Consider the following 72,089-nt stretch of genomic DNA (forward strand, 5'->3'; position numbering starts at 1 on the left):
TTTTAAAAATGGATGCAACAAAAATTTTTTATTGTTAACACAACTTTTATTCAGCTTGATACCTCATCAACCAAGTTTATATAATATAACTAGTATTAGGTGATGACAGAGTAGCTATACATACATGCAAACTATAGCAACATGGTATGGCACACCTCTCAGAAAAGTGTTCAGAAGAAAATAGCCATGTACAAAGGTTCTCACAGATGCAGGAAAAAACACCGTGGAATCTGGAGACCGTGAAATAAACACACACACACACGCACGTGTAGTACTACTTTTAGGTATTCTAAAGGTGAAATGCTCAAGCGTGACCAGTACCTAAAACCTAGATGAAGAACAATAAAAGTTAATCAGCAGATTGCCAAATTTGAAATTGGGTGTGACAAAGCAAAAAAATATGGTCTTGGATTAGTTTTCTCCTTTTCATTACAAATAATATTTGATAGCCAGAGTAGAAAATGCAGCCCCCAAATTCTAGTCTTCTACCCCTTTTTCTAGGTAGAAAATTTCTAACATAGAATGAGAAATGTGATTCAAGATTTCAGGATGGATGTTTGCCATCTGAGTTAGAGTAAGAACTATGGACTTTTCCAATACTAGCCACAGAGCCAAAGAAATAGGAATGAAGATCCACAAACACCCCATTTTCACTTACAGCAATGGGTTATATATCTGCTGTTTCCTTCCTTCTATTTTGTTTTAGAAATATAGTAGTGGCAATTTATCAGTTTGTTTTTTGTGGGTTTTTTTTTTTTTTTTTTGAGGTAACAACAGCAGATCCTGGTAGCATAAGCAGAATGGGAATTTAAGGATTTTAATATAAGTGGTGCCTCATGGAATTCAAGGTCAGTAAGTATTTAAATACAGTCTTGGGAACAGTGCACACCTAAGACTCAAAAGCTATCAAGGATGCTACAGGGCTTTCTCTTCTAGCTCTCACAGACTGACTGGTACTGAACTAGCCCATCTACCATAAACAACTATAAAACTGGACGTAACTATATTAAGCAGCTGTTTTCAAGCATTAGACAATAGCCAGTGTAAGATAGCAATCTCTGAAAGAAGGGATCACAAATTATCCCATGATCAACTCTGTCTGTAAAGGGACAGTTTTCTGATTGTGGCACAGCATGCTGGAGTCCAAGCAGAGCTGGACCAAACCAAATCTACAGAAATCAGGGTTTGGGGCAAGTGATGTGACTAGAATCTGTGGAGGGCTGTACAGGGGGAGTTTCAAGAAGTCTATGTGTGGGCCCTCCATGAGTTCTTAGCCACGGGCTTTACTGAGTGTGTGCAGGGTGAAACACTGAGGCTTAACAGAAAGTGGCTGCTACTGTGTTGAGAGTGAAATAGAAACACTACATCTTGAGTATTGCTGGGGAATATCAAGTTCTGACCCAAGCAGAGTGGGGAGACCTCCTTAATACTGTTAACAACCCAGACATCCAACCTGTGCCTTAAGGGTAAAGACCATTATCTAAATTAAGGCCTACTTCAGACCTAGCCTAATTGAGCCTAAAACCAAGTGCTAATAAGATCCACAAGAGAGCCTAAGGTGGGAAGTTGAATTCTAACAAGTTGGAGGGGCTTGAGGACACTTCAGCCTTTTATAGACAGGCTGAAACAAACCATAATATGTACCCCTTCCTCCATCCATCCCTCCCCAAGTCCCACCAAAATACAAGGTCAAGATGATCAGCTAATAACTGAACCACTTACTAGAACAAAAATAAAAACCCAAAACTCTTCAGAAGAAGATAATGGAATCCAGAATATTTACATATTTATAACATTGCTCCCATTGTCTAGTACAATATAAAATCAAGAAGTCACCAGACACCCAAAGAAACAGGAAGATGTGACCACTAGTCAAGAAGAAACAGCAGTCAATAGCAACCAATTCTGAGAGGCCTAGATAATTGATCTTAGCATATTTTACAGCAGCTATAATAAATATATTCAAGGAATTAAAGGCAACTATGGTCTTAAAGAGAAAATAGATATGGCATCTCAACAGAGAAATGGAAACTAAAAATTCTAGAACAGAAAAGTAAATAAATGGAATGAAAAATTCACTGGATTCGCTTAACAGAACTTAGAGATGGCAAAAGGAATCAGTGAACTTGATTATACAGATTGCCCAGTTTGAGGAAAAGGTGAGAAAAAATTGAAGGAAAATTAATGGAACTTCAGGGATATGTAGGACACTATAAAACAGTATAAGGTACAAGTTAGTCAAATGCCGGAAAGAGACAAGAAGAGTGGGGCAGAAGAATATTTGAAGAAATAATGGCCACAGATTTCTCAAATATTATGGAAAATGTCAATATATAGAACCAGGAAGATCAACCACAGGGAAGCTAAATATGAAGAAAGCACACTCCATAAAGAATTACCTGATGCAAAGTGTCAATAGCAACACGGTTAAGTCTTCCTCTAAGGGGTGCCTGGGTGGCTCAGTCGGTTAAGCATCTGACTTTGGCTCAGGTCATGATCTCACAGTCCATGAGTTTGAGCTCTGAGCCTGGAGCCTGCTTCGGATTCTCTGTCTCCCTCTCTCTCTGCCCCTCCCCTGCTCATGCTCTGTCTCTCTGTCTCAGAAATAAATCAAAACATTTAAAAAAAAATTTTTTTAAGAAGTTCTCTAAAACAATCGATTTGAAAAATAATTTTTTTAATTTTTTTTTAACGTTTATTTATTTTTGAGACAGAGAGCATGAATAGGGGAGGGTCAGAGAGAGAGGGAGACACAGAATCTGAAACAGGCTCCAGGCTCTGAGCTGTCAGCACAGAGCCTGACGCGGGGCTCGAACTCAGGGCATGACCTGAGCCGAAGTCGGACGCTGAACCGACTGAGCCACCCAGGCACCCCTGAAAAATAATTTTAAAAAGCAAAGAGAAGTAGCTAAGAAGGCATTTGAGGAAATTGTGGAATATTAGTGCTTAGTTAACTCAAAAGGGGAAGGAAGGGGCCATAAAGGTGCAAAACGGAAAGTAAATAACAGAATGGTACACTTAAACCCAATCATTTCAATAATTATGTTAAACATAAATAGACTAAGCACTCCCTAACAGGGCAAGTCTTTTTTTTCTTTGTTTTAATGTTGCTGAGACAACTGGGTATTTGTATGGGAAAAAATGAACTTCAAACCCGTTCTCACTCTGATTAAAAATTTAAATTGGAGATGGATCATAGACCTAAATCTAAAGCTTAAAACTCATAAAACTTCTAGGAGAAAATATAAGAAAAAAATTCTCCCTGACCTTGGTCTAGGTAAAGATTTCCTGGTTGGGGCACCAAAAGCATGAGCCATAAAAGAAAAAATGTGTAGGAATGTACAATGACAGGCTTTTGAGAACTATTTGGCATTTTATAATAAAGTTATATATACATCTACCCAAAGCCCCAGCAATTCCATTCGTATGCATTTACACAAGAGAAAAGAAAACAACACACAAAAAAGCCATTACAAGGATCTTCATGGCAGTCTTATTCATAATAGCCCCAAACTGGAAACAACCCAAATGGATAAACAAATTGTTGTTTACTCATATGACAGAAAAATTCTCAACAATAAGAATATACTGACACATTTCTGGTCTGGAACCATAAACCTCCTGAAGGTGCTGGGTCCCCCATCAAGACCTTTTGACTCCAGATGTCAACCCTTTACCCTCTTGGCCTCTATCCAGCCTGTCTGGTAAGGAGGCCAGTCTGGGGTTGGCTTCCATGGGAATCGTTGCTGTCTCCTGCAAGTTCTGAATGGAGAAGCCTACAGAGTCTCAGGCCTACCAGTCTGGCCCTAGACCAGCCATGGAAAAAGGGCACTTGGCCCCAGCTGAGGGTCTATTTGAATGTGGGCATTTTCTCTGTTTCTGTAAGCTACTGCCCTTCGATAAGCCTTAGACCGCAGCTCTGAAGCTCTGGCCAGAGATCACAATCTCAGTCTCACTGAGAGTCCACCAAGAATCCAATGTGAACTATGGACTTTGGGTGATAATGATATGTCAGCCACTGTAATAAATGCACCACTCTGGTGAGCAGTGTTTTAGTAGTACAGGCTGTGCATGTTGGGGGGCAAGGGAGCACATATTGTCCCTTCCTCTCAATTTTGCTGTAAATTTAAAACTGCTCTAAAAAATGAAATCTAATTTTGAAAGAAAAAAAAAAAAAAACAGCTCATACCAAAATTTCCCAGATTTCCTTAGTTGGAGATAACCTTCAGATTTTAGCTTAAGTTGCTTTGCCCTCATTCTAAAATTTTTGAGGGGGACTGTCGTTGCCCTGATAGTGTCAAGTAGACCAATGGACTGTCTCCAGGGTGCTGGGATCTTAAGATGGGGGAGTCCTCATGGCTTGGGTCACATTGCACTAAATATGATTTTCAGTAACATGAGTTTCAGTAACAAAAGTGAGGTTTCCTACTAGTCATTGAGCTAAGAGATAGGGTTAATTATCACTTGACCTTTGAATCTCAAATGAATCATTATTTATAGATATTAGACTGTCCTGAAACCTTGAGACACTTCATTTGGAATAAAGTAATGACAGCGGCCTTGAGGCAGGAAGAACGGTTAAGACCTGTGTCCCGGGCACTGGTCATTTCATTGTGGACTTACCAAAAGGCAGAGATTTTCCAGTTTCTCATTTATGAAGAGGACACAGTGAGTGTTGTTACCAGCAGGCCCTGAAACTACTTTGGTGCCAAGTTCATAAAACAAATTTCTGATATGATGATAGTCAGGGAGTAGACCTTAAAAGGCAAACAAATGTGGCCCTGGTCTTTCTTCTCATCCAAATAAGAAGCCGTGGTCCCCCTGGTGAGAGATGTACAGACTGTTCGGGGCTACAACCCTTGGCCTCTTGCTCTTCTGTCTCTCCTTCTGACAGAGGAATCACAGACAACCGCTGCCTTAAATGGAAGGCAGGCACTGCCAGGCAGAGAGAAGGCATTTCCTATCTGCTCCACTCTCGACTGAGCAATGTGGGCTGCTCACAGGCAGGGCACCATTCTCCAGCAAGATCCGTCCCACACCCTCTGAGCTCCAGGCCATAAACCAGAAGAGAGTGTGACTGATTTCCTCACATCTCCCCACTCACTCTGGGCACAACCTGTCCTGGGCAGGGACACTGTTCTTGTGGCCCCACAGTCAGGATGCCCTCAGCTGTGAGGAGCAGATTACTGCCCTCACCACTACAAAAGTTCTAAAAGTAAACGGTCTCAGGGTGGACCCAGCTTATCACCTCAGCCCACTGCCCTGATCTTTAGGCTTGTCACTTCTTGGGATCAACACGGAAGCTGTGGATCCCGGCACTGTAGACAGAACATCTGATCAAAGAAAAAGAGCCTTTCTCCTTTGTCTGCTTTGCTTTTTTTTTTTTTTTTTTTTTTTTTTTAATTAGGGAGGAAGCCTCCCAGAAGCCCACCAGCAGACATCCCCTTGGGTCCCACTGACTGGGACTGGTTTGCACACTGTGGCCTCTGTGGTGGGGATAGCCTTTGCCTGCACAGGAGAAGGCCAGAAGGCGGGAAGGTGGGCTGGTGGCCCAGCAGCAGGCACAGCATTTGATCTCCCCCCACCCCACCCCCGGCCCAGTAGCCTTTCCCCATGACAGTTTCTGACCCTGCTTTTTACCTTTGCCCAAATTTCTTGATATATTTGTTAAAACATTTATAAAAGGGGGTGCCTGGGTGGCGCAGTCGGTTAAGCGTCCGACTTCAGCCAGGACACGATCTCGCGGTCCGTGAGTTCGAGCCCCGCGTCGGGCTCTGGGCTGATGGCTCAGGGCCTGGAGCCTGCTTCCGATTCTGTGTCTCCTTCTCTCTCTCTGCCCCTCCCCCGTTCATGCTCTGTCTCTCTGTCTCAAAAATAAATAAAAACGTTAAAAAAATTAAAAAAAAAAACATTTATAAAAGTAATTTGTCCTCGTTGAAAATAACGAGTAATAAAAGGTGCTTTAAACAAGAAAAAGTCACTGAGAGGCACTTCCTGTTAACATTTTGGTATGAGCTCATCCCGCCTGTTTCTCTAGAGTTTCTACATCTGCAGCAAGGGGGAAACGTGGCATTTAAAATCGTCACTGCAGCTGCTGCAGACTTCAAGAGAATGCCCTAATTTATCTTGAGGGAAGTTGATTTCTTTTTATCCGGGAAATCTCTCGAATGGGCTTCCTTAATGGGGAATTGGTAAGTGGCACTCACCTCCACCCTGTCTCCCACACAGTCTGAAAGGCAACAGTAAAACATAACGGGGACTGAATTAAAAGACATTTTGTAAATTATTTGTTGGTGACCTCAAACAGGCATGAGGGCTTGCAACTGTGGGAAAAGGGCCAGAGGTGGGGGGAGAAGGCTAGGCCTGGGGCCTGGGGCCTGGGGCAGGTCTGTTAGGGATGCTGTAACAAAGTACCACAGACTGCTTGGCTTATAAGCAACGGAAAGGTATTTGTCACAGTTGTGGAGGCTGCTAAGTCCCAGATTAGGGGGTCGGGTTCTGGTGAGGCCACCTTAGGGTTACAGACTACAAATTTGTTGCATCCTCATATGGTGGAAAAAGGGAGACCAACTCTCTGACTTCTTCTTCTAAAAGCACTAACTGCATTCATGAAGACTGCTCTCCTGACCTCCCAAAGGCCCCACTTCCTAATACAATCACAACGGGGATTAGAGTTCAACATATGAATTTTGGAGGGACACAAACATTCAGTCCACGACAGAGTCCAAGTTGAGGGGGAATTTTCCTTGAGGAGAGATGTTTTAATTATCTATGCAAGACAGACGACTGCAATAGCTGAAAGCAAAATTTAGGATTTCTCATGGTTCTGTGGGTTGATGGGGACTGGTTGGGAGGTCCTCGTTTGGGGTCTTATACAGCTGGGGCTGGAGTTGTCTGAAGGCTCAACTCCAAAACGATTTCTTACTCACGTGTCTGGTACTTCGGCTGGCGTGGCGGGAGCACGGGATCTGGCCAGGTATCGCTTCTCTCTCCACATGGCTTTGCACATGGCTATCCTGGCTTTTCTCTGTGTGCTGGGCTCAGAGTGGTTGGACTTCTAACGGAAGTGTCCATTCCAAAAGACCATGGCAAACGTTGTAAGGCTTTTTTTGACCTAGTCTCGGAGGACATGCATCTCTTCTGTCAGGTTCAGTTGGTCTAAAATTACTTCTCTAACCAGCACAAAGTGTAGGTACTCCATGACAAATCTGAAGTACTATTTTAGAAGTCCAAATGCAGTGTCTCATCAACAACACAAAAAATACCTAATAATCATATAGCATTTACTGTGTGCCAAAAGCCCTGTGAGGTAAGTAATTTCCTCTCTTTTTGTAGGTAAAGAAACTGAGGCACAAAAAAGGCAAAGTGACTTGCCAGCGGGCACAGAGCCAGTAATCAGAGAAGCCTTAATTCAAACCCGAGCAAACTGGCTCAGGGTTCCTAAAGAATAGGAGAATCCAGGGTACCTGGGTGGTTCAGTCAGTTAAGTATCTGACTTCAGCTCAGGTCTTGATCTCGTGGTTTGTGGGTTCGGGCTCCGTGCTGACAGCTCTGAGCCTGTAACCTGCTTCCGATTCTATGTCTCCCTCTCTCTCTGCCCCTCCCCTGCTCACACCCTCTCTCTCTCAAAAGTAAATAAACATTAAAAGAAAAAAGAAGAAGAACAGGAGAACCCATTTTAGTGTTTCCGGCCCTGGGGTCTGAAACTTCAAATAAATATATTCCCTACTGGAGGTGACTTGAGGATTTCAACAGTCATTTTGCTGTATTGTCTTCTCCTGGGTAACTGACACCTTTTCACTGAAATTGTAAAAAACCTACAATCCTGTAACAAAGACCCAGATCCTATTTGGAACTGTCTCACTGGTCTTGACCCTCATCTCCTTCTGGAAACCTGAAATTGACATTCTTGCCTCCTACATAGCCCAAGGCATTTCCACACACAAACACCCTGACCATATGCATGGAGGACACATTTATTTTGAAATGCATGTGCAGCAAACTTTGTATGACGTCATCAGGACCCTAGTCTTCTCTTCTTGCTGGCTATAGGATCTTGTCATACTGCTGGGGACAGCACTTGTCTGCTAGGGAGTTGCTACTCTGTGCTCCATTTGCCACTGCCCACTGGCATCTTACTCTACATTCTGTCCACCTAACTTCCCCAAGATGCCTGGTGGCTGCACATTTCCTTAAATCCATTGGAGACTATACACTGGCACCTCAAAGTTCCTCCCACCCGAGTCAAGGCTAATCCTTTCTGGAGATTTCTGCATTTCCATTGAGGAATGTGCTCTAACCAAACTCGAGGTTACCAAGCGAAGTGCAGTGTAGCTGGGCCTGGAATATTCTAGTCCTGGCTTGAAAACGAGCTTGGACAAGTTACATGCCTTCATATCAAAGAACAAGAGTTCCCAAGTCTTTTCTTGGCAAAGATCCCTTTGCCCTCGGTGAACCATCATCAGTGACTCTGCACATACTAAATTAGAACGGTTTCTCCATGTTATTAATCGAATAAAAATTAACCCCCAATTAAGCTTCTGTTTATAAGCTAATCATGGCTGTTGTCTTAGCTTATTAAATTCTAGCCATGGAAACCTTTTCCTTAACTTAGGCAACCCTATCTTGGGTAAATGTATGGAATCCTCTCAGTTTTGGGGATTCTGAAAATTGTGCAGACTCCATTAACTAAAACCCCTGGCTGTGTTGACAATACACAGGACTCAAAGACTAAATCCAAGTTTTGTGCCTCCATCACCCACTTTAAATACAGAGTGATGATATCTATCCTTCTTGGGCCCTCCTTTGTCCTTACAAGCCCCATGAGATAGCCCTTCCTTTGGGCACAAATTCTGTCAAGGGACTGCCCACTCAAATCTCCTCCCCTTGGCTTTCAGATCAACATGTGCCATCTATTTTGATGGGATCCTTGAAGGTTTGCTCCCATAGTAACTACATTGCGACAAAGAGCTGATGGAGAGTGTGGGGGATCCCAATTAGAGTTAGTCTTCAGATCACACAAATCCAGAGAAGTTGGCTTAACATAAAGATTAATTCCCAGTGGATTAAAGGATAGAACAACACCAAAGATGGCAGGATGGACCTGCTACATAGTCACCCTCCCCATGAAGTCTGGCCCTTTTCCAACTCCTCTCTCTCCCCTCCAGCCTGCAATAAGTGCCTACCAGACTCCAAGAGAAGGTTGTCCCCAACCTAGTGATCAGAAATTGTTATATTATTATAAATAGCTCAGCTCTGGCTGCCCTGCATGGGTTGAGTTGCTAGGAACACGATAATGCCCAGCACATTTAAGGTGGAGCTAGGAAAGATTAACAGGGGTGAAAGGGTAGCCCTCTCAGGAGAGGGATCAAAGCACCAGCAGCCAGTGAGCCAGAAAACTTCTGATCCACTCAGGCCAGCCTAAGAACTGCAGATCCTGAGCCTCCCTTCCCCTTCACCCACTAGGTATGGCGGATTAGATTACTGTACCCAACTATTCACTCCCTATCCTCTAGAACAACACATCCCTGCCTGCCACCACGTGACTTGCACAACTTCCTGTGAGAATACACTACACCGCCTGCCGCGGACACTGGGCTTGGCACGGGATTTGCTTTGGTCAGTGGATGTCAATGTGTTTTGCCAGCTTTTTCCCTTCCCTCTATAAGAATGGCATGCTCCAGACAGGGTGTGACCTGCAGTGGATGTTGTGAGATGAGAACGCACAGGCAGCAGGTCGTGGCCACCACGTGCAACCAGTGACACGCAATGTGGATGGGGGAAGAAAATGTCTATTGTTAACCTGAGATTTGAGAGTTGCTCTTGCAGCCTAATTGGGCAAAAGCTAATGTGCTAGGGGGTCACAAACTCAATGCTGTGGGCAAGCAGAGTAAATGAGTGAGGCAGAGCGTATAATGCCATGGGGATGGCGGGGCTATGGCAGATGGGAGAGAATCAGCCCAAGGTTAGTCTCCAGCACTAAACTTTGCTATGAGTCAAAATAAAAAATGCTGTCTATTTGGTTAAACATCAAAGGACAAAGTTTTTTTTTTTTAATTTTTTTTTCAACGTTTATTTATTTTTGGGACAGAGAGAGACAGAGCATGAACGGGGGAGGGGCAGAGAGAGAGGGAGACACAGAATCAGAAACAGGCTCCAGGCTCTGAGCCATCAGCCCAGAGCCTGACGCGGGGCTCGAACTCAGGGACCGCGAGATCGTGACCTGGCTGAAGTCAGACGCTTAACCGACTGCGCCACCCAGGCGCCCCTCAAAGGACAAAGTTTTAATAACACAGCTGATATTTACTACTTGAAAGTTGAGACTATTAAGAAACATACAGTTAAAAATAATGACGCAACTTCTTATTTTTTGTAACCATTTAACTCTTTAGAGATCTTTTAGGCTCCAATCTCTAGTTGAAAAGAAACAATCTTCTGAAATTTGGCCACTATTCACAGTTTACTTGTGATTTTTTTTTTGTTTTGTTTTAAAAGTTCTCTCTTAAGAAATTTTTTGATTTAGCTTACAACATCAATGTAGACTTCTGCAAAACCAATCTAATCACACTACAAAAATACCCACCATCTGTCTTAAAGAAAGTGACTCCTTATGAATGGGGATTAGCAAGGACATAGATTGATTCCATAGAATAGTTCATTTAATGATTTTATTGTGACTGGTATCAGGTCTGAGATCAGGGAAATGGAAATAACTGTTTTATAGAGAATCACATATTGTAACAGTTCTAATTGAAATTAAGCCTCTCTTTCTGGAGAATCGTAAATATTTCAGTATTACTAAGCTGACTACATATTTTCAAGTTTATATTTTCTGCCAAGGGATTTTATCTTTTGCCAACATGTCATCTGGAAAAAAGGAATCACTTGTCCCATATCAGCCTCCATGGGAAATTGCACAATCCCCAAAATCTGGGGCCAAGGAGTCTTCCTCTTTGACTTACCGGTAGGTCAGAGGTGACCAACATCAACACTCCTATGAAGAAATGTGCTTCTACACGACATGGAATTCAGATAGGATCTCAGACCATATTTTGGGGCTTTCCTTTTGATGTGAAACTAGTAACAAAAGCAGCAGCACTTTTTTTTCTTTTTTCCCTCTTTATTTTCAAATTGATTGTTAATGAGAACACATGTGGAGCAGATAAGAATAATATGCATAGTATTCTGGCCATCAGGGTCCTTCTTTTCTTTTTTGCCTTCAGATTCCTTTCCAAAAGGAAACATGCTCCCTGGCATTCTATATTATTCCCAATTTCCAGGTGGAAAAATGAGACAGATGGAGTGACATAAAAACACATGGGATTGTAGTTTTAAAAACAAGACAAAAATTCAGATCTTCTTGCTTTTATTCTTCTCTGTATTACCACAGTAAAATATTTATCAAAGTCCAAGAGATTACTGATATGTGATAATTACCAATGTCTTTACATTAATGGAGCTATGAAATAATAAGCTCATCAGTGAGGTAAGTGGGAAAAAGTTCAAATGGATAAGGGTGCATCACTATTTGCTTTATACAGTACTGAAACAACCATAACATTCAAACACCAGGAAGTCCTAAGTAATATTAAATAGTAATTCATAACTGTGAAATGCTGTAACATCTTGAAGTACCTTCTGAATGACCAAAACGGATGAAATTTTGTTCAGTGTAACTTCAGTTTTTTACACAGAACTATGTATTTTTAAAAACTGGTAATCCATGTCAGATATACACAAAACCCTTAACAGACTAGACTGCTCAATGAGTAGAGCTCCCCATTGCTTCGATGTTATGGACTAATGAGCTTATAATTCAATGAAACCCTTTTAACAAGTTCTAGCCTACAGAATGGCACATTCAAATAGTTTGCCCCTATTCGTTTTATTAACAAAAATCCCGGATTCCTTTATAAGGTGTTTCATTCCTCTTACAATCACCTTTAAAGGGCCTGACTTGATTTTGGTCTAGGTAAATCAAAGTGTGACCCTCCAGTCCCCAGTCTGTGCATTCTTCATGAGTCTCAGTTCAGTGTAACTCAACACAGTGACCTTCCCATGAGTTTTCCATTGGACATTTTACGGTAGTATTAATACTTTCCACAGAGTATCCTGTCTTTCTCTAGGCTTTTGTCAAATTAATAATGGCATGTGGTATTCCTTAGCATAACCTGCCAAAATGTGATAATCTCCTTGGAAGAAAAGCCATGAGCTGCAATCACACGTCTGAGTTGACAGACATCCAAATGGATCCTATATAAAAAGAAAAGGTTTGTGTCTTCTGGAATATGGATGTCCACGTTTAATAAATTCAAACAGATCCCAACATAAACATCTTCAAACTTGATGGGTTTTACGTGACTCATCATTTCATAGATTCTTGGCACCAAATCTCTGGACATTATATAACCCAACCCACTGCAGTAGGGAGGAAACACCTTGAAGGGATACTCTTGGTACGAAATATGGGCTTTTTGGTAAAATCCTCTATAGGAATAATTATCGATTAGAGGATAACCTGTGAAAAACTTCTCTGAATGGTTTACATTTAAAAGATACTTCACTAAGTTGCCAGTATTGATGAAAACATCAGTGTCTGTTTTCATGATGTACTTGGCATTGGGGCAAAACTCAGTTACCCACCTGAATGCCATAATTGTTTTCAAGGTCAGATTATTATACGTGTCTAAAAAATCTTGTCGTATTATGTCACCATAAAGAATGTGCTCATCCTCTAAGGACAATGCTAACACTTTGTCTTCCTTTTCGGCCGGCTGGCCTAGTAAGAAAAATGTAAGAACCTCATATCCCCACCAAGATTTTTTTTCACCCCAAGTAACTCTAATGGCCTGTCTGGCTTTCACATCTGAAGGGTGTGAGGTCACCAGGATGACAAGAAAAGGGTTTTGATGAGAGCAGTTTGAATGCTCTCGAAGTGTGAAGCGAAAGTCTTGTCTGTAAATTGGCTCATACTCATAGAAGTACATCCAGTTTACACGTTCTATCACATTGTAGTGGGGCAGGCTGAGGTACCACATCACAAGAAAACTCAGGAGGGACAGCAGCAGGAGGCTCCATTTGAGGGATCTCAGTGACATCCTACTCGGAAGAGTGGTCAAGAGAGCCAGGGCCATCCACAGCAGCTCAGAAGCACACGAGCCTGAGGTTCTGGAAGATTTATCAAAGACCTGGTTAGTACTCCACCACCCAAGACACAGTATTAAATGATATCTGATTATCTACTTAAAGAGTTGGAACAACAAAAGCTCCCAAACAAAACCAAGAATTCTGACCCCAACCTAGTTCATTTCATTTATCTATAAGCAAATGGACACCAAAAACCAAGAGGGCATTTTAGCTTTTTACATCCAGACCAAGATTAAAAACATATCCTTCATTACTTCGGGAAAATTAATACTTACTGTTTGATTTAAATAACTATTAAAATATCATTTTGTCCTGGATGTCCAGAGGGCCAGAAAAAGATGAGTAATGGGGGGGGGGGGTTAAAAAATAAATCTGCAATTAAAAAAAAAAGCCGCATTTCTTCTTCACCACTATGGAAAGAGAAGTGAAGGATTTAATGCAAGGAGATATTACCAGCAACATGTCCAAATAAACCAAGGGTCTTTCTCAGCTGTGTGATCAGATGTGGATTCTAGCAAATCTGGAATAAGGAAAACCCAGTGGCTACAATTATTCATGTGAAATGAGATGGGAGCAGAGACTCTTCACCTGAAAGGCAAGTCCTCTAGACACAAACAGGGTAAGCATCTCCAGAGTTTTTAAATGGTCAAGACTGTGAAATAGATTTTTCCTTGCCCCAAACAGATCCCAGCTCCCCTTTTACCTCACTGGCTGAACTCCATGCTCAGTCTGCACAACAAGTGCTTAAATTAAAGGCCTGTCCATAGAATTGAGTTTTCATGTGTTTTCCATTCTAATCTATTCAGAAATCCTGTGCCAGATCAGAATCATGGGATGGACCCTCCAGCTGAGATGAGAAGAGCAGTAATGTTACAGCATTCAGACTGGAGTGACAGTGTCACCTCAGTTCTGTGCTAGGCCCCAAGGATGAGGTTGGTTCACAATTCAGGATCCCACAGGGCTTTCTGGGCACCATGATATCAAGACAAACATGTGCGAAGTGTTTCCTAGACATTCCACACCCACAGACAACACCAGGCACTAAGACCAAAGGAAGGAGATGGGAGAAGGGGACCCCTAGGCAACAGGTAAACATGGAAGGACAGGGTGGCACTGACTGTTTATATCAATGCTAAGGGACTTCAGAGTAAGGGATGGATGAACAACAGGAGGGGCAGGCTGAGGAGGTTCCAATGGTGCCCTTTCACCCCCCCATCCTCTGGGAAGAGGGGTCCTGGGAACCCAGAATCTGTTATGAAGGGCATATGTTAATATCATTATATGGGAAGGCTGGCCCCCCAAGGGTTCTACCTTGGGTCAGTCTTAGGTCTTTGGATGCACAGCTCTTCTGCCTCTCAATACTATGAAAATGACAGGACCTCAAGACTCCTTGTCCTATTTGGCCATATCCTACCTGCCCTGATTAGTTCTGGTCACAGTCAGTAATCTCTCCTTTCTCTAGAGCTTTCTATATTTTAAGTCACACAATACAAACTCTCCAGTTCAGTTTCATGTATATGTGTCTTGCCCCTCCATTTGTAGTTTATGACCTTGTTGGCGAAGTGTTTCTCACCATAGTCAAAGTGCAAGACAGACACAGACCTACAGCAGGAGAGCAATGCACATGGACTTGTTATGCTATTTCCATTTGTGTAAAGGATAAAAGGTAGGTCTGTCCATCCCACCCCAGTCTTCCTCTCTCCCCCTTACTAGCCTTGCACAGCCAGCTCCTGGAAAAACCTGAAACAGAAGAGACCTAGAATAAGAATTATAGAAGTAATGAACTTCTTCCTACACTGTCTCCTCATCTGCGACTAGACACTGCATGCACAACCCTAGAGGTCTTGATTTACACCTCAGCCAATGACAACTTTTACGTTTATTACAACACTTGTCAGGTGGCAGTTTTACATCTCATTCTAACAAATCAGCACACTGGAATAAATTTCAGACTAACAAAAGGAAAGTATACTGCGTAAGGATCAGCATTTACAATCATATATAGGCAATGAAGGCTCCATTACTCTTCAATAATGGGAAGAACTCAAAGCAGCAAATCTTATTACAAAAGTTATCTCACATGCATTCAATAGGCCATGTTTCTTTTCCTTTTTTTTTTTGTATTTAAAAAAAAATTTTTTTTTAACGTTTATTTATTTTTGAGACAGACAGAGACAGAGCATGAACGGGGGAGGGTCAGAGAGAGAGGAAGACACAGAATCTGAAACAGGGTCCAGGCTCTGGGCCATCAGCACAGAGCCTGATGCGGGGCTTGAACTCACGAACCGCGAGATCATGACCTGAGCCGAAGTCGGACGCTTAACCTACTGAGCCACCCAGGCACCCCTGTATTTTTAAAAAAATATGTTTATTATTCTGAGAGAGAGAGAGAGAGAGAGAACAAGAAGCAGAGGTGCAGAAAGAGGGAGAGAGACAGAATCCCAAGCAGGCTCCATACTGTCAGCACAGAGCCTGACATGGGGCTCAAACCAATGAACTGTGAGCCAAAACCAAGAGTCGGACGCCAAACTGACGGAGCCATGCAGGCGCTCCTATAAGCCACGGTTTTTAAATGTGACAATGTGACTGTGGCTGGGATGTCTACTGCTATGGGCCCACAAAGAAAATAAAACAGCAGCAAGGAGAAGAGGAATTCTCTAGTCCAAAAAGAGGGAAAAGTCTTTCAAGGACCCACAACACAGGTGGTTCTAAGGGCAGAGAGACCAGAGTCTACAACCCAGCTCTGTCCTTTAACAAACAGGGCAAGCAGGTATGTTCTTCCTTTTGGAGCCTCAGTTTCCACATCTCTGCACTAAAGATGTCAAATACAGTGGAGGGTGACAACATGTGCAAAGCATTTCACTGGCCATTAAGTGTTCAATAAATAGAGCCTGGTCCCCAGCTGTGTTCCACCCTTGGCAGCCTTTGTGTCCTGTGTTCTCTAAATTGATTTTTATTGTCAAATGGGTTATCCTGGAAAAATAATCTCTATGAGTTCTTACTATTTAAAGAAAAATATGTTTTGAAGCCATAAATATATTTCTATTTCTTACCTCCTTCTTGATTTATTTCTTCTGAGTGAAAGATCTTCAATTTCACCAACCGAACAGTCAGTGGTATGTAGTAGTCAAAAATAATGCTTGAAATTTCTGTAAGACATATAAAAAATGTAACCGCATTTACTTATGGGTCAGGGAATTAGAAATCAAAGATGGTAAATGAAGCACGCCCACCTCCTCCAATTTCTTTCTCCAATTTCTTTCTCCTCCAATTTCTTTCTCCTCCAATTTCTTTCTGAACTAGGAACATATATTGAAACAAAAAGTTAAAAAAGTTACCATTAGTCCACAGAACTCAAGAGTTCATGGCTTTATCATGGAAAACAGCACTTGGTATTCAAGGCTTAAAACATAATCTAAATTCTCAGGTCAGCTGGTGTCTTAGGTCACCATACCAGTTTTACTTCCCTGGATAAAGAACTCAGGGGTCACTAAAATAGGTGAAACATAAAACTTCTAAGAGACACTCTGCTGGTATCCTTTCTCTAATTCTGTGTTCCATGTATGCATTCACAGGAGGCAACCCTTCCCAAATTCATCTTTCCCCTCTGAACCTCCATCTCTACTGACAAATAACCCAAGGCACATTAATAAACAGTGAGAAGAGAAATAGTGCCACACATCTCACTTCCTGCCATGATTCAGTGGCTCATATCCTGGCTTTTACTAGTCAAGTTTGAAAATGAGAGCAGGATATAAAAGACAGGGAGTCACTGACATATACAATTATATATACAAATTTTATACAATTGTGTATATATATATATATATATATATATACACAATTATACAATTTTTATATACAATTATATACAACTGTATACAATTTTTTGTATATATATACAAATTTTTTCCTTATATACAATTTTTTCCAATGAATTAAAGATCAAATGGAAGAAAAATGAGCCTTTAAAAGCACTAAAAGAAAATATGGATGAACATTTTAGTAATTTTGAAATGGGGAAGACTTTTCAATTACTCAACTATAGGGAAACAATCTAGAACCCATAAAGGAAATTTTGATCAAATAAAGATTTCAAAAATTTCTTGAACAAGGTTAAAAAGCAAAACAAAAACAAAATAAAAAACAAACAAAAAACTAAAAAACAAACAACAATAAAAAACACAAGGATGAAAGATTAAAAAACAAACTGGAGAGAAAAAAAAAAAACAACCTGAGATTTATGACAAAGATTTGTAAAACCAAAGAAAAAAAAGAGTTCATACAAATTAAGTACAAGATGAACACTACAAGAGAATAAATGGCGGAAAGAGAAATTCTCAAGAGAACTACAAATGATCAATAAGAACAGATGTTCAAACTTACAAGGAAGCAGAAATATTGACAAAAATCTCAAATCAGCAAATTAAAGGAAAAAAAAAACCCCACATGACAATAGTCAGTATGTGTGGGGGAAAAGGTATTCTCATGCACTCTGGAGGGAAATTTGAAAACACGTATCAAAATTTTAAATGTGTATACTCTAACCAAGCAATTACCACCGCTAGCAATTTATCGTAAAGAAGTAAGCCGGCAACTGTGTGTAATTTATAATATGGAAAAATTTAATTTTAAATGCCTTACAATTGGGAACTGGTTAAACAAAATTATGATCTATCCATACAACAGCATATATTTATTTATTATATGCGATGAAGCTTACCTATATCTTCCCTTGATATATAGCAAATGAAAATCACAAAACTGCTTATGTGGTATAAGTCCTTAAACCCATATAGTCACATATGCTAAGCAAGATTTTCTAGAAGGATATGTCTCAGTATGTCAATGGCTTCTATTCTGTGGGATTTCTGGAAGACTTCTTCTTTCTTTCGTTTTTCTTTTTGTATCATTTAGATTTTCCATGCCATTTGTGTATTGTCTTTGTACATAGATAAAAACAAAGCCAAAAAAATTTTTTAGTTTTATGCTTGCATATCTCAAAGTTCAACTGAATGGTAGTAACCCTAAACGAGCAGGCAGGATTCTGAGTTTCATCTTACCCCAGGTTCTTCTCCCAAAGTGTAGCCACGTACAATTCATGATATGTCTATTAGGTATTATCCTCTCTTATTTCAGTAAATATTATCTCAACATAGTGAGGAATTATTTTAAAAGATTAAGTATATAGTAATTCTAAATATAAATCTACCAGGACTTACATTAGTTTACAATAATAGCACTTTACATATAATCATGTTATGTATACACACACATATTTAAACAGTTGATGAAGTGTTTGCAAGTATTATTAGTATTCCCCCAGTAACTCTATACAGTGGGCCAGCTGGCTTTACTGTACCTATTTTATAGATGAATTTTAGAGATTTCAAGTGAACTGAAAGTGAAATAAAGACACTTTCAAACAGACTAGGACTTACAAAGTCCACAAACTCTAGCTGGGAGAAGTATCAACAGAATATGTTTTAGTATGGAGAAAAGTGAACTCAGGAGGAAGGAATGGCATGAAAGGAACAGATGTAAACCAGGAGGCCATTAAAAGACCGTGAAAACTAGTAAGTACAGATACTGTAAAACCAAATGAGAGAAGAACAAGAATACAATTTTTTTTTTTAATTTTTTTTTCAACGTTTTTTATTTATTTTTGGGACAGAGAGAGACAGAGCATGAATGGGGGAGGGGCAGAGAGAGAGGGAGACACAGAATCAGAAACAGGCTCCAGGCTCCGAGCCATCAGCCCAGAGCTGACGCGGGGCTCGAACTCACGGACCGCGAGATCGTGACCTGGCTGAAGTCGGACGCTTAACCGACTGCGCCACCCAGGCGCCCCAAGAATACAATTTTTTTTAATGTGGTCAGCAAAAGTGAAACTGAAATACTATACAAAAATGACATGGTTGCTGTAAAAAGACTTAAAATATGTGAAAAATTAAAATATGTTAATACTCTTACCTAATTCAAGAGGAACAAGGAGTGATAAACTTTAACATTTTACAAAAAAAATCATTTAAGAATGTACATTATTAACCTTGAGAGTGACTATTGAAAGAACAGATATGGAATACATATCTTCCACACTGAGAAATAAAAGAAACAAAGCAAGCTACCAATAGAGAAGAAGAAAAAAGCAGAGAAAATGCAAGGCAAATAGAAAACACAAAAGATATCAGAAGTAAATATAAATGTACTGTCAGAGTAAATATAAACCTACCTCCTAAAAGAGATTCTCAACGTGGCTTAAAATTCTGCCATTATACTGCTTATAAGACGCATGCCTAAAACAAAACAACATAAAAGTTTTAAAATTAGTAAATAAAAACCGTATCATGACAATGTCAATCAGAAGGCTGCTGTAGTTAATTATTAATGTCACATATTATATTTATTCATTTTTAAATATTCATTTTGGAGAGGGGCGAGGGACAAAGCAAGGGGGGCAGAAGACCTGAAGCAGGCTCTGCACTGACAGCAGAGAGCCTGATGTGGGGCTCGAACTTATGAATCATGAGATCATAACCTGAGCCGAAGTCGGACGATTAAGCAATTGAGCTTCCAGGCCCCCTCATGTCACATATTTTAAATGAACAGCATTTAAAAGGGATAAGATTTTGTTACTGATAAAAGGAGCCATGCAACAAGATAATGTAACAGTTATGAAACTATATCAACATAAAAACATAGCCTCAAAAATATATAAAGCAAACTCGGAAAAGCCTAAGTACAAATGGAAAAAATCTATAATCCTAATGGGAAATTAAAAAAAAATTTTTTTTTAATGTTTGTTTTTGAAAGACAGAGACAGACCATGAGTGGGGGAGGGGCAGAGAGAGAAGGAGACAAAATCTGAAGCAGGCTCCAGGCTCTGAGCTGTCAGCATAAAGCCTGACATGGGCTCAAACCTACAAACCATGAGATCATGACCTGGGCCAAAGTTGGACGCTTAACTGGCTGAGCCACCCAGGTACCCATATATAATCCTAATGGGAGATTTTGAACAAATCTGTCTAAATCAAGCAGGCAAAAAATAAGGATATAAGTGTTTCAAATAATATTAATAATCTTGATCTAAGAGAATGGAATATTTGTTTCAAGAACACGTGAAATATTCATTAAGAAACTGTTCATGTTAGGTTATATAAGTCATCTCAAGAACTTTCAAAACTCAATTCAACAGGGGCGCCTGGCTGCCTCAGTTGTTGAGCATGAGACTCTTGATCTCAGGGTCATGAGTTCAGGCCCCACACTGGGTGTAGAGATTACTTACAGAGGAAAAAAAAAAAACAACAACACAAAACAAACCTCAACTTAACAGAGGCCACATTATCTAACCACAATATAATTATGACAAAAACACAACTTGAAAAACACATAAACAAAAAAAACCTGTTTGGAAACTCAACACCCTTACATACAGTTTCTGTTTAATCCATAAATTTAAAGAGAATATCATATTGGAAATTGTAAAGGCACTATCACATCAACCACTTAACTGAAATCTATTGGTTTGCAGGGGTACGGGGGAAGAAGCCAAGCAATTTTTTTCTGCTTTACACAATGATCTATAGTTCAGGGGGACAAGTGTTACAACTGAAGAGGAAAAAGTCCTCTTTATAGAAAAATGCCAGTTATAACTGTAGGTAGAATGACAGAAGAAAGCTATCATTTTGCAACTTCTCATGAAACTATTGATTCGGGCAATGATGATCAATCAGCGTTTTAATCATCAAACGAAAGATTAATAAGGCACCCAAGTAACCCTCCAAAGACTGCCTTTTACTTACAAGGACTAAAACAATATAAAATTTACATTGGAGGAATCAGAGTGCTAATCATCAATCTTAGCAGAATGATGGCACAATTTCATGCTATTTATCTCCTAGTGAGCTACACTGTCAAGTCACAATATTGTCTCCGATGAATCCTAACCAAAAATGTTTAACTGGAATCTAATCAAAATTTACATGAAATACAGGATAGAAGAACAAGCTAAGGAACACCACAGGAAGCACTCAAAGAAATCAAGGAACTGGGACTGTCAACCAGCATGGTGTCTTCAGCCAGTCAGAATCATGAAAAAGGGGATGGCTGTAGGTTAAAAGAGGTTTAAGGACACACCAATTGCAAATGTATGGTCCTGGACCGGATCCTGGAGAAATCTGAATACAACATAGATATCAGGTGATGCCAGGAGGATTATTAATCTATTTAGGTGTGATAATGTTAGCTGGCTACAAAAGAAAATGTTCCTGGATAAACAAATGTGGTATTTCTACACAATGATGCTACTCAGCTACAAAAAGAAACAAAGCACTGATACAGGCTGTAACAAATACCAGTTTTAAGAATTCAGGATGTAGGGGCACCTGGGTGGCTCAGTCGGTTAAGTGGCCGACTTAGGCTCAGGTCATGATCTCATGGCCGTGAGTTCAAGCCCCGCGTCGAGCTCTGTGCTGACAGCTTAGAGCCTGGAGCCTGCTTCAGATTCTGTGTCTCCCTCTCTCTCTGACCCTCCCCCGTTCATGCTCTGTCTCTCTCTGTCTCAAAAATAAATAAAACATTAAAAAAAATTAAAAAAAAAAAAAAGAATTCAGGATGTGGATGAACCTGAAAAACATGAGTCTTAAGTAAAAGAAGATCAACACAAAGACCATATATATATATGACTCCATTAATATGAAACATGAAAGGCACATCTACAGATAGGTTAGTGGTTGCCCGGCGGTGGCACCAGCAACTGGTTGCAAATGGAGATAAAGAATCATTTTGGGGTAAAGGAAATATTTTAAAATTTGATTGGGTCATGGATGCAGAACTCTGTGAATTTAGTAAAAATCACTGAATTGTACAGTTAAATAATTTATGGGTATGTAAGTCATATCCCAATAAAGCTGTTAAAAATAATTAAAAAACCTTTTCCTATTTTTAAGAGTATATATTTAGGAGTAGAAAGCCAAGATAGCTGTATTCACTTTAAAATATTTCAATAATGGGGCTCCTGGGTGGCTGAGTTGGTTGAGCATCCAAGTCTTGATTTCAGCTTGGGTTGTGATCTCATGGTTTGTGGGTTTGAGCCCTTCATCGGGTTCTGCACTGATGGCACAGAGCCTGCCTCTCTGATTCTCTCTCTTCCTCTCTCTATCTCTTTCTTTTTCTCTCAAAATAAATAAACTTGAAAAAGAATTAAAAAATAATAATATTAAAAAAATAAAGAAATAAAATATTTTAGTAATAAAAACTAAAGAGAGGAAAACACATTCTCTCTCTCATTCATGTATGGTGGAGTAGAAAACCATAACATCTCAATGGAGTGCAATTTGGAAATACTTATACAAATGACAAATACATTTACTCTTTTCTCAGTAATTTTGTTCCTGGAATTTATTTTAGACACAGCTGTCTATGTCTAAAATGTTCAGGCATTTTATTGTTATTAGCTACGACATTATAATAGCAAATATTTGGAAATAACCCAAGGGATCATTAATGAGGGATTACTTACATAAACAATGAAACATCCACACCACGGAATACTATACAGATGTTACTGACGTTAAAGATTTGTACAATATATTAAGTGGAGAAGATATAGAAAATGTCTACAATGTGCCAACTTTTGTGTCAAAAGGAAGAGGAAATAAAAAATATGTATTTGTATGTGTGTGAGAAAAACAATGAAAAGACACAGTGGGCAGGGAGAAATGGGGTGGATGAGAGAAGGAGTGAGAGCATCCCTTTTTTATATTACTTTGGTGTATTACTTAAAAAATATTACTCAGTATAATTACTTGATTTTTAAAACACATGAATACATTAAAATTCAAAAAAATGAAAATAAAAAAAATTTCCTCCCATTTTAAAGTGCCACAGATAAGGGGCACCTGGGTGGCTCAGTTGGTTGAGCATCCGACTTCTGCTCAGGTCATGATTCCACATCTGTGGGTTCGGGCCTGACGTCAGGCTCTGTGTTGACAGCTCAGAGCCTGGAGCCTGCTTTGGATTCTGTGTCTCCCTCTCTCTCTGGCGCTCCCCCGGTGTCTGGCCGCCGATAATCGGGCTCTCTCTGTCTCTCAAAAAATAGAATAAAACATTAAGAAAAATTTTTAGGGGCGCCTGGGTGGCTGAGTCGGTTGAATATCTGACTTCGGCTCAGGTCATGATCTCACGGTTCAGGAGTTCAAGCCCTGTGTTGGGTTCTGTGCTGACAGCTCGGGGCCTAGAGCCTGCTTCCAATTCTGCTCCTCCCCTGCTCACACTCTGTCTCTCTCTCAAAAATAAATAAAGATTAAAAAAAAATTAAAAAAAAATTTTTTAAACACAGTGCTACGGATAAAAACACACTGGATGTAACTAAAGTAGTCCTTACAGAAAACTAACAACCTTTTAAAATAATATACATTTTTAAAAGTAGAATTACTTTATATACATTGTTTTGTATCCACTTGATTTTTTAACTGATATATAACTCACATACAGTAAAATTTACCCTTTTTACTCTTCTGTACACGCAACCACCAGCACAATCAAGATATGAAACAATTCCATCATAACAAAAATTCTACTAGTGTCCCTTAATCAAGCCTTCCCTGAACTCCCAGGCAGCCACTGATCTGTTTTTCATCCCAATACCTTTGCCTTACCAGAATATGTCACATAACTAGATACAGTATGAAGATTTTAAGCATAATAGGTAATATATTTTTTTAAAAAGATTGAAAATAAATAAGCTGAGAACTTAGCTCAAGAAGTTAAAAAAACTAATTCCAATGTTATTACATAAACAAGAAAACAGAATGGATAATAAAGATAAAGCAGAAAACAATGAAAAACAAAAACCCAAAAAAGACAATTATTAAAAAAACATTAGGAATAGAAGGGAAGAGTCTAACCTGTTAGAGAAACTGTAGCAAACTTAAGGATAAACTTTAGAAATATTTCTACCAAAGTCAGGAAAACAGTGTATTTTTAGTGTGTGTTAGTGTCCACTAAAACAAGAGGAAGATGTAAAAACTGTTAAGAGAAAAAAGAAACCTGCCATTATTTTCATTATTATGTAATCATCTACAAAGAAAACTCAAGAGGAAAAAGACAACTTGTAAGAACTGACAGGTGTACCAAGATGTTGGATATGAGCTCACATATATATCAAGAACACTGAAAAAAAACAAAAATCTAGGGGCGCTTGGGTGGCTCAGTTGGTTAAGCACCCGACTCTTGATTTCAGCTCAGGTCATGATCCTGGGTTTGTGGGATCCAGCCCATATCCCACTTAGTGTGGAGCCTGCTTGAGATTCTCTCTCTCTCTCTCTCTCTCTCTCTCTCTCTCTCCGCCCCTCTTCCCTGCTGGTGCTATCTCTATAAGATAAAAAAAAAGTTTAAAAAAGATTTCTATCATTTAAAAAAAAGTCTAAGGAAAACCACAACAGCAACAAAAACTACAGTGTCAAATAAAGCTAACAAAAAATCTGCAGGACCCTAATGTAGAAAAGTAAAATACTTTTCTGAAGAATACGAAAAAAACACAAAAAGATGTGAGTAAACGAGAGAGATAATGTGTTGAAGGATAAGAAGATTCAAAAGACTCAAAAGATTCCACTTCTCCAAATTAATCAATAAATACATAACATTATGATGAAAACTTCTTGATTTGGAATAACCAATACAATTTTGAAAACAAAGAATGAAGGTGGGATGGTGGTGGGTTGGCTGTTATTAAATCCTATCGCAGAGCTATAGTTATGAAAACAGAATGGCAGACCAACAGATGAAACAGCTGAGCAGCACTGAGGCCAGAAGCTGATGTATCCATACACAGGGACTTAGCAGACGTACCCATACCCAGGGACTTGAAAAATGGCAGAGGCTGCCTCACAAACCAGTGGGGAAAAGATTCAACAAATGGTTTCAGAATAAATGTGGGGAAAAAAAAAACTATATTCATATTTATTTTCAAAATAAAGTTCCAGGTGGGTAAAAGAATTTTAAAAAGCAAAACTAAAATGATTACAGAAAAATACAGAATATATTTGTGAACCTCTGTGTGGCAGAGGCCTTTGTGAACAAGTTACAAAAAGCATATCCCATAAAAGACAGGAGAAATACACTGGGCAACATTAGAATATAAAGTTTATAGGACAAGACAAGTTAAAATGTGAGCCACAGACTCAGAGAAGATATTTACAACAAATAAAACAAAGGGCTGGTATCCAGAATCCTTGCACTATATTTGTTAGATAGTATATACTTGTAATAATCTGTTACTAATTTTCATTTGTATAAAGTTTATATAAAGCTTACAAATCAAAAGGAAAATGGGTAACGTGTGAAAAAGTTCACAGAAGAGGAATTCAGAACTTCCAATTATATGCCGATAAACATGAAAAGAGGGTCAGTCTCACTAGTGACCAGGGAAAGGCAAATTAAAGTCAGATACCAAGTTTTTAACCCATCTGAAAACATAAAAAAGTTTATTATTAATCAGGTATTGGAGTGAATGACATTTGTCATACACTGAGGGTTGAAGTACAAGCCCACTGTGGTAGATAAGCAACACGGTTGCATCTAGAGAACTGAAAACCAGACTTTCCTTTCCTGGGACTACATCCTTGAAAATCTCTCATATGTGTACATGCGTGGAGACCTGTACAAGCATGCTTACTATGGGGTTATGAAAACAGATAATCTGAAGCAACTTAAATCTCTATCCGTAAGATAATAAGTAAATAAAACCTGCTACTGTCTTCCAATGGAATCCTAGAAGACAGTTAAAAAGAAGTGAATCGGATTTATACACAGAATGTCAATTTCGAGAGTATTAAAAAATAAAATGTTGAGTAAAATATACAAGTTGAAAAATTAAATGCATATATAATACAATTTATATAGTTTTAAACCGCACAAAAGCAAGAGAGCTTTAAAAAGCAGCTATGCGCGCAAACCTATTTTTTTAAGTTTATTTATTTTAAGAGTGAGAAAACGAGCAGGGGTGGGTCAAGGAGAAAGGAAAAGAGAGAGAATCCCAAGCAGGCTCTGCACTGTTAGCATGCAGCCCGATGCAGGGGCTCGATCCCACAAACCGTGAGCCCAGGTGCCCCTAAAACTATTTTTTAAAGAAACTGCAGGAAAAGCTTCCACACTCAGCAGTGTGGGTGTCACTGTGGAAGAGTAATTGTGTGGTGAAAAGGGGAAAGAGAAGACTTGCCACAAATACTATTAAGTATTAATTAGCATTTGTTAATTCAGGATGATTGAAATACAAGTATTCTATTTTTAGTTTCTTTGTATTTTAAACCTATCAAAACAGGAAAAAAACCATAACAAAAATGCCTGGACTTAAATGGCTTACCCTAAATCTTGGCTGTAATACTTAATGGTTGTGTGTGACTTTGAGGAAGTTACTTAACTTTTCAAAAAAGTCTTTTTTTTTTTTTTTCAGCTAAAACCAAGCACCACAATACCGATTCAGTTACTGTGAGGTTTACGTGGACAATATGGACTATTCAGTCAGCAAAGTCAGTGGTTTCTGAAGTTAAAGTGACACTCAGGTATGTGGATAAATGTAGACACACTATGATGTCACAGAAATCAAGCTGGCCTGGTCTGAGACTTAGGACTGGCTCATACCCAGACAGCGGGAGCACAGGGCAGCCGCTCTCCTAGCACAAGAATGAGTTTTGTGAGCTCTGACACTGTTCTAAATCCCATGTCCCAGGAGAGGGGCAGAAAGAACCTAAAACACCGATGAGCAGAAAAATATAAAAAGGCCCAACAAGGAAATACACTATTATTTTATTACTGACTTCTTAAATAATATCATACATCACTGTAAAGAACTTACATTTATAATTCTGAAATAATTTCCATTTGATAAAAGATAAACTTGTGATCATATTAAGTAAACATGCATTCACCAACTAGATTTTAAATAATTTACCCCAAGCAAACCATCTTCTCTATCCCACAAGCCCAGCACGATGCTGCTGCACCAGTGACCACAAATAATTACGGGTCGATTTGGTGGTTGATACATAAAAGCTGAAGAAACATTGCAAATAACAGAAAAGCCCAGAAAACTTCCAGAAATAAATAAGAGGTTGGTTGCATCCAATGTTTTAGAAGAGAGCAGAAGAACTGAGATGCAGATTTCTTCTCAGTTATTAATACCAGAACTTTCTGGCACCAAAGATGGGTGCATCTATCTGTCTTATCCCCAAGTGTTACAGAGCCCTCAAAAGAGCTCTGTGGAAATCCACCCCTCCCCGCCCTGCCAAAATAATTCAAATGAATGTAAACTGGTATTTTTTAATGGAGGGCTTCTCAGGTTTTAATATGCTAATATACATTCTCTGAGAAGAGGATATATCATGCAAATCTATAGTTTCTCAAATCTATCTGAAGAACCTATTTTAATTTTCAGTCTCTGGCAGGATTGAACTCTACCTTTGGGAAAAATCTTGTCCTAGCCCATCTTTGTATTCACTGAATTAATAAACTAATTTTGGTGAATTGAGCAGTAGTTTGGAGTTAAAAAAATTCTACAAAATGGTTGAGTGTTTTTGGAAAACTTTTTAGTGTCATTCCCTAAAGCTGAATATACATGTATCCTATGATGTAGCAACTCCAGTCCTAGGAAGAACACTCAACAACAAGTACATTGGGACACCAAAATATGTTCCAGAAAATTCATAACAGCACACCATCCATGATAACTCCAACCTGGAAACAACCATGGTGGAAGAAACAAATTTATGTAACAGCACCTTCCACAAAACAGAAATGAACAAACTATAACCTCATGTGACATTTTAGAGTCTCTCAAATATAATGTAGAGTTAAAGAAACCAGATACATAAAGAATAGATACTATGATTCCATTTACACAAAACTGAAAAGCAGGCAAGAGCAATCTAAGGTGTCAGAATTAGGGCACTGATAACCTCTGGAGACAGGAAGGAAGTATAATTGGTAGGACCCTGGGGGGACTTTCTGGGGTTCCGGCCATGTTCTATTTCTTGACCTAGATGGTGCCTACAGGTGTGCTCACTGTGATAATTCACCTCCTAATTAGTACACTTTCTTTTTTGCATGTTATACTTAAAAAAAAAAAAAAAAAGAAGTTAAAACAGCTTGGCAATCCAATCATTTTGTCTATTTAGTGACTGTGTGCAATCATGTCTACAAGACATGCTGGCCCTAGGTGCCCAGCTGTGGCGAGAGCACCAGGAACTGTTCTCAGGCACTAACTCACGGGACCTTCAAGACAGTCCACAAATAAAGGTGCTCTGAAACCTTTACTGTTTGCATTGAATAGGTGAGGAAACTGAGGCTCGGGGAGAGTCAATAACTTGCCCAAAGTCACAGGCTCGTAGGTGGTAGGGACAAAATCAAGCAGGACTCCAAATCTCACATTCTTTTATTTTTAATTTTTAGTGTAGATTTATTTTTGAGAGAGAGAGAGAGAGAGAGAGCAAGCAAGGGAGGGGCAGAGAGACAGGGAGACACAGAATCCGAAGCAAGCTCCAGGCTCTGAGCTGTCAGCACAAAGCCCAACGTGGGGCTCGAACTCATGAACCGTGAGGCCATAACCTGAACCGAAGTCGGACGCTCAACCGACTGAGCCACCCAGGCGCCCCCAGATATCATGTTCTTGGCACCACCCTTCCTATGCCAGGAAGTCTGCCACATCTCTATTGACCGGAATCACTCTGAATGGTTTTAATTTCTCACTACCACCAAACCTTGATTAAACACAGTAAAGCAGCATCACAACCTTACCATCTTTACACAGAAAGACTCAGGATTCTCACCCTCAAAACCTGAAATATGAGTTATTAACAATAGTAACAAATGGCAACTAATAATTCATGCAGATACGGACCTTCTTATTTGGCATCACAAATATGCAGGGCACTAGAAAATAAACTGGGGGGCTGACAGGGTGGGTGGAGGGATCAGTCCAAATGCAAGGACTCCAGAGAAACAGAACAAAGAATTACTGCAATGGTACCATTATTTAAGCCAAAGTAACCTGAAATTCTTTCCTGGGGTACAAAAATGTTGGTTATATTCTACAAAGGGAAAGCAAATTCAATTTTTTAAAAAAACATATAAAACTTTTCTAATCGCAAGTATATGTTCATTAGAGAGCTGTCAATACAAAAACAAAGCACAAAGACAGTGAGAGCTTAAGGACAACAAGGTTCATATTTTTTGAAGAAGATCTATCTATCCAGTCTGTCTCTCAGGAATACATCTCGTCTGTGGCCACGCCTCCTCCTATCTCTATTTCAGTTAAAGTGGCTTCGGTTCTGAGCCATGACACTTTCAAATTTTCCCTCCCTTGGAGAGTCTTCACTTGCTGTTTCTCTAACGCAAAAGCTGGTTCATGAAAAGTCTGGCTCCTTCTCCTGCTTTGGATCCTAGCAAAATGTCACTTAGGAGAGTCCTTCCCTGACCCCTTATCTCAAGTGGTTCCCCTGCCCCTACTTTCTATCGCACCCCTCATTATTCTCCTGTAGGCAATCAAACCACCTGAGATTTTCTGTCTATTATTTGTTTATTGTCTTCCCTTCAAGAATCTGAGGTTTGTGAGGGGAAAGGCCTTGCACATCTTGTTCACTGCCACATCCCTGGAGCTTAGCACACAGTAGGTACTAGGTGGGTATCTGAATGCTGTTCAAATGGTCTGTTCAAATATCCCCAAGAATAAATTGAATCCAAAAGTAAACTCCTGAATCTGTTAGAGTATGCTTACTTTTCTTCGGCTTTCTTCTGAAACAAAGCCTTCTTCTAATAGGCTGCACTGATTCTGATCATGTTCATTTAAAAAGGTACAGACATCGGGCGCCTGGGTGGCTTGGTTGGTTAAGCGCCCAACTTCGGCTCAGGTTATGACCTCATGGTTGGTGGGTTCGAGCCTTGTGTCGGACTCTGTGCTGACAGCTCAGAGCCTGGAGCCTGCTTCAGATTCTGTGTCTCCCTCTCTCTCTGCCCCACTCCCACTCATGCTCTGTCTCTGTCTCTCAAAAATGAATAAATGTTAAAAAAAATTTTTTTTTTAAAGGTACAGACATGAGGGGCATTGGTTAAGTGGTTAAGCATCTGACTCTTTGTTTCGGCTCAGGTCATGATCTCACTCACGGTTCATGAGTTCAAGCCCTGCATCAGGCTCTGTGCTGATAGATGCAGAGCCTGCTTGGGATTCTGTCTCCTTCTCTCTCTGCCCTCCCCCACTTGTTCTCTATCTCTCACTCTCAAAATGAATAAACATTAAAAACAAAAAACAAAAAACAAAAAACAGGTCCAGACATGCAAAAACAAACAAAATCACCAAAAAACCACATTTCAATAAAATTCTAAGCCCATGCATACTAGATTAGATTTAGGGTCATCCAAGGAGAAAATATATGCTATCATTAAAGATAATTACAATTACTGCCAATTGGGCAACATTATGACTCTTTTTCCACATACAAAACAGTACTACAAAAGGTGGAAATCCTGGTAGCCTCAACAAGGTCCTGTGCACATTGAGTTTAATACAAATCATAATTACACACATCACTCATGTCCTATTTCTTATAAAGAGAGAGAACCACGGGGTGCCTGGGTGGCTCAGTCAGTTAAGCATTCAGCTCTTGATTTCAGCTCAGGTCACGTTTTTTTTTTTTTTTTTTTTTTAATGTTTATTTATTTTGGAGAGAGACAGAGCACAAGTGGGGGAGGGATAGAGAGACAGGAAGACAGAATCTGAAGCAGGCTCTAGGCTCTGAGCTGTCAACACAGAGCCCAATGCAGGGCTCGAACTCACAGACTGTGAGATCATAACCTGAGCCCAAGTCCAATGCCCAGCCGACTGAGCCACTCAGGCTCCCCATCAGGTCATGATTTTAATAGTTCATGAGTTCAAGTTCAGCACGGAGCCTGCTTGGAAGTCTCTCTCTCTCTCTCTCTCTACCCCTCTCTCTGTCCCTCCCCTGCTCATGTGCTCTGTTTCTCTCTCTCTCAAAATAAATAAACTTAAACAAAAAATTTTTAAATTAAAAATAAAGAGGGAGACACATATCAATACACATTGTGAGGAAAATTTCCCTTCTAGTACCCACTCAAACTGAACATATTAATTCATAAACAAAGCAATATAAAACTCTACCATTCTGACCTCCTCTGATTATCATTAGAAACACAAGCGGTGCTGTCTGACCATTACCTCTCTCTTCCCTTTTCTTTCTGAATCCAGTGATTCTTAAACTTTGCTGCATATTATAATCTCTTGGAGAACCTGAAAAGCTCTGGAAGCCAGGGTATATACCCCAAACTAATAACTAAATGAGAGTTACAAAGGGTGGTGAGGTTTAGATGGCAGTATTTTGAAACCTTTTCCAGGTGATTCCAATGTTGCTGCTCTAGACCTCACTATTCAGACTATAGTGCCCGGGCACTGCCTAGGAGCTTGTTAGCCTCGGGCCCCACCCTATCTGATTCCAGCGAATCGGAAACTCTGTTTCTTGAAATAATACATGTTGAACATTTAGGACCGGGCTGGGACACAGTAAGAACTAAGTAGAGAGTACCACTGTTATCATTAAGGTCCACTATGTGCTCCTCTAAATTATTTGCTTACTTATACATTTGTTCCATTTACAAACCATGCAGCTAGCTCCCAGTGTCTCTCATGTAACACCACATGGTCTCTAGCACACGTAAACATGCAAATAAATCCTAGTTTATCCACATTCTCCCTTCAGATCAGTAAGCTTTCTTTTTTTCCTTTTTTAGTAGGCTCCCCACCCAATGTGGGGCTTGAATGCACAACCCTGAGATCAAGAGTCACATGCTCTACTGACTGAGCCAGCCAGGAGCCCCAGTAAGCTTCCTTTTAGAGTCCAAAGATGAGGTTTCCTCTGACATCTTAAAGTTCCCAATGTTTTGCTCCCATGAGCATATAAGCCCACAGGAACTAGCAGTAGCGATCCACACGCCAAATGCAAACTTTTTTGGTTCCTCTTCCACACATGCTCCCCTCTCCTTCTTCCTCTTGCCCCCTGATCTTCCTACACCTGGGAATGATTGGCACTGTCAGAAGTCCTACAACAGGTACTTCTAGCAGCTGGAGAACTACAAAACTCATTAACGTTTTCAAACTGAGGTGTGAAATATTCAAGTGGCATCAATCTACTTTAAGGCTTACGCATATTTGATAAAGCTTACATTTCTCCCTCTCACTCCGAAGCACAGCTGGGCATATAGTAGAGAATCAAATTTAATTTGCTGATGGGGGTTGATGGGGGGTGGGAGGGAGGGGAGGGTGGGTGATGGGTATTGAAGAGGGCACCTTTTGGGATGAGCACTGGGTGTTGTATGGAAACCAATTTGACAATAAATTTCATATATTAAAAATAAATAAATAAATAAATAAATAAATAAATAAATAAATAGATAGATATTAAAAAAAAAAAAGGAAAAAACTTGCTTTCTACTTTATCCATTTTCTTCACATTGCCTTCTCTCCATAATTTTAGCAACAGCCCCTGCTTGGTCCTGGTGCTGGACTAAGTATTTTCCATATTTCCACCATTTATTGATTAAAACTATCTAGGACGTAGGCCCTACTACTGCAGCACTTCTTTTCCAGTTGAGGAGACTGTGATTTGGAGACCTGATGGTTAGTCAGGGTCTCACAGCCAGCAAGCAGGGCTGGGAATGCGGGTGTCCTCATCCCCTAAATGGGCTCCGAAACCACTACACCACAATGCATCCTTCCTAATTTGTTTTCATCTCGCTGGCCTGGCATCTTCATACTTTCTTCCACGTAGTGCAGCATCTCTGATCTTTGTCAGGGATAAAGAGCTGTCAAAGCTAACCCATGAACTTATAAATTTCCAACTAGTCTTCTCTTCAAGTATACTTTTCAGAAATGAAGGAACTTCTGGCAAGAATGTTAGTAAGTTTATACTCCAAATAACCCTGAATAAATTGCCGAGCTTTGGTAAACATTAGCTTTGGTAAACACTGGAACCCAAAAGGGTTCCTCCACTCGAAGATCAAGGGAAGCCTTACATAGCATGCAAGGATGAAGTTTCTCTCAAGTGGGCAGGGCACTGAAAGGTCTTTCTGGAAGAAAAAAAAAAGGAAACGTGAGCCCAATGACAGTGCCTAGTCAGTTTCAAAATTGGCTGATCCATCATGGCTAGTGTGTTTTCCACAGGCAATCATTTGTTCAACATATACTTCTTTGGCTCATGCTGGGCTGTGAGAATACAGTACTGACCCAAAGAGCCAAACAGAGCAAAAATGGATGTACCTCTGCACCCAGGGGTGGGCAGTCTGAAAGAGCCACGTGACAGAGCTCGTGAAAAGAGGCAACAAGATGACTTGGTCTGGAGAGAACCTAGGAAAACTGGAGCAGAACAAAGATCACACAAGTGAGGCAGAACAGCAGGAAGGCTGACTTGAAAGCTGGGCTTCCTGTCTCTGTTTTGATATAAACAGCTTTACCCATTGGAGGAAGGGGATAGGGGAAGTGGCTCTAGTTAATATTTCTTCTCATTGTTGCCCCAGATTAAGAATATTACATACCTTTGTCATTCTTGTCTGTCAGGCTAAGTCACTCATTACCTTTCCCTTAGTTATTTGAATGTCCTTCGTTCATTTGTTTCTTCTTTCATGCATTCATTCATTCATTCATTGAGTCAGTCAGTCGGTATGCCAGATCTGTTTTAAAGGTTGGGGATGCAATGGGGAAGACACCTGTCTTGCCTTCAGGTTGCTGACACAATGCAGAACAGGGAGGAAGGTTTGTGACTCCAAGTTTCAGAATGAACATTATCAGTAAAGCCCACCTTGAGAAGATGGGAGGTGACCTCCCAGCTGAAATGTCTCCAAATGTGTGGTCAGGGTCCAGGGCAGAGAGCTGAGTTTGCACTCTCAGCATGTGCAGATGCTCGAGAAGAGCACAAATTATAGACCCTACATCAGTTTAGAGAAAGGAACTATTTAACATTAGAGATAAGAATTGAGAGAGAATTCTAATATAATATATAGAAAAATTATAATATAATTTTTCCTCTCAGAAAGTGGCTATCTCCATCCTTGAAAACAAAGTCTGTTACCAAAATAGGAGCCAAATATAGTGCTTCTTTATGCTAACTTTTAAAAGCTGTTCAAAATGCACAGCCTGGGAGTTTAGCAGACATCTATGTTCTAGCCCAAGAGTGGGCAATTTTTTTTTTTTTTTTTTAATAAAAGGCCAGATAGCAAATATTTTCTTCATGGGCCATATGGTCTCTATCCCAGACACTTGACTCTGCCTTTCTAGCAAAAATGGTGCCACAGACAATATTAAACAAATAGGTGTGGCTGTGCTTCATTAAAACTGTATTTACCAATCAGGCTGTTGGTCTGGAAGTGTTCTTGGCATGAACTGGCATACCTCAGAACATCAAGAAAATCTCAGTCTCCTAAGATCCTTCGTCTCTATGTTTCCTCATTACCCCAAAGGGTCTCACAACTTAAAAGGGGGTCCTAGTGCTGGTAACATATTCCCCACATGACACGATTCCCAGAGGGGTAGGCAGGGCTGAGAAGTACTACCCTAGGCTATGGATGCTATACAGAGACACCAAAAGGCTTGGTTTCCTGGCTAATTCCAGGTCAGAAACACATAGAATGAAAAATTAATAATGTATTCTAGCTTTCTGAGTTTTATTCCTTAATTTCTCAGAGCTTCAAGGGGTCCAAGTTATCTCCCTAGCCAAATCTTCCATCCTGCAGCCTTTCAGGGCCTCATCCTTAAGATGTTCTGTGGCTTTATCTCCCCCCCTCACCTAGAGGAGCCTCCTACCAATCACCAGGGCTCCTGCGCATATCCTCACCTTCCCCTCTCATCTAATTCACAATGTACCAAAAGCTCTAGTGCCAAAAGCAAATCAGTATTTATAATGGCCAACTTTTTACTGAAACAAAACCATTGTTCATAGTCCCATAAGAGATCTTTACCAAAGACAGGCTGTTAAATGAACTGCAACTTTTGAATGCATCTGTTGTGCAAGGCCATTTAAACGCATTCTGTTTGACCCCCCACATTTGACCTCATATATGAAGCTGTATATAGTGTGGTTACCACACAGTGAGCAGGGATGAGCAATAACTGTTAGAACTGCAAGAGGAAAGCATATTTGGCCTGGACGTTATACAGCTGTGAATGGGATAAAGGCACTTCCTCAAATGGGATTCTACTCATATCACCCAACAGTGGAAAGAACAGACTTGCGGACTGGGCACAGACAGAAGGCAAATCATTTTAACAGATAAAAAGAAAAAGTATCCACTGGAGTATTTTTTTAGGAATAAAGAGTTGAGTCTGAACTTGAATATGGCCACCAAATTAGGTTTATATAGTTAAATTTTCCTGACATATCAAGTATTTTAATAATAATCCAATTTTTTAGAAATATATGAATCATCCAAAATGGTTTAGTAAAGTTTAACTCTTACAATTCCTCAAATCCTTCAGGGGAAAAAATACACTGGAATATACAAAAGAATTTGTAGCTGTGTAAATGATCCTTGAAATGTTGTAAAGGAGACTATTACAGTCAATTTTAACCAATTAGGGTAATTTCTAAATTAAAGTAAGATGAACTTACCCACAGAATTTCAGATGAGACTAAAGCACTAGCTTTTTTAGTTTTTCTGCTGATTTCCATATTCCATGCTTTAATTAAAACATTTGCTGTGAACTACTGAGCAAAAGAACAGAAAAGGAATATATCTAAGTCATAATTCAACAACACTGGGCAATTCGACATCTAAAATCAGTGTTCTATACCTAGCAAACTATTACAGGAGCAAATTATCATATACTGTTTTGGCATTCTCTTCCTTTTTGGAAAAGCTTTGATCCTCTCTTCTTCCTTGCTCTCAAATCACTTCATGCATCCAATCTGGAATAATATTTGGCCACTGTTTTGATAACAGGCTTTACTTTCACGACCGGAATTACTCACTGACCATTCATTTGAATGAACCTTCTAGTCTAGGAGAAAAAAACGTCTTAGACTCTTATCTCTTAATAAACAGCTGCCTTCTCTAGATTGATACAAATTCAGATGCGCTTTTATCAGACATCAACACATTCTGAGAGCACAAAATCGGCTCCCTACATCCAAGACGCCTGGGGAAAGCTAAAATACAAACTTGTCCCCACCTGAAGACTGCCAACTCAAATCAAATCTTGCTTCCCTATGAAAACAGGAAAAAAAAAAAAAAAAGATACGGTTTGGTAATTTATTCCTTGGATGTAGCTTTCCCTAACGAGGCAGCCACCTTGTAAACGCTGGTACTATTTGCAAAACACAGAGTAAAAGAAAACCATCTCGGCCTTGCAAATCTCCCTCCTAGTCCAGCAGTGAGGAGTGGAAGAGAAGGAAATAGGAATGCAACGCGTGCTTGCTGCTGGCATCATTCCTTACTGCTTGGAAAAGTGAGACTCCATTGCATCTCTCAGATTTCTTTTAAAATGCCTGTATGCCCGTTAAGATCGCCTCCTATAAATCGCGTGCCCTAGCTCCTCGGGATTTCCTTTTCTCTCTGCCCAATTCGCCCATTCTCCTCCTTAGGTCCAGATTCCTCGCAACCCCTCCCCATGTAGAAGAACGCTCCCGCATTTCAGAATTCGATTCCCAGGCCCTTCCCCAGCGCCTTGGGAATGCGTTCGTCCCGGGCCTGCCGGGAAATCCACCGACACTGAGACACCAGTCGGCGTCTCCGCGTCCTGTCCCTCGCCGCCGCGGCCAACTCTCCCCGGGCTGCTCCCCGACTTGGTCGCCAGAGAGGCCCAGAGCGACGGAGATCCGGGGGCTGCGCCCTAGGGCAGAGCAGGCAGGGCAGAGTGCTCCTTGCCGCCGCGGCCTGGGCCCGCTACACTTCCCACCGCCCCTCAGTGTCGCCCACGGCCCCACCAGGCCCCTTCTCCCCCAGGCGAACGGGATCCGGCAGCCGCTCTTCGCAGTGGCCGGAGCCCCAGGACGCGGCTGCTCCCGCGCAACCCGGGCCGCGCTCCGCGAGAGGGCCGGAGTGGGCGGCACCGCCCTGCCCGTCTCCTGGCCTCGCGGGGCCCGCAACTGCCGTTCCAGGAGAAGCGAGTCCCAGGACCGAGCCCGCCACCCAGCACTGGGGTCTCCAAGGCTTCCGATCGCCCCCCGGGACCCGGCCAGGCACTCACCTCCCGCGCGCGGCGCTAACCCTGCTCCGACACGGGCGGGCGGGCGGCCGATGCTGCCGCCCCGCGCGCACACGCAGCCTCCCGCAGCCGCACGCACGGCCGGGCGCGCGCAGACCACGCGCCGAGGCCCAGGAGTCCGTTGCTCGCTCGCTCGCTCGCTCGCTCGCACGCACGCGCGGGCCCTGAGCCCCAGCGAGCTGGGCCCCACCCGGCCTGCAGCTCTACGCACTCCCTGGGTGTGGGCTCTGTCGCACCTAGCCATCACGCTGCGTTCCGAGCACGCCGCTGTTAGGTATGCCTTTTACATTGGACGCGGGCAGGGGGTGGGCCGCGGCGGATCTCTGGCAAGGATTTTGCCTTGTTTACGAGCGGCATAAATTCCCAGCCTCAAGCAGTTCTGGAGGGATTTACTTGTTCAAGTCCGCACAGCGCTATTAAGGAAAAGAAGAAACCTTGGGGAGTTCTTTAATCTCAGAAGAAAAGTGTGTTCTCCTTCTAGAATCGATGGAGAATGAAGGGTGGGGACACCACGGGGTTACAATGGTCTGGTGTATGCATACGAGTCCCGGGAAGTCGATTGCTTTCTGGCATCTTATCTTGAAACTCTTTTGGTCTGGAGAATTCAGAGAAAGTCTGTCCTACCCAGACTTGTCACTAACTAGTGCTCCCTGGAAGAAGTGGCGAGGCTTTTAGGCGTGGTACCTGGGTGTTGCTGTATGGGTTCTGGTCCTACCGGTCTTTGGGTGGAGGTGGTTGAATTAATCCAGAAATAATATTTCCTCTACCCTCCCGGCACCCCTGGCATAGTGCCATTTGAAAACCGTTCCCCATTCTGGCCGCTTGGCTGTGGGACTGTGAACAGTGTGGCTTCGGCATCCCCACGTGGAAAGTTGAAAGAACAGTTCAATGAGCACCCCAAGTGCTTAACTCCAAGGTTGAGTAAGTGTTAACATTTTACCACAATTGCTTTTTTTCTCTCCTAAATACTTCAGCCTGCATTTCCTAAGAATATAGACAGACCTTCTTTCATGCAACCACATGAGAAATTTAATCACATCTAAAAACCTTAACAATTTGATAATATAACCTAATATCTAGCCCGTATACAAATTTCTCCAGTTGTCAAAAGATGTGCTGTATATTGGTTTTGTAGAAAGATAGTACAATGAACATGTATACATTGCATTTGTTATATGTGTCTCTTTTAGTGCAGAACAATCCCCCTCACGTTTTTTGTTTTCTTGGCATTAACTTTTTGGAGAGTCTAGGCCAGTTACCTTGTAGAGAGTTCTACGTTCTCCATTTGTTAGACCTTTTTTTTTCCCTCCTGATGTCCTTTAACCTTTTCTCTAACTCCCTAGAAGGAGGATCAAGAGGTTTGATTAGATGTCAAGAATCCGGTCTTTAGGAGGTGCTATTCATATTGTTCCTTATCAAGAAGAACATAGTATTAAATATTAAACACATTAATTTTTAAATATATAATAGGTTGTTCCAGTATCAATAACAAATCTGAATTGTCCTTAGATTTCTCTGTATGGTCCATTACAAAGTCTACTTTCCCTTTTGTGGTTAATAGGTAATCTGAGAGGGTAGAGGCTTTGAAACTCTTCGTAGGAGAAAGTCTTAGATTCCTGCAAGGAGAACACTGGTTAGAAATCCATTGCCTGGGTGGGTAGAGTAATCATCTGGTTCATTCTGGTTCTTGCTACCTCAGATCACCTTCATTGAATGAAATACTAGCTTTATTCAAAGAATAGTAAAATTCTGGTCTCTTTAGAGTTTGGGCCACTTTAGAGTTCCTGTGGATAACTCTGGTAAAAGCACTGATGCTTCCTACAGGTCTTGTGATGTATGTTTTAAGATTTTATAAAATCTGGGAGGCATTTCCTATATTTACCTGGGCATGCCTTATCTGTCCTACCAGCTCTGTTCTAATAATAGAAATGGATCAAGGGTATGTAATGCACTGTGTAATCTCTGCCTGTTGTGCTCTGGTCTCGGGCTCATATAAATATCTGAGGGTGTGAGCTCATCCATTTTAAGTTCATAAGCTGAGCTGGGCAAGAGCTATGTCCAGTTTGCGCTATATAACAATGACCACTTCAGCTTCCACAAGAGAAGTCCCAAAGGGCATCATCTATTCCACAGACAAACGGAGAGTTTTAAACAGACGGCCTATATCCCCACTTGTCAAAAGAGGACAATTTTTAGTAAGTTAGTCTAAGTCAGTGAGTTGTGTCAGTGATTTTCAGTTGTATCAGCAAGTTAGTGTCTGCTCTTACCCCTGACAGTTGATCGGAATTTCATCAGCATACTAAGAGTCCCAAGACAGAAGCTGGAAGGCAAAAGTGAGCCTTGTAAGTTATGTAGCATCATTTTTGCCACATGCTGTTGGTCAAAAGCAAGTATAGGACTATTCAAGATTCGAGGGGAGGAGATCAGACAGGTCACAATTACCAGGAGATGACGATCAGTGTCGGGGAGGAGGGACATATTTGGAAAGGAGCTACCACACTGATCTAAGCCAAATGCAAATTCAGATGTGTAGTATTGATCATATTAGTCCTTTGCTCAAAATCTGGTAGGGCTGGGTCATCTGTTTTACTTTGACCCTAGTCATAACTCCCCATCCCCAATTTGCACTGACTATAAATATGGCCCACCATTTCTTTTAGTTTACAGATTCCTTGGTTCAACTGTTGCTTCCTTATGAAAGCCTTTTGTGGGCTAAAGGGAAAGAATAGAGGAGTGAAATATGCATTTAAAAATCATTTGTGGTAATTTGAAGGTTCTCTGAAAATAACATAAGTGAATATAGGAGACAAAAATGGGTGTACAAAAAATGGGTGCACAATAAAATTGTATTTAGATAGTAGTAGGGGAATGAATGAATATTTAGGATTAATGCATATTCAGATCTAAATCATTGTTGTGATTCTTTTCCTGGTTCCGGCTCTGGGAGGTAACCGTGCCCTTTGCAAAGGGTAAAGTGACTGCTGCTTGCTGATGCCTTTATCACAGCCATTCTTCACCCCACCTTGGCTGACAATTTACCTCACTAAGTAAAGGAGGTCCATTGATAACACAACTAGGCAGGCTCCATTGCAAACAGGTTAATCTATGGAGGAAAAAAAAAGACCTTTGTATCTGGAAAGATGTATTAGGACGTGGATATTACATCTTACAAAAACTATGTTTTTATTTTAGAAAAGTTGTAGTCCAATACTTGTTTTTAAAATGTTTTGGGGTGCACCAGGGGGAGCCTGGGTGGCTCAGTCAGTTAAGCATCCTACTCTTGATTTTGGCTCAGGTCATGATCTCCTGGTTCATGAGACTGAGCCCGGCATTGGGCTCTGTGCTGACATCATGGAGCCTGCTTGGGATTCTCTCTCTGTCCTCCCCCCCTACCCCAATAAATAAACTTAAAAAAATTTTTTTTAAAATAAATGTTCTGGGGGCACCTGGGTGGCTTAGTTGGCTGAGCGTCGTACTCTTGATTTGGGTTCAGGTCATGATCCCAGGGTTGTGGGACTGAGCCCCCCTGTCACGCTCCACTGTGAGTGTGGAGCATGCTTAAGATTCTCTCTCTCCCTCTTCCTCTCTCCCCAAGTCGTGCACACTCTCTCTCTCTAAAAAATAAAAATTAAAAAACTGTTTTGAATGTCCCATGAATAGTATGTATGTGTACTGCCAAAACCTCTCTAGAATGCAAAACAGAGCCATGGACAGCAGATTGGGACAAGAAATCCTAAATTAGTGAGAAGAAAAAGTCCAAAACCTTTAAGAGTATTTCCTTTGAGGCAGTCTCCTTGTTCACTGTGTAGCATTTAGCTTCTTGTGATTCATTTATCCATTGCAGTAGAGCAAACTATCCCATGTATTACAAATATCCCTTTAATATTTCTCACAATTCTGAGAGTTGCTTGAATGGTTCCTTTGTGGTTTTGTTTGGGTTTATACAGTTATGTTCAGCTGTAGCAGGGGTTAGCAACACTTTCTGTAAAGGGCCAGTAACGCATATTTTAGGCTTTGTCTCTGTTGCATATTATTCATTGGTACTTATTTATTTCATTCTTTACACACCTTTGAAAAGCAAAAGCTAGTCTTAGCTCAAGGGCCCAACGTAAAAACAGGCTGAGGGCCAGATTTGGCCCTTAACTGTAGTTTTCCAAACCCTGAGCTAGAGAGTAAGCTGAGCTGAAGGTCCAAAGTGCCTGTTGGTGATGCTATCCATTGAGGGCCACAATTCTTCTGGAGGATTCTTTCATAGAGAGGAGGGTGTGGCCTCTCCTTCACAGGCTACATTGTCCATCTTTGGGCAGCAACTAAGATAGTGGGGGTGGAAGCTGGCAGCCTTGTTAAGGCATAGCCTTGGGAGTCAAGCAAGGTCACATGTGCCATATTCTGTTGATCAGAGGAAACCCAGGGACCAACTCAGATTCAAGAGTTGGGCAAATAGTCTCTCGCTCTCTATGGGAGTTGCTGCAGATCCTGTGACTACAGCTAGCTGAACTAATTGGCAGACTTGTACTGTGTGTCCCACAAAGGGAAATGAAGGGCAGTGATGACCAGTGATGACCTTGACATTAGATTGACATCTCACACTTTTATACATATATATATATATATATATATATATATATATATATATACACATATATATATATACACTATGCTTTTATACTTGCCAGCTGGTTTCTGATTCTGTGGGCACTCACTCACTTTCCTCAGTACTTGTTTAGAGGTGTCTCAGCCTCCAGATTATCCGCTCCCTGAGGGAAGTGACGACACCCTCCCCTCTCTGCCTGGCTGTGATATATCTTCAATAGCTGTGTTTTGCATTTAATTGAACAGTTTTACTGAGGTTTAAAGTCAAGTAATTTGCTTACTTCACAAAAGCAAAACAAATTTAAGAATGCAGCACTACCTATAAATTCTAAAAGAACAGCATGCATCAAAGAATTACATTTCACACCCAAATACTGTCTAACCAATCAGATGTTTAAACTTCCCAGATGCTTTCCAAACATAATCAAGAGTTAGGAAGCAGTCTCCTTAATGGTAAGTTTGAACTAGCAATCACCTTTAAAGACATATTATATTTTAACTTTAAATTTGCAGATGAAAATTGAACAGTAGCAACAGTTTGTAATATACGTTATGTATGTTCTAAGGCAGAAGTGATTCTGTAGAGGGTTTCTAATCTACAGTAAATGCTGCTACTAATTGCTCAGTTGAATTTTTTAATATGTGTTTTCTCCCAAATCTCATTGTAACTCTGTCTTCTTCTACTTGATGGAAAGCTTTGACAGTTTATTATGTTTAGAAGCAGCTGGGGTCTATTTCTAATTGATGATTTGTTATCTTATATTTCTTACTTGACTACCCACATTTTTCATTCTCTTCAGCATCTTCCTCCAGCGTCTCCTGTCTTACTGAACTAGATGGATGGTGCTGCTTTTGTGCAAACGCAGACAATATTTCAGTCTCTCCTCTGTGTCCTTTCATCAGGCTGTGGATACATGCAGGGCTGATATAATGTGACATGAATATGACACTTAAACATTAACAAAATGTATTCACACATACTGTATGAGTTGATTGTTAATATATCAGTGGGATGGAGACTATCACTGTCTGCATTTGGCAGGTGAGGAAACTGGGGAGCAGACGTCCCAGAGTACCTCAAATTTAACATGTCCAAGTTAACCTCATAAAATCTTTTTATTCTCCAGATACCTGATTTGGTCAAAAGCAGCTCCATTTATCAGTCACCCAAGTCTGACTTTCTTCTGATATAAAATTTAAATACAATGAACGCACAAAACTTAAGTGTACATTCGCTGATTTTTGACAAATGCATACACCTGTGTAATTCAAGCCCCTCTCCAGAGGGATGATGTTAGTAATATTTAAAGAGCTCCTAAAAACTGAGAAGGCAAACACCAACAACACAACAGAAAAATGAGTAGAAGATGAAAACAGAGAGTTCCACCAAAGAAGAAATACAAATAGCCCCTAAATGTATGAAAAGATGGTCAACCTTCCTATAATAAGGGAAATATTTAACAATGAACAATCTAAATAGGAAATTAAAAACAATTCCATTTACAATAGCATCAGGAAGAATAAAACACTTAGAATTAACCAAGGAGGTGAAAGACTCATACACTGGAAACTATAAAACATTGCTCAAAGAAATCAAAGAAGACATAAAGAAGTGGAAAGATACTCTGTATTCACGGACTTATGGGGGGAATAAGATGACATATATTTGCGTATTATTTTAAAAAGTAATGTAAGAAGGATAAACCAGAAACTACTGAAAATGTTGGAAAAGGAGTATAACTTCTCTGAGCTTCCTTCTTTATGTAGTTTTGACTTTTGAAACTGTAAATATTTTGCATATTAAATCAATAAAAATTTAAAAAGCAAACCCTAAGACTGAACACAGCTACAAATGAAGCTCCCAAATGAAACTATCATCTAGATACTGTAACTCAGGAAAAAAAGTTCATTCAACTTGCTTTTGAGCACAGTTACTCTCTTAACAGAATGTATTTTAAGTACAGAAAGAATTGTGAATAAATAATGACATTTTCTTTTTAGGTTTGTTTTTTATAGTGCTATCAGTGAAGAAATTCTCAAGTTATTTTGTATGTGTTAAGAAAACTGTTGGAAATCAGAAGATTTTTCCTCACTATGGGAGAAGGGAGATACCAATCGGAGGTTAGGAAGAATCCTGGCTTTTTTTTTTTTTTTTTTTAATTAGATTTGATTTGAATTGCAAGTGTCAGTATTAACTCATGCTTCTTTAAAAATTTTTATTTCTGGGGTGCCTGGGTGGTTCAGTTGGTTGTGTCCAATTCCATTTCGGCTCAGGTCATGATCCCAGGGTCATGGGATGGAGCCCCATATTGGGTTCTGTGCTGAGTGTGGAGACTGCTTGAGATCCTCTCTCTCTCTCTTTCTCTCTCTCTCTCTCTCTCTCTCTCTCTCTCTCTCTCTCTGTCTCTTGCTCTCTCTCCCTCTCCCTCCCTCCTTTCTTTCCTCTGCTCTCCTCCCCTGCTCTCACTTTCTCTCTAAAATTAAAAAAAAATGTATTTCCTAGCCCTGTCTCCTGAAAAGGCCTAGAAGCAATAACATTCCAGTAGCATTGGGCATAACTTGTACACAGATGCTGATTTCTAAATACTGTTCTCCACTGAAAGGAACCCAGGTTTTTTTTGGGAAATGGCTGATTTTAAGTCTGGGATACAGGAAATGCACAGTAAGTTGGAAACATCTTGTGCACAAGAATGAAGAAGTGCTGGAAATTAATGGGGACATGTCAAAAAGATACAGGAATTACCTTAAAGTTTTTCCTGCTGTGCAAATTTGTGATAAATTAAACATCAAAAAGAATAATGATGATAATATATTATATCATCTTGAGTCAGAAAAGAACCCATTAGTCCATAGTGACACTCAAAATAAAGGTGGTGGTGGAGGTAAGCTTTCTTCTTCCAAAGACTGCTAGCTAATAAATGTAGAAAAAATATAGAATTCGAAAAATCACCATTTGCAACCACTATTGAAATAATTCAGGCAAGGATCATCAAAGGATGCTAAAATTATTGGGTGAAAGAGTTTTGAGGATATTGGGGAATGGGTTATTCACATATGATCATGTATCACCCCACAGATTATTTATTAATTACAATATAGTACACACACACACACACACACCAATATATTGAGATTGTACCCTAATCTTTAAAACTTGCAGTAGCCCAGGAATGGGAGAAGTTCTTTTACAAGATCTTCAACAGTAATCTTCAGTGGAAGAGGAGAGTTCCTTCGCTTTTTTGTGTATTGTTTTGTAGTGCTCTTAACATCTAGACGCACAAAAGTATAATTCTTGAGGGAAACTGAGGCTACCAGAATGGAGATGTTTTTAATTTTTTTTTTAACGTTTTTTATTTATTTTTGGGACGGAGAGAGACAGAGCATGAACGGGCGAGGGGCAGAGAGAGAGGGAGACACCGAATCGGAAACAGGCTCCAGGCTCTGAGCCATCAGCCCAGAGCCCGACGCGGGGCTCGAACTCACGGACCGCGAGATCGTGACCTGGCTGAGGTCGGACGCTTAACCGACTGCGCTACCCAGGCGCCCCGGGAATGGAGATGTTTAGTTTGAGAAGCTAAGCCAAATATTTTATCTTGTAATGTAAAACTGGTATGTCTTGCCAAAGAGTGGTATTTTAGCAAAGCCAGACCATGCAGACTTGTGTCTAACACAGGAGAAAGGATTACTTTCCATATTTGGATTTAGACCATGCTCTGTTTGTTTTGCTGGAGGTGTGTATATGTGTTCTTTGTGGAGTAATGTGCAGAGAATTAGGAGCAGAACCTCTAAAACTGGAGGAGAGCTAAACATACCTGATCTACCTTTGGAACTTTGGAAAAGTGACCTGTACTTGGTCCAATGTAGCACAGAGTGGACTGTGGATATGCCCACTGAGATTCTATAACCCAGAATATGCTGATTTTGGCTGCCATTATGTCATCATTATCCTGATGGGTGGGAGGGGGTGGAGCTTAGGATGACCATAGCCTTGCTTTGGTGGTGATTCTTTTGAAAGGAAACAATTCTACTGGCAATCATCCACGTGACTAGTAGTTGTAAATTATTGGGGTGCAAAATTTAGGGATGGAGGATGGACAGGAACTAGAGAGGAAGAACTTTTATCTCCTTTTCAGTCCTTGCTGGAAGTATGATGTGGACCGTGAGACATCAAGATAGATGGGAGCCAAACAGGGAGGTAGTCAAGGCAAGGTTCCATTGGTGGTGGCATCTTTGAGAGAAGCCACTTCTAAGAGCAGTAAGAAATGACCACGTGTGCTAAGCTTCCCTGCCAACCTATCTCAGCTCTGGTGGGGGTTTAAGGGAAGGGCTTGTCCCAGCCAGGAGACAGTGGTAAGGAGCAAATGCTGCCTCTCCCCTATAGGACAAAGGGGTGATAAGGACGATGTTCCCAGTTCGCAAAGACACACAAATATTTTCCTAAGGGCATCAGTTCTATACAAATCAATTAATTAATGGAGTGTGTAACCATTACTCATTGGTTCTGTCTTTCCCTTATATAGATCCACAAACTCCTATCAATAATTCTGAAATCCCAGTGATTTTGAAAACAATATTTTTTCATAAGTTTACCACTTGCAGATGTCAGACTTCTTAGCCTCCATAATTACATGAGCCTATTCCTTATGATAAATCGTTCATATATATATATATATATATATATATATATATATATATGGAGAGAGAGAGAGGGAGGGAGATAGGTAGGTATGTAGTAAATAGATTTAGGGGATATACATTTATTGATTCCATTTCTCTGGAGATTCCAACTAATACACTAGATAATGAATACACTCCTTCTTTCATAAAATACTTGGTTAGGGAGAGCTTTAACTGTCATACATTTACAATAGCCTCATTCTTTTAACTGCTGGATGATATCCCTAGTTCTATGGTATATTTAACCATTTCCTTTGTAATAGAGATGTAAGTTCTTTATGGTTTCTATTTTCAGAATAACTTTTGGCAGAGAAGGTTGCTTCCGTTATAGATTGAGAATTGCTGAGCCAGTCTAGCCATAGGGTGAAACACACAGGAGAGGAAAATGGAAGTATCTTCCACAGTGAGAATTTGTTCATTCTGTATCACAGACCTTAGGACAATAGCTTCCATTCTTAAAGCTTTGTGACCATATTTTTCCAAATAAGGACATTGTTAAAAAGGCACAACAAAATTAAAAAAAAATTTTTTCTACCTGTTACCATCATCGTTTTAAAAAAACAGGCTGTTTTAACATAAAGACACAGAGGCAACCTTAGCTTAATGGATGGTCAAATTGAATAAATTCAACTGTATTCAAAATTCACTTCACTGTCTTTATTCTGTCTTTGTAGTCAGCAGGTAAAAAGTTTCTCACTCGCCTGTTTCCATTTCCATATGCATCAGAAGCAACTGCTTTAATATTATTCTGACTTCTGGAATTAAAAAATTTGGAAGAAAAGTAAAGTGAGAGAGTTCCTGCCTTCTGCAAAAGGGAGAACTCACAACCTAAGAAAAGCTGGTTATGGATGTTTCCTCAAACTCTGACATAGGAAGTGATTCTGGGATGAGTTGGAAAGAATTCAAACCTTGGCTTTTGAGATCTCCACCAAAAGGAGGCCTGGCATGGAAAGATGAGCATGATCTGGGCAGGGGGTTTCCTGAAGAGATTGAACACCCATTGGGAAGACGCTGTGGCCTGATGTGCTCCACGATGGTACCATAATTATACATACCAGGACAAGTTATTCAGAGAAGAACATCTGAATCTATTAAGTCATCTTTATGCTGCTTTCCTTAACACATTTATCTTCTCTATCATGAACAAATTGTGAGAAGAATATAAAATTCATGAGAAGTGAAAAAATTGGTGATTGTCTTTTAAAATAAAATCACCACAGTCATAGCAGCTGTTCTATTTTCAAAGGCAAGGAGAAGAAGAGAGAGAAATGCTGGCCCAGCAGAAAAGTGAGTGTGAAAAATAAAAGGATGGAGAAGCATTTTCCATGATTAGAAAGGCCCCTGCAGCATTCTAAGCCAGGAGCGTCAGTTCAGCCAGCACTATGGTCCTCCCCGCCATCATCACGCTTGAGGCAGCAGGATATAGAGTGAGACCCCAGCTGAAGACCTGTGACTTAGAGTCAATTCTGCCACTCTTCAGGGGAAAACCTTGGACCAGCCAAATGGTCTTGCTGATCCTTTGTTCACTCTCTATAAATCGGGATAAGAAGATTGCCTTGTGTGACAAGAGAATAAGATTAAAGCCCTGTGAAAATTGGAAAGTGTTATATAAGCAAATCATAATAGTTACAAAATCCAGAAAGGTGAGGGGGGAGTTGGGGTGGGCCAAAGCTATCCCATATGGGGACTATGTGCAAATTAGAAAAAAAAAAGCCCCCTTTGGTGGACACAGCCCAGCCCTGCCGCAGGACTCACAGCTAGGTTTAGTGGGACTTGGCTGGATTGTATTACTACATTATTCTCTCAGGTGCATATGAACTATCTGCAAAACTATCTGACCCAGTGGTCAAGGTCATTTGTTTGAGTCCTCGACTTCAAGGGGGTCCCAAATTCTGACTTCTATTCAGCAGAAATATGTGCAGAGAATTAGGATGAATCTGTACCACAATGATGATTCTAAGTGATATTTATCTAGCCAAGTCCAAATCCAGCAGGTGAGTGGTCTCAGTCCCGAGCTGCTTGGGCCTCCCTGAGACTTTTGTAAAACCTAATTATTAATAACCTTAACAAAATCCAGTGATATTCAACTTCAGTAAAGGTTTTTGGTTAAGTAGCTGCCTCAGCAATATTTAGATGTAGGACATTAATAATTGTATGTAGACACATATCCAATATGTGGTGTTCACCCTTGGACAGCATCTCATTTTGCCCTGTTTGAAACCAGCCTCGATACTGGACTCAGTACTCTTTGTTCATGGCTTGTTTTATCCTAGTCATGCTGTCCTTCTTTCCTTCTGTTAAATACACCCAAGTTCATCCTACCCCTGGACATTTGTGCCTGCTGTTCCCTTTGCCTAGATGCTGTTCTCCCAGATTTTTGCATGGCTCAGTGCCTTCAGCTCAAATGACTTCTCTCATCAGAGAGGCATCTGAAATAATTATGTTGCTTCTAAGCTGCATTTTTTTTTAATTTAGCATTTTATTTTTATTATTTTTTTTTATTTTTTGACGTTTATTTATTTTTGAGACAGAGAGAGACAGAGCATGAATGGGGGAGGGTCAGAGAGAGGGAGACACAGAATCTGAAACAGGCTCCAGGCTCTGAGCTGTCAGCACAGAGCCCGACGCGGGGCTCGAACTCACGGACCGTGAGATCATGACCTGAGCCGAAGTCGGCCGCTTAACTGACTGAGCCACCCAGGCGCCCCTAATTTAGCATTTTAACATCTCTGAACCTGAGATGCATTTAACAATTGCTAGTGTCTTATGACTGTGATTAGCCAGGCGGCAGGCATGGCTTAATTGTCACTGCTTGTTGTACAGATGCAAATTTGGATGTTAGTCTTGGTGGGCCTACCAGACATCTGCCCCTTCTTTACAATTTAGTCAACCAATCAGGGACACTAGATACTGGCACCTACATATCTAAGAGAGAAAACTCAAAGGATATTTTAAAGATCATGAAGATTTTCTTTTAAGACTTTATTTTTTAGAGCAGTTTTAGGTTAGCAGCAAAACGGAAAGGAAAGTACAGAGGCTTCCCACATACCCCCTGCCCCCACAGGTGCACAGCCTTCCCTGTTATCAGTATCCCTTACCATCATGGTACATTTGCAGGAAGGTTCTTTGGGTTTGAAAATGGTGAAGCAAATGCTAGCTTTCCTCACCAAAAATGAGAAAACACAATTCATTATCTGGAGAGATTCTCCTACGACGGAAGCCCACCTCAGGTCTAACCGTGTAACTGTATTTTATACAGTGTTAATTCATGTATGTATTTTAAACTTCAAATTTGTTTAAAAAAAATTATGTACCATAGATATTTATGAGAAATATCCATCTTTCCTAAGAAGACTTTATCAAGACTATGAAAGAAGAATTGAGATATTTATCTTCAAATTATTTGCTTTCCAAAGGCTGAGAAGATTTTTCTGTTCATCTTAAAAATGAAAAAGTAGTAAAACAATAAATAAACTCAGTGACAGCTGACAGTATATATTTTCTAGGATCTGAAATTTGTATTCTTTTGTGGATTCAAACTTTCTCACTATTTCAAAATTATTTCAAATAGCTGATATTTCTCAAGTGGAGCTCATAGCCAAGTTTCAAAAGTATTTGCTTCCACAATATGTATTTTACTTGGTCTATTTTGCTTACATTAAGTTAAGTAGCTAACCTCTCCATCTTCATTTAAACAAAGTAGTTCAGAGGCTCATACTACTATCACTTTCAGTTTACTGAAAAATCTAAATTTGCTTCTTAAAAAGTAGCAAAACAGTGCTCAGCAAGCATATTCTTTTTAAAACTCAGAATTCAGTTTGGGTTTTTGTTTTATGTTCTTTTTATTGCTCATAACCTCCCAGGGAGTAACTGTATAGACATACACTGTCTTTTTTTTTTTTTTTTTAACATTTATTTATTTTTGAGAGAGAGAGGCAGAGAGAGAAGGGGGGACAGAGGATTCAAAGTGGGCTCTGTGCTAACTGCAGAGAGTCCTATGTGGGGCTCGAACTCCCAAACTGCGAGATCATGACCTGAGCCAAAGTGGGATGCTTCACCGACTGAGCCATCCAGACACCCCTGTATGTCTCACAGTCTTGATTTTGTTTCAGAAAGTATGTTGAAGTGGAGGAAAAGAGATCTCCTAGTTCTTATTCATTCTTCTAGTTTTTGAACCAGGTTTTCTTAGTCCTGACTTTTTATAGGTAGATGTCATGTGTGAAATATACATGGCTAATGTTGATGAAAATAGAAACATGGATTTCATACCTGCTTTGTCTGTTTGGCCCCCTATTTTCCAGGAACTGACTCTTCTTTTCACTTGCCTTGCCCCTCTTCTGTCTTATCCTCAGGCTCAATCCATGCCAACATTTGATCACAGTGGAGACACTTCTATTCTACCAACTTGCCCTCCCCCCCCCCCTTGGCCATAGTCTTGAATCAAAGCTGGATCAATCAGAGTCTCTCTGATGGCCTTTGGAATGTAGACTAGAAATTCTAGGCTTATTTTGGGAACAGGGGAGTTGGAAACTCAGGTATCAACGGACACTTTCCGCCTTGTGAAGCAGGAAGTAGACTAAACCAGTGTGTAGTAAGAGAGGAGGAAAAAAGGAGATGCAGAGATTGAAGCTGACTTGAAAGCTAAGGGGTGGAGGTGGGGGTGGAGGAAGAAAGACTTCCTGGCTTGGCTGCTTCCTACTCTTGGACCATTTGAATCAGCTCTGCGTTTTTATGATAAATTATCTTGTTTAAATTTCAGCTAGAGGTGGTTTCTGTTACTTAGAAGTGTTAACCAGTACGGTGTTTCCACATGAAACTTTGGGGAATTTCTCTTATTTCTTAATTGTTTTTGTTAGATGGCTGTTGTAATAACCACACAAGGACTTTACTCAGAGAATTTTTCTCACTTTTTTTTTATATATTTATTTTTGAGAGAGAGAGAACAGAGGAGGGACAGAAAGAGAGGGAGACAGTGGATCTGAAGCAGGCTCTACACTGATAGCAGAGAACACAATGAGAGGCTCAAACTCACAAACTGTAAGATCATGACCTGAGTTGAAGTCGGACACTTAACTGGCTGAGCCACCCAGGCACCCCTTTCTTCCTTTTTTTTAATCTTAGATTTACATGTTTAGTATCTTAATCTTTCTTTCTTCTTTCCTTGATAGAATCAATATTACATGTCTCTCTGTGAGGGGAGTGCAAAGGGTTTCAAGAAAATCTGCAAAGGCTAGGATGATATGGTCCATATACATTCTCTAAGTAAAACTCCCTTCAGGGACAAAACTCTTCAAAGACGAGAAACATCTGGGGATAGAATCCAAATTTAGCAGGACACAGGCAGCAAAGGTCAAAGTAAAAGAACATTCAGCTTAATAGTGCGATGGAGGTAGAAAGGAACAATCAAATTTCAAAATGTAAGCATGCCATATTCTTGCCAATTTTTCTTTAGAAAAAACATTGAAACAAGAGAACTGTAGAGTTATAATGTTCTAATATAAACTTATCATCAAGGTTTAGATAGAAAGTTAAACTCTAAAAAGTTATCCAAAACAACATTGTTGTTTTTTTTTTTATATATGAAATTTATTGTCAAATTGGTTTCCATACAACACCCAGTGCTCATCCCAAAAGGTGCCCTCCTCAATACCCATCACCCACCCTCTCCTCCCTCCCACCCCCCATCAACCCTCAGTTTGCTCTCAGTTCTCAACAGTCTCTTATGCTTTGGCTCTCTCCCACTCTAACCTCTTTTTTTTTTCCTTCCCTTCCCCCATGGGTTCCTGTTAAGTTTCTCAGGATCCACATAAGAGTGAAACCATATGGTATCTGTCTTTCTCTGTATGGCTTATTTCACTTAGCATCACACTCTCCAGTTCCATCCACGTTGCTACAAAAGGCCATATTTCATTTTTTGTCATTGCCATGTAGTATTCCATAGTGTATATAAACCACAATTTCTTTATCCATTCATCAGTTGATGGACATTTAGGCTCTTTCCATAATTTGGCTATTGTTGAGAGTGCTGCTATGAACATTGGGGTACAAGTGCCCCTATGCATCAGTACTCCTGTGTCCCTTGGATAAATTCCTAGCAGTGCTATTGCTGGGTCATAGGGTAGGTCTATTTTTAATTTTCTGAGGAACCTCCACACTGCTTTCCAGAGCGGCTGCACCAATTTGCATTCCCACCAACAGTGCAAGAGGGTTCCCGTTTCTCCACATCCTCTCCGGCATCTATAGTCTCCTGATTTGTTCATTTTGGCCACTCAGACTGGCGTGAGGTGATACCTGAGTGTGGTTTTGATTTGTATTTCCCTGATAAGGAGCGACGCTGAACATCTTTTCATGTGCCTGTTGGCCATCCAGATGTCTTCTTTAGAGAAGTGTCTATTCATGTTTTCTGCCCATTTCTTCACTGGGTTATTTGCTTTTCGGGTGTGGAGTTTGGTGAGCTCTTTATAGATTTTGGATACTAGCCCTTTGTCCGATATGTCATTTGCAAATATCTTTTCCCATTCCATTGGTTGCCTTTTAGTTTTGTTGGTTGTTTCCTTTGCTGTGCAGAAGCTTTTTATCTTCATAAGGTCCCAGTAATTCACTTTTGCTTTTAATTCCCTTGCCTTTGGGGATGTGTCGAGTAAGAGATTGCTACGGCTGAGGTCAGAGAGGTCTTTTCCTGCTTTCTCCTCTAAGGTTTTGATGGTTTCCTGTCTCACATTCAGGTCCTTTTTCCATTTTGAGTTTATTTTTGTGAATGGTGTGAGGAAGTGGTCTAGTTTCAACCTTCTGCATGTTGCTGTCCAGTTCTCCCAGCACCATTTGTTAAAGAGACTGTCTTTTTTCCATTGGATGTTCTTTCCTGCTTTGTCAAAGATGAGTTGGCCATACGTTTGTGGGTCTAGTTCTGGGGTTTCTATTCTATCATTGGTCTATGTGTCTGTTTTTGTGCCAACAACATTGTTTTTTAAAAGTTTAGGAAAACTACTTAGACATACAAATTAAGAAACAGAAAAGGGAGATAAAATTCTATGAAAATTCAGGAAATGGAGAATAATATTCCTATAGATGATGAAAACTTGCCCAAAGGACATTCTCATAAAGCAGATTAAAAACTATAATATCTCAAATCAAGCTAGAATACAAAGAAAATGATATAACAAATGAAAGAACAAATAAGTTTTATTTGATGTGATGGATCTCAGAAAAGAATTAAAATCATTAAGAAATGAACAAAATGAAAAGGCAGCCTACTTAATGGGAGGGCATATTTGCAAATTATCTATCCAAAAAGGGGTTAATATCCAAACTATACAAAAAACTTGCGCAACTTAACATTAAAAAAATCTGGTTAAAAAATGGGCAGAGGGCCTGAATAGACATTTTTCCAAAGAAGACATACAGATGGTAAACAGACACGACAAAGTGCTCAACATCACTAATCATCATGGAAATGCAAATTAAACCACAATGAGATATTACCTCAAACCAGTCAGATGACTAATGTCAAAAAGACAAGGACTAACAAGTGTTGGTAAGGATGTAGAGAAAAAAGAACCCTTGTGCACACTGTTGGTGGGAATGTAAATTGGTGCAGCCACTGTGGAAAAGAGTATGGATTTTCCTCAAAAAAATTAAAAAGAGAAGTACCATATAACCCAATTATTCCACAGCTTGGTATTTACCTAAAGAAAACAAAATACTAGTTCAAAAAAGTATATGCATTCATACGTTTATTGACACATCATTTACAATAGCCAGATACAAAAGATCTGGAAACAAGTATCCATCAATAGATGAATGGATAAGGATGTGGTATGTGTATACAATGGAATATTAGTCAGCCATAAAAAAGAATAAAATCTTGCCATTTGCAACCATATGGAAGGACCTAGCACATATTATGCTGAGTAAAATAAGTCAGGCAGAGAAAGACAAATACCACATGATTTCACTTGTATGTGGCATCTAACAACAACAACAAAAACAACAAAACAAATGAACAAACAAAAAACCAAAACAAACAGACTCGAATACAGAGAAAAATTGGTAATAGCTGTAGGAGGCAGAGAGAGGGCAAAATAGGTGAAGTGTATTAAGAGGTACAAACTTCCAGTTATAAATAAACAAAGAATGAAAAGTATAGCACAGGGAGTATAGTCAATAATATTATAATAACTGTGTGGTGACAAATGGTTAATTACAGTTATTGTGGTGAGAATTACATAATATATAGAATTGTCTAATAATTATGTTGTACACCTGAAACTAATACAACATTGGATATCAATTATACTTTAGTTAAATTTTAATCTAAGCTTTAAAAATTATGTGCTGAAAACAATATTACACAATACCTAATATCAAAAAACTAGAGATTATCAAGATGTATTATTATTTACTATCAAATTAATGCATTTTTGTGTAGACCTTATTATACAGCTTCTTCTGTATCCTCTATTTACTATCCTCTAATTGGGGTGCCTGGGTGGCTCAGTCGGTTAAGTGTCTGACTCTTGGTTTTGGCTCAGGTCTTGATCTCCTGGCTTCATGCGTTCGGTTCCTGCTTGGGGCTCTTTGCTGACAGCATGGAACCTGCTTGGGATTCTCTCTCTCTGTCTCTCTGTCTGCCCCTCCCCCACTTGCACTGTCTCTCTCTCAAAATAAATAAACTTTAAAAATTATAATTAAAGGTATATCTTCTATTTAATTAAAGAATATCTTGAGATTGTAAAGCAAGTTGGGAACGGTTGCAAATGGTGCCTTTTTAAACCAGTCTTTGTTAACCAAAGTTTTCTTAATACTTTGTAACTAAAACAAAATACAGAAATAAACTGGGTGATAAGGTTGATACGCTGCTGCTGTTTGCCATAGCTCCCTGTTTAAAATTTTTATGTTTGCTAATTTTATGTTCACCTTTGTTTTTATTGTCTGCATACTAGGTAAGTATCATAAATTTGAGTTTATAGAACAAACATCTGTTAATAAAATACCACTTTTATTACCTTCACATGTTAAGATAGAAATGGAGAACTGAAACAAAATCAAAAGTAGAAAAAGAATGCAAAATAATGCCTCAATGGAAGATGAAACGAAGGGAAATTTTTAAAAATCACAAAGAGAGAGAGATGAAAAAGAGTCAAAAACCAATAAGACAGTGCACCTGGGTGGCTCAGTCGGTTAAGCGTCTGACTCTTGACTTCAGGTCATGATCTCATGGGTTCATGGGATTGAGCCCTCCTTTAGGCTCTGGGCTGGCAGTGCAGAGCCTGCTTGGGATTCTCTCTGTCCCTCTCTCTCTGCCCCTTTCCCACTCGTGCATGCCAGCTCTCTCTCTCTCTCTCTCTCTCTCAAAATAAAATAAATAAACTTAAAAAATATAAACAGTGAGACAGGCAGAGAAGGTCAACGTAATTAGTAATATCTGAGGAAAATCTTGACAAAGAAAAAAACCCTGAAATCTGTAATTTGAGACACTGAAATGAGAATTAAAATGAAATATTGAGAGGGCACTCAGTTTATCTGATAAAGCTGACCCAGAATGACCATCACTGAGATACAGTCTAGTGAAATTATTGGACTTTAAAGGGAAAGAAATAAAAATTCCTTTAGGTACTTAGAGAAATAGCCCAAGTCATTTATATAGGGAAGAAAGGAATATTGTCTTTACATTTTTCAACATCAACACTTTATTCTTAAAGAAAAGTAAGTAATATATTTAAGATACTCAAAGCAGGAAAATATGAGGCAAGAATTTTATATCCATACACGCTGTCATCAGCATAAGAACTCAGGGAATAGTGTTCTTGATGAGTCTACTGGAGAAGGGGGATTAAAATAAGTAAAATACTTAAAGTGACATTGATAAAATGACTTGATAAGCATTTAACTTCTACGCGGAACTAAGACTAAGTGAGAGATATAAGGCAGAGAATGTAGTATGTAATGGCTGAATGCTCTGACAATGGAGATATAGTACAATTGTAAAAAGAAGTGGCATGAGAATGTGGAGAGCATATGCGATTTTGTACCTCTCTCCAGTCATCACATTGATGGTATTGTCACTGGCTCCTACTGACTAGAGATGGAATAACTTGGGTATCACTAAGAACAATAAGAACAAAACACACCAAATATATTTAAATCCATGATTTCACCCTGATCCAAAAAATTAATTGGTCATCACTGAAGGATGCTTGGAAATCAACCCTTTATTTTGAAAATTGATAAATAAGAGAAAACAACCAAGCATTTATCCTGCCTTTCTGTATAAACTGTAACACTAGGTAATCAAATAGTAGATGATGTGAATTTTCTCTTTATGGAAGAAGTCCATCAGATAGCTGAAGAAGAAAGAATAGAATTTGAGTATCAACATTTTTTTGGCTATCCGTAATGAATTATTGAATCTAAGCATTGAGCATCAGTGGCTGCCACCATCACAAAAAGACAGACAAACAGATATTTTGTGCCTGGAAAAAACGCAGCACCACCTATAAAGTAGTTTGTCCCCCTACCCCAAATTAGTAACAGTAACCAGACTTGAATGTGACTCAGTCTGGAAATACAGGAAGGTCCTTCTATTGTGGCCTGCAATCCAAATTATGACCACTCTATTTTGGAGCTTGAAAAGGCCAGATGCTTCTATGCCCCAGACTGAAGTTGTTTTAAATATTTGGTGGCTGCAGTAAAAGCAGAACACCTTACTGTGTTCTCCTAAGAATCTTCAACTAGAAAAAGGAGCAAACTCACTAGCAAAGAATAGATTTAAAAAGTTTTAACTTCCAAATGGTCTGGAGTTAGCTATGGATTGAGTGGGGGGGGGGGGGGGTGGAGAATAGAGAGGATAGTAAGTAAATGATAACCACACACATAAAAAAATATGGAAGCACATTACCAACAAATTTCTAAATCAGAGCAATAGCCTGTGAATTTCAATCAACTATCCATGGCCCCAGATCTTCACTCGGCATGAATTCAGTTGCAAAATTTGTATAACTCCCCCAAAGGCAGCCTCCCAAATCATACCTTGAATGAAATCTTGGAAGAAAACAAACCAGGAAAATCCTCCTGACATAATTAATGAATTTTTTTTTCATTGAGGTATTTGATCTATCTTAAATTTATCTTGGTAAAAGGAATGAGGTTATCTCTACACCATTTATTGAACAGTTCTTTTCTCTACTAATGTCTATAATACTTTAAATTCTCATACATATTTGTATCTATTTCTGGATTCCATTCTGTTTCATTGATCTACTTATTTATGTAGCACTACCTAAATTTTAAAAATGGTACTAAGAGGAATGCTGTATTATTGCATGAATTATAAGGAACTACTGAAAACCTTAACCTCTGGAATGTCAGAAATCAGGAAGCTTCAAGAAATAGATATTTTTTAAAGCATTCTGCCATTAAGGTGACTTAGGTCTAACAATTCACGTTGTGAGTGACTTTTGTCTAAAATTTCAAATTCCTTGGAAGATTTAATTGGCTCAGTTTAGGCTGGGTATCAATCCCAGAATCGATTATCTATTCTTGGGGGTACACGTTTGTGTATTATAGATATGATTGATGAGTACTGGACCTTATGTATCAAGGGAAGTTTCCAAAGAAACATAAGGTATTGTAAGCTGAACAGTACTTTGAAAACTGTCTTCTCCACTATGCCCATCAACCCATTTCATACATCTGAAGCTCTCCTATCTCTGAATGATGCAGTTCCCCCACCCAAAATTGCAGCCACCCCTTCCCAATAGAAAATGATATAAATTTGTGTCCCTTTATTGATCTAGCGGTAATACCATAGGACCATATACCTGTAAGCCAAGGGTTTCCTAGAGCATGCCTACTCTTCCAGTTCTGTCAGATACCCTTAGATACTCTCCAGCCCATGAATTAGCTGGAAAATTTTAATCATCACTAACACATGCTAAATAATGGTGGTTTTTAAACTGGGGTGCAAGTACATTTAGAGATACATAAAACCTTCCTAGGGGTACTCACTCCAGCATGAAAAGTTCTGAGAGCATCAATGTCCAGAGACTCAGCTTCAACATGGAGTCTTTCTTGTAATTGGTTTGCCTAAGATGTGTTTGAGTTAGAGGACTCTTGCCTCTCCCGACTTTTCTGTCTCCTCCTTTACAGTAGACTTTCCTTACTTTACAACTATACCTTTCCCCCATCACAGATCTTATTACTATGTTGCATCTACCAGGTAGTAAAACCTCAGAAGGACCAAACTACAAGCTATGCTATTTTATATTTTATTTTATTTTATTTTATTTTATTTTTATTTTTTAAATATAATATATTGTCAAGCTAGCTAACATACAGTGTATACAGTGTGCTCTTGGCTTTGGGAGTAGATTCTTAAGATTCATCGCTTCCATACAACACCCAGTGCTCATCCCAAAAAGTGCCCTCCTCAATGCCCATCACCCACTTTCCCCTCTTCCCTGCCCTCCCCATCAACCCTCAGTTTGCTGTCTGTATTTAAGAGTCTCTTATGGGTTTGCCTCCCTCTCTGAAACTATTTTTTCCCCTTTCCTTCCCCCATTGTCTTCTGTTAAGTTTCTCAAATTCCACATGAGTGAAAACATATGATATTTGTCTCTCTCTAACTGACTTATTTCACTTATCATAATACTCTCCAGTTCCATCCATATTGTTGCAAATGGCAAGATTTCATTCTTTCTCATTGCCAAGTAGTATTCCATTGAGTATATAAACCACATCTTTATCCATTCATCAGTTGATGGACATTTGGACTCTTTCCATAATTTGGCTATTGTCATTGGTGTTAGAGAAGCTTTCTTTAATCAAGGTACCTTTATAACCCACAGGAAAGCTTTGTGTCTTTTGCTATCTCATGTGTTTTTCAGTGGAGAGTGAAACATGACATTAGAAACAGAATATTAGAAACAGTATTAGATGGGGCGCCTGGGTGGCTCAGTTAAGCGTCCGACTTCAGCTCAGGTCATGATCTCACGGTTCATGAGTTTGAGCCCCATGTCAGGCTGTGTGCTGACAGCTTGGAGCCTGGAGCCTGCTTTGGATTCTGTGTCTCCCTCTGTCTGTGCCCCTCTGCAGCTTTCTCTCTCTCTCTCTCTCTCTCTCTCTCAAAAGTAAAACATTAAAAAAAATTTTTTTTAGAAACGGAGTATTAGAAACAGGAGAAATGGCAATTTTCATTCAATGACTTAGTCCCTTTTAACCCCTGACTCTTTTAAAAAGAATTATTTTTCTGTGAGAGAGTCCGTTGACCATTAGCAGGAAATTCGGGGGCTCTCGCACCTTCTCTCCTGGGTGACAAACCCATGACAAGGTTCTTTTCCCTGTCTAACTTGTACACTCAAGATATGACGACCAATTCGAGAAATATCCATGTGCTTAGAAGCAAGTTCTCTGCATTTATACCACTCTTGGTAAGCTTGGTGGTTAACTTCATGCACTTGTGCCTTTGTGTATGTCTCAGTGGCATGTTTTTCAAATATTCAAGAAAAAGGACGCAAAAAAATTTATTTTTACTGTTAAGAATTGGATCAATATTATATCTTCAAAGCAAAGGAACGGATATTGAGGATGAATAGGTGTTTTATTTTATGTTTCTTAGACACCACAGAGCTACTTAATAAACATTCAAAGTCAGTTTTTTGTCAGTGTAAGAATCACTGAAGGCATTCTGGGGTGTTATGGATGAAATCAGTGAGAAGACTTGGGGATTTGAGCCAGAAGAGTCTACATGGACTACGACAGCATGCAGAGTTGCATTAAGGAATAATGCTCCGGGGCGCCTGGGTGGCGCAGTCGGTGAAGCGTCCGACTTCAGCCAGGTCACGATCTCGCGGTCAGTGAGTTCGAGCCCCGCGTCGGGCTCTGGGCTGATGGCTCAGAGCCTGGAGCCTGTTTCCGATTCTGTGTCTCCCTCTCTCTCTCTGCCCCTCCCCCGTTCATGCTCTGTCTCTCTCTGTCCCAAAAATAAATAAACGTTGGGGGGGGGGGGGAAGGAATAATGCTTCAATAAATATAGAAGCAGACATGAAGCATCCTACTGCACTTCCTGAGTGCTGCTTTCTTGGAGCTGACCATATGGTAAAATCTCTGGGAATTAAGCTATGTGGAAACATACATTTGTGGAATCCAGAAAATTGTTACAAAATTTGAAAAATGTTTTAGAAATAGATTTTCCAGCTCATGGTGTCCTGGAAAAATCTGATTTTTCTATGGATTGTGAGATCTGTTATGCCTATCAACTTGATAGTGCCATTCCTAATCAAGTGTGTCATAATTCCCAATGTGGACAGCTTCAAATTTTCTTCTATGAGTGGTTAAGAGGACTACTGACTAGTAGACAGAGTTTTAACATCATTTTTGGTGAATGTCCATATTGTGGTGAGCCAATAACCTTGGAAATGTCTGGGAGGAAACCCTGAAATACGAATGTAACATTTCTGTGAAGAACTAGAAACTTTAGAAATTACCAAAATGATTTTAGTTGATATCTTCAGAGAAAATAGAAAACAAAACATACTAATGTCAAGAGAAAAAGAATGGTGAACCCATAATAATACACATCCTGCCTTTGTCTCCTCACTAAGAGTAAACTGGGAAATTGTAAGACAAAATCCTGTAGAACATTCTAAGTCTGTGACCTCTATACCAGTTATAGAAGTTGTATGTGTGTCAAGATGGAGATCTTAAATTATTGAGTATCTAGACTGGTAAAATTTTGATGGGGTTCATAAAATGAATTGGGGATGAGTACGTATTTTATCTTTTGTTAAACACTTATTCATACTGGTAAAAGAATCATTTTCATTAACATTTAACAATAGTATTGTTTACTCTATATCTGTATTTATTTTTCCTTAAAGTGAAGTCTGCTGGCTGTCACTCATTAACCACTTCTTGTTTTTTTTTTAAATTTTTTTTTCAACGTTTTTATTTATTTTTTGGGACAGAGAGAGACAGAGCATGAACGGGGGAGGGGCAGAGTGAGAGGGAGACACAGAATCGGAAACAGGCTCCAGGCTCTGAGCCATCAGCCCAGAGCCCGACGCGGGGCTCGAACTCACGGACCGCGAGATCGTGACCTGGCTGAAGTCGGACGCTCAACCGACTGCGCCACCCAGGCGCCCCATTAACCACTTCTCCGTTCATTTATTTATTCCTAAAAGGTACTAATTAGATATATATTAACTAACAGGAATGTGTTATGAATTTTTAGGAGTAATGCATTTAACAGCATTCGCTGAAATTGCTTTCTTTAGATCTGCTTTGCTAGTAACCCAACATTTTTCTTTTATTTGGTTGTTAATTTGCACAAAATAGATTAAATTCGTTAATGTTTACAAAATAGATTAAAATGTACTCTTAGGAACTGCATTTATGATAAGTGTTACCCAAATGGAGTCAGGATGTAATGCCCCAAGTTAAATATTGTATTCAACCAAGATTAGTTCCTTGTTTTGCAAATGATGATTTGCTGTTCTAATTCTGTCAAATGTATGCTTACCAACTATCATTTTCAGACATTAAATACAGTTGCATGTGGGGTGCCTGGATGGCTCAGTCTGTAGAATATGTGACTCTTGATCTTGGGGTCGGGAGTTCGAGCCCCACTTTGGGAGTGGAGATTGCTTAGGAAAAAAAAGGGAAATGAAACTATGTATGTATATAAAGAGAAATCTAGGTGTATTCTAGTATCCATGCATAGAATGTCATATCAGTATCCATTTCTTCGTATATCTGTTACCTTTTTAAGGCACTTTCAGACTATCAAATATTGCAGTTTTGTATTAATATAGTTTTTAGTTAATAGTAAAAAACCGTAATGTGAAATTTCCAGTTTTATGGGGAACCATTTCTGTCCAATTAGAGCTTGAAAACTAAGGTATTTCTTAAAAAAAACAGGAATACTTAATAGTCATTTAGTAAGTATGGGTTAAGATTTTAAGTGTAGTTTCCAGAAATGAGAAAGTGAGTAACTTTAATGATTGGGTTTATAAAGTCCTTTGCAACTCAAGTGGTCTGTAATTCTTTGCTTGCAGTAATGTTGAAGGAGGACCTAATTGTCAGTGTTGTCAGCTATTGGATTCTTAAAATTATTTTTCATGATAGATACCATGTGATTTTTAAAAAATAACTCAGGAGGGGGCACCTGGTAACTCAGTTGGTTAAGCATTAGACACTTGATTTCAGCTCGGATCATGAGATCGAGCCCCACATCCTGCTCTGCACTGACAGTGCAGAGCCTGCTTGAGATTCTCTCTCCTTTTCTCTCTGCCCCTCTTCTACTTGTACTTGTGCTTGCTCTCTCTCTCTCTCTCTGTCTAAATGAATAAATAAACATTAAAACAATTAAAATTAAAAAAAAAATAAAAACTCAGGAGGAATTCAAAGAACAAAATGATAGCACTAGAACAAAACTCATTCTATTCCTGTCTACTCATTAATAGGAATAGCACTTCTCAGAAATAAAATCTATACAGATTTAAAAATTTGAATATAATTGATGCTGTGCCCTGTCTCCTTCTACTAATGAGTATTTTTCATCTATAAATCCATAGCTATATAGTTTAAAAATCTCTAATTCAATAAGAGATGAATGTCTAATAAAGCTTTTATTTTTATATTTATTATTTTTCATCAAAATATTTTTGTATGTTGTTTTGGTCATTGTGTTTACTTAACTGTTGTAAGGTTGAGTCATTCTAGGAGACATTTTTTTAACCTTAGAGTCTTGTATTCCAGAGAATCTAAAAACATTAATTTCAATATATATATGTGGTTTTGTGACACAGAGTAGGAAAATGATGGTTAATATATGACACTCAAGCATAAACATATAATACGTGAGGATAAAATTTTGTGAAGGAAGTTGAATGCAAATATGAATTCAAGGAGAAAAATAATGATCTAAAACTTTTGACTTTTATTTTTTAATTACTTTTTAGTTTTATAATTCATTTAATGGCAACCGGTAATCATCAAATTAGCAGTGGTTATCTTCAAAAGTTATTACTCTTGCTTTGCTTTCATTTTCAAGGATGATCAAATGCCTAGAGTCAGAGACATCTCCTACATAAGTTTCATTTTATGAGTCAGACTTGGTTTATCACCAGCATTGATAAAACCAGACTTAGGGAAATAACTAGGTCTGGGGACACATGCACGGTCTTAATATAGCAAATGTTTAGCCTGCAAGAATTATTGCAAAATCAGAACAGCGAAAATATTTGCAGAAACTTTTGACTTTTGAAAAAGAGCTTGTTCAAAACTGATGGCTACCAGATGGGCAGTGGGGGTGGGGTTGGGTAAAATAGGTGAAGGAGAGTAAGAGTGCACTTACCGTGATGAGCACTGGATAATGTATAGAATTGTTGAATCACTATATTGTACACCTGAAACTTACTATAATTACTGTATGTTAACTACACTGGAATTAAAAAATAGAGAGAGGTTGTTCATATATTTTTAAATGGATGTTAGTAGCTTTCAAATTACTATACTGTTGAGTTTGTAGTGAATTTACTTAAAAGAATGATGTATTTTATTTAAAAATGTCAATATATATAATTGCCACAAATTTTAACCCCTTAAGCTCATGCTGAAAAATTTTAGGTTACCTAAAATTGTACAACAATGTTTTTTAAAAATTCTTTTGAAGAATTCTCGCAAAGAGGTTTGAAGGCTACTGCTATAAGCAACTTAGGGGAAAAGCAACTAACTTTTCCCTTAGGGGAAAAGGAAGAGGAAAGAGATTAGGGATCTTGTTTAAATTATGCTAATTCTTAAAAAAATAAGGGGAAGGGGCAAATATTTAATCTTCTGGTACTACTTTTGCATGCCAGGCAGAAGCCTGAAGTCTGAAGAAGGAGAAGTGAAAGCTATTACCTTCCCTTTAGAGGCATGACCCAGAAGTTGAATCTGTCACTTCCTCTATCCATTAAATCATCGTTCAGAACCATAGACAGTTGCAAGGAAAACTGGGAGATGTAAATATTATTCTGATGGCCAGTTGCCCAGTCAAGGAAATATAGTACAGGTCTTGTTCTCATTTTCACAAATGGTTATGCAGCCTTAGTTTGGTGTTAATGATTTCCCTTCTTAACCATTCTACTGTTCTGTTCTTTTTTTCTTTTTCTTTTGTTTTCTTTTTCTTTTTTCTTTTTGGTGAGAGAGAGAATCTCAAGCAGGTTCCACACTCAGTGCAGAGCCTGACACAGGATTCAATCCCACAATCCTGGGATCATGACCTGAGCTGAAACCAAGAGTTGGATCCTCAACCAACTGAGCCACCCAGGTACCCCTCTACAGTTCTGTTCTTTAAGGCCAGAGTACGTGATAAGAACAGCAGGAGCATTATATTACTCCTTTACATTTTTTTGTCATTAAATAAGTTTTTGTGTAGGGGTGCCTGGCTGGCTCAGTCGGTTAAGCATCCGACTTCGGCTCAGGTCATGATCTCACAGCTCGTGACTTCGAGCACCGTGTTGGGCTCTGTGCTGACAGCTCAGAGCCTGCAGCCTGCTTCAGATTCTGTGTCTCCCTCTCTCTTTGCCCCTCCCCTGCTCATGCTCTGTCTCTCTCTCCTTCAAAAATAAATACACATTAAAATAAATAAATAAAGCAAATTTTTGTTTAGAGGCAATATTGACTAAGAAAGCATATTGGTATAGGATGTTCAGTAAGTAAACAGATGTTAGTCCTGGCAGAAGAATGATGGATAGGGAAAGCCTATTCAAATGCAAATTTAAGCATTTATTCTTGGTATGGTCTACATGACGAAAGGGGTCAAATAAAATCAGCCTGGCAACAGGTAGCTAGCTGTCAGGACCTTAGAGGAATGGTACCATCCTAGTGCTAGGATTTGCTACCCTGCTAGAAAATTAGGTACTCAACCTTGGCAGGGCTGGCCTCTGTAAGGGAAGATTCCTTATTGAGCTCATGCATATGCCATCCCTGCAAAACCTATTGGTACTTCGCCTATTAGATAATTGAAGACACACCTAGCAGGTGAGGGAGAAGGATGACTGACATCCATAGAAACAGTACTCCTGTGCACATGGTTATTAAGAGCCTTTTCCTGTCCCCGTGGGCTTCTGTAATAAGTTAAATGGGATATGTATTAGTGAGTCTGTTGGCTTTGTAGTAAGTTCCAAATTCACAGTGGCTTAAGTAAGATAGAAGTTTTAGTCTCCCATAATATTTTAAACATAAACAGTCTGGGGTTGATATGATATTGGGGGTCCAGGTTTATTCTAATTGCTCTGTCATCTCTAGAATATTGCTTACACGCTTATTAGTGTTTTATACTCATCACTACATTCACATGTCAGGCAGAAGCCTGAAGAAGGGAGAGTGAAAACTGATTCCCTTCCCTTTAAAGGCGAGATCCAGAAGTTGAGTCCATCACTTCCTTCTGTCCACTAAATGTTAGTTCATAGCCACAGATAGCTACATGGCAGGCTGGAAAATTCAGTACCTCAGTTATTTCAAGGGCTTACTCATCACATGCAGTCATGGCTAGTCTGCTGGACAGCATAGACATAGAAAATTTGCCTTCCTGCAGAAAGTGAGGTTGTACAGTGCTGCTTTAGGCCAAACTACCAGTTTATAGGAAATATGGAAGACAGAAGAACAAATCAAATGATGCCACAAGGAAACAACCAGCCAAATTCTAAATCTGGGCCATTCTATAAGATAAATGACCCAGTTTTATCAATTAAATGATATTTTAAAAGGATTTTAAGAGACATAACAATCAAATGTGGTTAGTAATTTTGAATCTTAATTGGAACAAACTATAACAAATACAATTTTGAGATAAGAAAATATGAATATATACTGTATATTAAATATTATTAAGGAATTATTGCTTATTTTTAAAGATATAATAATGGCATAGTGGTTATGTTAAAAAAATCTTTTTCAGTTACAAAGGCATACTAAAATGTCTGGGATTTGCTTTAAAAATATTTAAGCAAAAAGCAAACCATGGAGAGGGATAGGTGAAATGAAATTGGGAACATTTTAATAATTGCTAGTTATGTACCAGGTACATGAGAATTAATTACGATATTAAAATAAATAATAAAAATTTAAAAAAGAAATAAATATGGCAGCTGGTAATATGTCCAAGCTAACTATTGCTACACAGCTTTGAGTTGCCATATCTCTGCATTTTTCAAGGAGTCAAAACTGCAGATTTAAAAAAATAAAATCTCTTGATTTCATAAAATAACAACAATGTGGCCAAATACAATAAATAGATCAGTGGGCTTGAATTTGTTCTTAGCCATCTGGTTCTTCTCTAGGAAAAGTTTGTTTTGTTAATAAGTTGTTTCCCCCCAAATTTACAGTGTATTCAACTTCTTTAATAACTGGAAACTGGTGGTTAAGGTCAGTGTCTGGGGACTCAGAGACGAGTGACAGATTGCAACAAACTGAATGGAGCTCTGACTTTTGTCAGTGAAGGGCATATAGCCAAAGGCTTAGGTCACAACATAAGTGTATGCAGAGAGGAACAGGTGGAGATACAGTATTAGTCCTGCCATGGTGCTATGGGCTGAACTGTGTTCCCCCCACCCACAAGTTCATATGTTGAAGTCCTAACCCCTAGTACTTCAGAATGTGACTATATTTGGAGATGGGGACTTTAAAGCGGTAATTAAGTTGAAAGGGAGTCATTAGGATGGGCTGTAATCTAATATGACTGATGCCCTTATCAGAGTAGATTAGGAAGAGAGCCAGGGAAGATGGCAGAGTAGGAGGCCTCCGAATTCACATCCTCCCACAGACACACTGAGGCAAAAGCTACGTGTAATGCAACTCACTCTAAAAATGACCTGAAAACTGGTAGAACAGACTATCCACAGCTAAAGACTTAAAAGGAAGACTACATCAAAAAGGGTAGGAGAGGCAGAGATTCTGTTGCCAACCAAACCCCTGGTGTGGCAACCCACAAGTAGGAGGGACATCAGAGGCACAGAGGAGCAAAGGGGTCAAGTACCACACTGGGCACCTCCAGCCTTGGAGACCTGCACAAGGAAGATGAGCTATGATAATGTCTGTCTTTGAAAATCAGCAGGGCTTAACTCCAGGAGCTTTGGAAAGTAGCTGGGCTTAACTCTGGGAGAAGTAGATGGCTATAACTCTGCTCTTAAAGAGCCAGTGCAGTGTATCACTTGTTCCAAGATCTGGCACAGAAGTAGCAATTTGAAAAGCACCTGGGTTATATGTGAAAGATTTGTTGAATAATTTTAGGACATGTGCCAGAGGGACAGGGATCTGCAGGAGCTTTCTCTTGGAATGGAAGGGCTAGTGGGCACCATTTTTCTTGTCTTCCTTCAGCCTTTCTAGTTAAACACCTGTGGGAGGCATTTCTGACATCCTCCATTTACCTTGTCAACACCACTTGCCCCACCCCAGCTTTCCCCTTTAGACCTACCACACCCAACCTGCCTGCTATGGCAGGTGTCCAAAGTGCCTTCTACATTGCCATACCTAGTAAGCATACTCATTTGGTACTAATGTCTTCCTAGAGTGACTACCACCTGCCACACCCAGTGGAGAGTTGGAGCTGATATTGGCACCTGTCCAGAGTGACTCCTGACCCACGGAGAGGGGGACCTAGCCCCACCAACCAGCACTCCTGCAGTAGCCACAGCCCGGCCTCTCAGCTGGCAATGCAGGGATTGGGGCAAGACATGGCAACCAGTGTGCCCACATCAATCTTGGCCAGTCATTGCTTACAGCCAAGCTGGGGGCAGTTCAACCTACCAGTGTGTCCATAGCAGTTTCAGCCCACCCACAACAAGAGGGCTCACACAGCCCGCATAGAGGACCCCCTGGAGCACCAGGTTCTGTGACCAAGAGGAAATGCATTACTGGCACCACAGGACTTCTATACAGGCCACTACTTTCAAGACCAGGAGATATAAGTGACTTAACTAATATGCAAAAACAGAGAGGCAAAATGAGGAGATAGTGGAATATGTTCCAAAATAGAAGAACAAGATGAACCCCCAGAAAAAGAGCTAAATGGAGATGGAGAAATGCAATCTACCTGATTAAGAGTTCAAAGTAATGGTCATAAAGATACTCAACAGATGAGAGAAGAGTGAATGAAATCAGTGAGAACTTCAACAAAGAGATTTCAAAAAATTTAAAAAAATTTAAAAAAGAACCTATCAGAGCTGAAGAAAATAATAACTGAGCTGAAAAACACACTAGAGCGAATAATAGATTTGAGGATGCAGACGAATAGTTCAGCACTCTGGAAGACAGGGAAGTTGAAAGCAACCACTCTGAACATCAAGAAGAAAAAAAGAAGTAAAAAGTGAGGATAAGTTAGGATGAAACGACATCAAGTATACTACCATGTGCATTATAGGGGCCCTAGAAGGAGAAGAGAGAGAGAAGGGGGCAGAAAACTTGTTTTAAGAAGTAATAGCTGAAGGGGCACCTGGGTGGCTCAGTTGGTTAAGTGTCTGACTTCAGCTCAGGTCATGATCTCGTGGTTTGGGGGTTTGAGCCCCACAACGGACTCTGTGCTGACAGCTCAGAGCTTGGAGCCTGCTTCAGATTCTGTGTCTCCTCCTTTCTCTGCCCCTCCCATGCTCATGCTCTGTTTCTCTCTGTCTCTCAATAATAAATAAACGTTAAAAAATTAAAAAAAAAAAAAAGTCATAGCTGAAACTTCCTAACCTGGGGAAGGATACAGACATCCAGGTTGTAAAGGGGTAGTAGATCAATCACTTATAATGCTAGTATGAAGGTTAAAAGACACAAGTAGTAAAATCAATTATATCTACCAAAATTACTTGAAATACACAAAATAAAGATGTAAAATGTGGCATCAAATACATAAAATGTGGAGGGGGAATAAAAATGTAGTGCTCTTAGAATGTGTTCGAACTTAAGCAACTATCAACTTAATATAGACTGCTGTATACATAGGATGTTATATATGAACCTCTTGGTAAATAAAATCCAAAAACCTATAATACATGCACATACACACAACAAGAGAAAGGAATCCCAGCATAACATTAAAGAAAGTCATCAAACCTCAAGGGCAGAGAGTTAGAGAAGAAAGGAACAGAGAACTACAAAAACAACCAGAAAACAATTAACAAAATGGCAACAAGTTCATACTTATTATTAATTACCTTGAATATAAATTGACTAAATGTTCCTATCCAAAGAAATAGGGTGAGTTTAGTTGGTTAAAATACAAGACCTATCTATACACTGCTTACAAGAGACTCACTTTAGACCTAGAGACACATACAGACTGAAAGTGAAAGGGATGGGAAAAGATATTCCATGCAAATGGAAGCAAAAAAAAAAAAAAAAAAAAAAAAAAAAAAAAAAGCAAAAACAAAAACTGGGATAGCAAGACTTGTATCAGACAAAATAGACGAAACAAAGACTGTAACAAGAGACAAAGGACATTACATAATGATAAAGGGAATGATCTAACAAGAGGTTATAACAGTTGTAAATATCTATGCACCCAACATAGAATCACCAAAATATATAAAGCAAATATTAACGGACATAAAGGGAGAAATGATAATAATACAATAATAGTAGGGGACTTTAACACCTTACTTGCATCAATGGATAGATCATCTAGACAAAGAAATCAATAAGGAAAGAGTGGCTTTGAATAACATATTAGACCAGATGAAGTCAATAAATAATACTGAACATTCCAACCAAACAGCAGAATACATATTCTTTTCAAGGCACATGAAACATTTTCCAGGCTAGATCACATATTAGGCTCCGAAACAAGTCTCAATAAATTGAAGAAGGTTGAAATCATATCAAGCAGCTTTTCCAACCTCAACAGCTTGAAACCAGAAATCAATTACAAGAAAAAAAAAAACTAGAAGGAATACAAATGCATGGAGTCTAAACAGCATACTACTCAACAACCAATGGGCCAAAAAGAAACCAAAGAAATAAAAAAAAAAAATACTTGGAGATAAATGAAAATGGAAACAACAGGTCACTATCTTTGGGACTCAGTGAAAGCAATTTTAAGAGGGAAGTTTATAGTAATTCAGACCTACCTCAAGAAACAAACAAACAAACAAATCTCAAATAAGCAATCTAACCTTACACATAAAGGATCTGGAAAAAGAAATCACAACAAAGCCCAAAGTTGGTAGAAGGAAGGAAACAACAAAGATCAAAATGGGAATAAATAAAATAGAGACAAAACAACAATAGAAAATATCAATGAAACTAAGAGCTTGTTCTTTGAAAAGGTAAATGAATAGATAATACTTTAGCCAGACTTATCAAGAAGAAAAAAGCAAGGACTCAAATAAATAAAATAAAAAATGAAAGAAGTTACAAGTGCCCCACAGCAATACAAAGAAGGGATTATTAGACTACTATGAAAAATTATATGCCAACAAATTGGACAAACTAGAAAAAATTGATAAATTCTTGGAAACATACAATCTTCTGAGACTGAATCCAGAAATAATAGATAATCTGAACTAATAGGAATGAAATTGAATCAGCAAAACAAACAAATAAACAAACAAAACAAAACACCCAACAAAAAATCTAGGACCATATGGCTTCACAAGTGAATTCTACCAAACATTTAAACAAATGTTTTTAATGTTTATTTTTGAGAGAGAGAGACAGAGCACAAGTGGGGGAGGGACAGAGAGAAAGAGAGAGACAGACAGAATCCAAAGCAGACTCCAGGCCTTGAGCTGCCAGTCCAGAGCCTGACATGGAGCTCAAACTCGTGAACTGTGAGATCATGACCTGAGCCAAAGTCAGATGCTTAACTGACTGAGCCACCCAGCGCCCTCTACCAAACATTTAAAGAAGAGTTAATATCTATCCTTCTCAAACTATTTCAAAAAAAGTAGAAAAGGAAGGAATGCTTATAAATTCATTCTATAAGCCCACCATTACCCTGATACCAAAACCAGACAAAGACACTACCAAAAAAAAAAAAAAAAAAATCTATCTATCTATCTAGATAGATAGATAGATCCATCCCTGATGGACAGAGATGCAAAAATCTTCAACAAAATATTGGCAACTGAATTCAACAATACATTAAGAGGATCATTCACCACAATCAAGTGGGATTTATTCCAAGGATGCAAGGATGGTTCAATATCCACAAATCATGTGATACACCACATTAGCAAAATGAAGGATAAAAAAAGCCATACAATCTTAATAGATGCAGAAAAACCATTTAATAAAATTCAATATAGCTCTCCACAAAGTAGGTATACATACCTTAATATAATAAAAGCCATATATGACAAACCCACAGCTAACATCATACTTAATGGTGAAAATCTGAAAGCTTTTCCTCTAAGATCAAGAGAAGGATGTCTACTCTCACCACTTTCATTCA

General features: G+C 39.5%; 1 protein-coding gene and 1 non-coding gene across 19 annotated transcripts; both read right to left on the bottom strand.

Annotated features, from left to right (window-relative positions):
• Positions 1-11,348: 11,348 nt before the first annotated feature.
• Positions 11,349-37,940, bottom strand: B3GALNT1 (beta-1,3-N-acetylgalactosaminyltransferase 1 (Globoside blood group)). Of its 18 annotated transcripts, none has more exons than XM_040480658.1 (8): positions 37,388-37,671; positions 35,811-35,906; positions 33,467-33,562; positions 19,379-19,442; positions 17,870-18,088; positions 16,200-16,295; positions 13,600-13,666; positions 11,349-13,167 (listed from the first exon to the last, which is right to left on the bottom strand). In XM_040480658.1, exon 8 carries the CDS (start codon positions 13,131-13,133, stop codon positions 12,138-12,140), a length of 996 nt encoding a protein of 331 aa, XP_040336592.1. In that variant the 5' UTR covers positions 13,134-13,167; positions 13,600-13,666; positions 16,200-16,295; positions 17,870-18,088; positions 19,379-19,442; positions 33,467-33,562; positions 35,811-35,906; positions 37,388-37,671; the 3' UTR covers positions 11,349-12,137. The 18 variants fall into 18 exon arrangements, with proteins under 18 accessions (XP_040336592.1, XP_040336593.1, XP_040336584.1 ...); XM_040480659.1 differs by lacking the exon at positions 13,600-13,666 and adding an exon at positions 14,861-14,886; XM_040480650.1 differs by lacking the exon at positions 13,600-13,666 and adding an exon at positions 33,223-33,276 and having other exon boundaries at positions 37,388-37,670.
• Positions 37,941-63,789: 25,849 nt separating this feature from the next.
• On the bottom strand, positions 63,790-63,921 carry LOC121034264 (small nucleolar RNA SNORA72). Its single transcript, XR_005792345.1, has one exon. It is a non-coding gene; the product is annotated as a small nucleolar RNA SNORA72 (small nucleolar RNA).
• Between the last annotated feature and the right edge of the window lie 8,168 nt (positions 63,922-72,089).

This window comes from Herpailurus yagouaroundi, unplaced genomic scaffold, assembly GCF_014898765.1.
Source record: "Herpailurus yagouaroundi ecotype Mexico unplaced genomic scaffold, PumYag 159, whole genome shotgun sequence".
In the NCBI taxonomy this organism is placed as follows: domain Eukaryota; kingdom Metazoa; phylum Chordata; class Mammalia; order Carnivora; family Felidae; genus Herpailurus; species Herpailurus yagouaroundi.

Excerpts from the sequence above, each read along its gene's own strand:
- B3GALNT1 (XM_040480652.1), bottom strand. The coding sequence starts at position 13,133 with ATGGCCCTGGCTCTCTTGACCACTCTTCCGAGTAGGATGTCACTGAGA.